Raw genomic sequence first — 61714 nt, forward strand, 5'->3', positions numbered from 1 at the left:
GGATGTGGAAGCTCTGGGGAAGCCAGGGACACACACCCAGGAGCAGCCCCAGCCCTGGCACTACCCTGGTTCCCCGGCACCAAACTGGGACTCTCCAGCTTCCTGCTTCCCACCCTCCATCTGGTTGTGACATGGGAGGGACCACGCCTCTGCAGAATCCAGGCCAGGTAGGAAGGCATCATGGTGGTCCACAGGTGTGCCTAACGTCTCCCTCTGGCTGCTTCATGTCAGACACCCCTTCACCCTCAGGATCTCCTGGGACGGCCCTGTGGCCCTGCACTGGGAGAGCAGGAGTTAAGTGCACGACTCGGTGTCCAGGGAGAAAGGTCTCAACAATCCTGGCTGCTGGTGTCTGGAAGACAGAGGCTGTGATTCATACCCGCCCCCCCGCCCCCGAGGAGAAAGAGACTGGTGAGCCCAGGGTGTCTTCTTTCTGTCCCATGCATGGTACAGCCCCATCACTCACATCCAGAGAGCAGGGTGACACATCCACAGAGCGGGTGACACAGACACTGTCTAGTGCTTACTCACGCTCTGCCGTGTGCCTGGGAGTCTGGTGTGGGTGTCCTTCCCGGGAGAGACGGAAGCCCTGCTAGGGCAGAGACCTCGCCTTCCTCTCTGGCCCCGTGGAGAACCCACAGGAGCCCGTGGCTGGCCACCTGCCCTGCTTGGAGCTTCTGTCCTCCAGCAGACCTCATGAAGAGGTGTGCCGTTGTGTGCGCAGACCCTTCAGCACACACCTGTGGGACGGGTGCTGGGACCGCCGCACGCCTTGCTCTCGGTCCTTCAGGCACACGTGGAGCCCTGGGGCCAACACAAACAGTCCTCCACTGCAGGCAGCACCCCTCTGTGGGAAGGAGGTCCCCTGTGGCTCCCCGCCCCCGTTCTGCTCATCCCCTTGTTCCCAGAGGCCCTCACAGGAGACAAAACCGTCTTCTCTCACAGCAGCTCAGCCTCCTTTTCCTTCGGATGCGCCAGCTGTTCCCTGTCCCTCCTTGCTCTTGGTAGGCCCAGGAGGAAGAAGCTGGCCTTCAGATCCCACGGGTGAAAGCTCTCTGGTTTAAACTGGCCACTCCCAGTGCCAAGATGAGCCCCCCAGGACATAGAGCCAGTATGGGATTCTGCTGACCTTCTCTTCCCCTGGAGCCCAGTGCCCAGGATGTTGGCATTGCCATGTGCCAAGGTCATAGGTATTTGCCAGGCCCAGAAAGGAGGATGTGGGAGAAAGAAAAAACACAACCCAAAACATGCAGATGGGCCACAGGGGGACCTCTGACTTGCCCCTGTCCACCTTGTGGAGCATCCTTTATCTTTTCCAACCTAGGGTGGATGCTCCAAGCTCCGCTCAGGAAAGAGAGAAGGGCAGTGACTGAATGAGAGGTAAAGCCCCTCCCGGCCTCTACTGCCTCCCCTGGAGCCTCCCCCCAAAAAATGCTTCCTGCAAGGTTGCTGCTCCCCTGAACACCCATCCCTGCCCACCATAAAGTCCACACCCCAGGAAGTGCCCACAGACAGCTCTGGCTCTCAAACCTCTGGGCACACTCATCTGAGGGGAGGCCCTGGAACAACTGTCTGCCTGTCCTTAGGCAGTGGACCTCCCCCTCCTCACTCCTGGGCTTCCAGAGAGAACACCCTAACCAGGCAGCTCAACCGGCACCTCTGCTGCACCGTCCATCATACGTCATGCATTGTGGACCACAGCCTGTGCCCTGACCATGTGTCCCTGTCTCTAGGGCATGTGACTTCAGGTCCCTCCCTGTGTGGAGCGGATGGCTCTGAGGAATGGCATGGCCCGCAGCACAGGGTAGGTCTGTGATGTCAGGGGACAAAACTTTCTTGTGATAAGAGTTGGGCAGGGAAAGAAAGAGAGGCATTTGAGGGTCACCGTGGTGGCCTCCAAAGTGAGGACTGGCTTAGTGACTGGGCATTTCTGCCGCAGCCCAGCCCTGGGTCTGATGGGCTGCTTTTATGATGCTATTAACTTTTTGTACATATTTCTCCTGTATTAAGTTAAATTGCATCTGCTCGGGCAGACATCCAGGCCCAGGGCAGGCGGACGGGGCGGCGGGCCCCAGGGCTCTGGCGGGCAGGCCTTCCTGCCCTAAAGCTCTGTCTAATAGGAAATCCAGGCTGGCGTGTGGGGCGCGGGCAGCCAGAGCTGCTTCCTTTATGGGCTAAGACCTCAGACGACTTGGCCTTTTTTTTCTTTTTTTCCCCTTATTCTTCTCCTTCTTCTGAGGCCCCTCCATGTGGCTTCTGAGTTCCGGGTCTGGGCAAGCCTCCTCTGGGAACAGTGGTGAGTGGGTAGAGCGTGTGGTCAGAGCCGATATCAGACTGTGGTTTGTATAGACAGCCCAGCAGGAAGACGGGGACCCAGCCAGCCAGCCGTGATGGGGCAGAGGGTCAAGGAGGCTGCCCAAACAGGCGGCAGAGAGAGGCCCATGTCGGTTGGGGAGCCCGTAGTGAGGAGCAGCGCCCCAGGCACAGGAGTCGGCTGCACAGGACTGGCAGCTCTGGGCAGGCATTGCCATGGGGACTTAGGTCATGGAATATGGGCACCAAGCAGAAGTGAGGTGAGAGAGCTGCCCCTCAAGACTTCCCCAAGGGTGCGTTGAGAAGGGGCTCCCACCCTAGTCCCTCAGCCAACAGCACAGCAACCTTTGCTGGCATTACTTCATTTCACAGCCACCCCCCGTGACCCAGGCACTCTGGCAACGGGTGAGATGCTCAGACTTGCAAACACTTATTGGACCCCTAATGTCACCAGACTGTGTTAAATTCTGAGGGTACAAAATAAATGAGATGCAGCCCCTTTCCTGCAGCTGCCCCTGGTGTGAGAGGCAGCAGGAGTAGCAAGTAGAATGTGTGACCTTGGTCCAACGTGGGCCCAGCCCAGCCTTGGCCCTCTGTTCCCAGGCCCTCCTCACTATCCCACCCCTTGAGCAAAGCCAGCAGGAAAAAGAGCACCTCCCTTCCCATTCCACCCACAGGGCCTGGCTCCCATCTGGGACGCGCTGCTCTCCAGGAAGGCTGAGCTGGGGTGGCTAACCGTCTTCACCTCCAGAAAGCCCAGAGTGACTGAGTTTCGCTGAGCACAACTTCTTCAGGTAGTGACCAGGCTACTCTGTCTCAGGACCAACAGTTGCTCGAGTGGACCTAGTTTTCAGGTGGCATGTATTTTCTTGAAGGCAGGAAGACTGTTCAGTCATTGTCTAATGCTGTGTTACAAACACCCCCAAAATTTAGTGGCTTAAAACAACAACAACATTTATTTAGCCCATGAAGATGGACAGGGGTGGATGGGGCTACTTGTCTCCATTCTACTTGGCTATCTGAAGATCTCAGAAACTGGAGGCTATAAAGTAGCCCCAGGACACCCATGAATGTCTGAAACCACAGGTAGCGGCAAACCCTTGTTTTTTCCTACATATACACTCCCTATGAGAAAGTTTGGTTTATATATAAGGAACAGTAAAAGATTGACAATAATTAATAATAAAGTAAAATAACCATAACATATACTGTAATGAAAGTTATGCTTTGGAACCACTAGTAAGTAAAGTATGGGCTACTTGATCACAAGCACTGTGGTCCTGAGGCAGCTGATCTGATAACCAAGGTAGCTACTAGGTGACTAACAGACAGGTAGCATATACAGCGTGGATACTCTGGACAAAGGAATGATTCACAATACATGAGGGGTATAACAGATTTTATCACACTACTCAGAGCAGCATGCAATTTAAAACATTTCTGGAATTTTCTATTTACTACTTGGAAAATGGTCAGCTCTGGGTAACTGAAACTGGAAAGGAAAACCTCAGGTAAGTCATTATCTGGAGCCACTCACATTCCTGGAAGACCCTGGATCCAGAGAAGCTGGGGCTCCCTGCACACTTTTTCTCCCTATAGATGTACCTCCCTGTCCCTCTAGCACAACAGGTCTAGGATAGCCAGACTTCTTACCTATGGGCTCACAGAGGGCACAGGAAGATGTTTAAAAATTAGTTCTCCACCTGCAGTTCCAAGATGTCAGTTAATATTTTTGTTAATGAGTGAAAGTGAAACAACATGGACATGTTAGAATTCTACTCTTTCATCAATATCACTAATGACTTTTTAACTGAATTTGCTAAGAGTTTCTAAGTACGTAAACATTTCCTCCATTTTTAAAAAGTTAAACAATGTAATAACTAAGGACAGGACACACTTAAATTTTATGTGTGTTATTTGCATTTTCTTCATCACTTTCTTATATCTCAACAATCAATAAAACAAAAAGTAAGCTGTGATGTTTAGTGTTTGCCAATTTTCATAGTGTAAATATTCCTGCTTTAACTGATTTCAGGCCACCAGCATGATATCAATGAACACAGAGATGGGACAGATGTGCAGTAGCACACCACTGTTTAATATTTCTATGTGCAGACATCAGTAGAGGCCAATAACCTCAAGAGCATAGACAATAGTAAAATACTTAGGGAGTGGTGAATTTTGAACACTTATTACCCTTGCTTTAATAGAGTTTAATTAACTATAATTTAATTGTTAATTATGGTGTGTTTATCAACCAGCTCACAGAATCCCTGAGAATTCAATAATCTATTCTCACCAGTGTGTAGAAGTGGGCAGCACACTACTGACTTAAAACCAGGACCTCTAACCCCACAGCTCGTCTTCCCAGCCCCCACTCAACATTGACAAAGGTGTGAGAGGTCCCCAGCAACAAGAGGTGGAGTTGAGATTTGAAACTGGTCTGACCCCAAAGAAAGTTCTTAACCACTATCATTTATTTGGATAATTAGCTCCAGTGTTTTTCCTTGGCCTACTTCCTTGGGTAGGCTTGGTAGGGGATGGAGATGCAAGGAGCAGACTCCGAATTCCTCACCGGGCTCCACTGCCCAGGACACTGAAGAGTCTTAAATGGCACGAATGACTTTTTTACTGAATTCACTAAGAGTGTCCATAGTCAAGCATGATCCACTCTCTGAAGAGCAGAGACCTACTCAGGGTCATCTGGGAAGTCTGGGATTGTGTCCAGACTAGAGCCTAGGTCTTCTCAATCATGTCCAGCCCTGGTGACCTGTGCCCAGTGGGGACCAGCCAAAAGGAGTCACTACTGCAGACAGAGATGTGAACTGGAAAGAAGTCCTAAAAGACACACAGATACCAGATACCATGCCCGAGGCCTGCTATTGCCCAGGCCTGTGTGGGGCCCTCTTGTAGGATGCTCTGGTTTTAAAGAGGATGTGTGATGTACCACACAGGAGTCCTAAGCCCACTGGGCCCCATGGTTGCCTCTAGCCACATTTTACTACTTATATTTAAATTCATTAAAATTGGCTATGCACAGTGGCACATGCCTCTAATCCCTGCTAAAATTAGAAGTCAGCCTGGGCAACTTAGTGAGACCCTGTCTCAGAATAAAATAAAAGGGGCTGGGGATGTAGCTTGGTGGTTGAGCACTTTCTAACATGCATGAGGCCCTAGATTCAACTCCAAGTATTACCCAAAAAAATCTTTTTTAAAGTAAATTTGTTAAAATTAAGTGAAATTTAGTAAAATTTCATTCTTGGGTCCATGATAGCCCCATTTCAAGTGCTCAGTCGCCACATTGTGCTATGGAGCACAGGCCCAGAGCCTGGCCATCATGGCAGAAAACTCAAATGGACAGCTCTGGGCCCAGAAGGAAGTGAGATAGGATGGAAAACCAGGCTCTGACCAGCTGGCCTGCAGCCAGATGCCCAGGAGTAGCTCCTGGTTGGAGAAGCGGTGAAGGCCCAAATCCCAGGAGCCCTGCCCACCTCAGGGCTTCTTTCCTTCCCCCTCCCAGCCCCAGGCCCAGCAGGATTTCTTGCTTTTTCTCATTTCTTCCAGCTGCCGGACCTGAGGCCTGTGTGCAATTGTCTGCCACCACCCAAGGGCGGAGGATGGGGCTTGTGGGGACCTGCCGGGAGCTGACCAAGAGCCAGCAGTCTTGGGAGCAGCAGCTGATCCTCCTTGGGGCAGCCAGTGACTGGCCCAGCTGGGGTGGAACCTACCGAGCACCTGCCCACATCCAAAGGTGAGAAGGCTGCCTCTCAGGGAGGCCAGGCACCGAGGAAGCAGCCAGGCTGGAAGTGATATGTGCTGCATCTCAGAAATCACCTGTCTTCAGCATTATGCAGGGCCTCGGGAGGGGCAGGCCCTGTGTCTGCCTCTCGGCACCTTTGATGCTCCTTAGAGTCTTTCATGTCAGAGATGTCCTCTGCCAAGCACCCCATGTGCCGTTTGCTCTGGGGTTTTCCTTTTATTCGCTATTTTTATTCATCTCATTAAACTGGTTCTGTGCCGAGCACAAGAAAGAACCCAGAGGAAAATCAATGCCGCCTGGTTTATAGGGGAGAGGTGGGGGCTCATTTCTGCAGGGCGGGGGCAGCTGAGAGCAAAGAGCTCACCATCCACCCACACTTCAAGGCTCAGCTCCTCACACTTTAAAATCTCCTAGAATCTTTATAGAATCCGCATATACTTCTTGCAGATGAACACAAAATCCGTATGTGATTTTAGTGGAATCCAAGTAGAAGCTTCATAGAATCCTTTTAGAAGCCACAGAAAATTATCACAGAATTCACCACGTTGCTCATGGAGACCTAAATCCCTGCTGCCCCCTCCCCCGAAACACACTCCATCCCCTCTAGGGGAAAATAGCAAGTCACCTCAAACGAGGCCTCCTTTCCTTGGAGAAAGGCCACTTGACAGATCCATCTCTGTAGATGTAGGGGCTGGAGACATGGTCTGGGTATGGTTTTTGTGGCCAGATGGGGAAGAAATCTCTTGAGGCCCTTTGGTCTGCGAACCTGGTCCTTTGGGAAAAGGGGAATAATTGGCATAAGGATCCCAGGATTTCTAGGAAGAAAGAAGACCCAATCCTTGTCAGAAAACTCATCCTGGTGGCCTGAGTGCACAGCTCACTGAAATGCAGGCCCCACGAGGCAGGGGCTTTGTAGTGTTAATGTGTGTCCCGGCACCTACTCCTGTGCCTGGCACATAGTAGCTCCTCAAAGAAATATTTGTTTAGTGAATAAATGAAAGCCCCAAAGAGTAGCCACCAGGAGACAGGGGCAAGCAGGAGCCCAACACAAGAGCAGTCAGGGCACTAGCGATCAAGGGCACTGGGGTGGACCTGGACAAACAAGACTTCCCTGCTGGGTAGGTGAGCAGAGAGCCAGCTGTGTGGGAAGAAGCCAAGGACAGGGCTCTGGCAATGCCAGGGTAAGGTTTGTCCAGAGGGACCCTGGGGTGGGGCTGGCGGGGATGACCAAGATCTGCAGGCCAGTTTTCAGCCTGTCCTGGGCACAGGGGCTGAGGAAGAGGTCAGCGTTTTAGGTCCATGCAGGGTCTGGAAGACTGTGAGTGTCCTCTCAAGCAGTGTGGCTTTCTTTCATACTTCATAATTGTGCTTTCCCAGAAGCCCCCTCCCCCCGGGTCAGACTTCAAGAGCTTTGTAGAGACACGTGGAAATGGCACCAGCAAGCCTGGCTGTGGAGCTTGGATGGTAAAGAGGAAAGAGACTCACTCTGCATCTCCCAGGAGAAGGGGCAGTTCTATAGCGGGATCCCTGGGCGCTCGGAAACCCCACTGGGCACCAGCAGAGCTCATTCTCCTCAAACAGCTGAGCCCTATGTGTGCGTGTCTGTCTGTCTGTCTGTCTGGGGGCAAGGGCAGCTCTGGCACTTCTGCTCTCAGCAGCTCCTTCTGCGCACCATGGCCGAGTCCCAGCTCTGCACCCTTCCATGGGCACGACTGTGAATGGACTGGTGCCCCAGTACTTGGAAGAAGCAAGTTGTTTTAGTCCCTGGAGGGTAGCATAAGCCTTGGATATATGTTTGAAAGATGAGGGGAGGGAAAGATATTTTTAAAAATCCAGGTTGAGACACTTCTAACCCAGAACTTATTTTTTTTTTAACAATAAGCATTAAATATCCTACTTCTGCAAACATTCAAGTGCCTAGGAGGGACAGCTAAAATGTAAGGTAACCAAAAGGCCACATCCAGGTGGCCCTGGTGCCTCCCACAAACATTGCCTGTGCCAGCACCCACACTTCCTCTGAACAGCAGGAAGTGGTGACTGGTGTCCTGGGTGATGCAGTAGCTAGATGTCAGCCCAGCAGCAGCAGGAGGAGGATTATGGGAGGCAAAAGCAGCAGGAGTGGGGGTCACATCACAGAGGTCCCCGAAAGGTTGTTGAGTTGGGGCTTGGTGTTAAGCTCTGGGAGCACTTTGGAGGTTCTGTGCAGGAGAATGACCTTTGAGATTAGGGCACTTGGCAGGGTTAAGGTTAGGGGAACAAATGTTCCTGTGCCTGGCTTGGTCTTGGGGTTTCTGGACAGTCCCCAGACCCCCTTAGTGACACTCTCAAAGAGTATTTGGTATTATTTATTGGAATTTTTTTATATTAAGATTTGTTTTTAATTTTTCAAGATATGATCGTGTTGCAGTTTTATGTTTTAAGAGTTCTAAAGAGGTGTATACTTATGAAAGCTGAAAGGTACCTGAGCTTTGTTTCCAAATAACCTAGCTCCACGGGGTGGTGGCAGGGAGTGAGTGGGAGTAGAGATGAAATACAATTGGCCAAGTGGACAATTCACTGAAGTTTGCTGGTGGATCTGTCAAGGGTTTATTATATTTGTTTATATTTTTCTGGTATATGAAAAAAAAAAGAATCTCAAAGTAGACAATAAATAGAGTCACAGCAATTCAATGATTCTCAACCAGGAAAGATTTTGGCCCCAGGGACAATTCTGGACAAGGTCTGGAAACTTCTTTGGTTGTCACAATTTGGGAGCAGGACAGTACACTACTGTTTCTAGTGGGCCCAGTCCAAGGATGCTGCTAATGGTCATAGTACACAGGGTAGCCCCCAGGACAAAGAGCTCTCTGGCCAACAGTGCTGAAGCTGAGGAGCCCTGGGCCAGTGGAATGGCCTCTGACTTACTTCAGAGCTCTGCTGCATGAACAGGAGGAGGGATGGGCCTGGGTGTGGAATCAGTGCAACTTACACTGACAAAGTAACTGGCAATCTAGAAGTAGCCGACAAGGGCTTCAAAAACACTTATCCTCATCTACTCCCCCAAACTCACTAACTAGCATAAAAGTTATTCTAGGTCATTTGTCTTTGGTGAAGTGATTGTCAAGAAATATGTTTGTCTGAAAAGATGGCATAGACACCTATGTCTTTGCTTGAGCAAGACCGAAGAATCCAGCAAACCTAGAAGCCTAACAGCCATGGATGAGTGATTTGGATCTGGTCCAAGTTGGTTCTGGGCCCCTTTCTGAGCCTCCCTTCTGCACACCCCAACTCTGCTAGAAGGTTCTGTCTCCTGGTCCAACTTGAAGGTTGGCTGCTCCTGCTGATAGAACACAGCCATCTCTTTGGAACTCTAGCCTTATCACACAAGTGACTGTTGACATACTTAGGGACAGAGAAAAAGGACCCCTCCAAGTTTGGTGGAGAGGGTCAAATGGCTGTTTTGGACCTACTTGCTATTAAAAATATGTTGTTGTAGAAGAATCTGGTCTGCACTTGCTTTTATTGTAATGTGCCCCCTTATAGCAAGGGTGAGGCCTGAAGTCAATTCCCACCTATTCCTGGGGACAAGAATATTTACCTAGGAACTTGATAAGTTGGCTGAGATCAGTGAAGGTAATCATAAGGGTAGCGGGGAGAGAGGGAGGGGAGGGAGAGAGAGAAGAACAAATTTAATACGAGATTAGAAACCACTCCTTCTTCAAGATTATCTATCTTTCTTATATCTTCCAGGCATGCCACATACCTCCCGGGCCCCACTACCATGTGTCATTGAACAGCCGAATTGGCTGAGATCTGGAAGATAATGTCGGTGATGTGCATGGAGAGTAGATTACAAAGGAGATTAAACCTATTTCTTAACTTTCTTCAGGATTTTTCTAGTACTTTCCACATGCCTTGCTGACACCAACACCATGTATCACACACGCACACCTCTTCCTGCCCTGTGGGTTCTGATACAGTGTATCTTCAGTCATGTCCAGGAAGTATCTCTTTGCACCCAAAGTCTCCAAGGTATATCCTCAAGCATGTAGGAGCATTCTGTGGCCTTGGTCTGGCCTCAGGGGCTAGAATTCATCAAGATGGTCAAGATTGGCACTCAGCTTCCCTTATTCCACAGCCAGGCCTCTCTTCCGTCTCCAGATGCAGTCAGCCAGGAACAGGTGCCTCATGTCCTAGAAAGCAGGCGTGTCCACTGTCCACGCTGTGCCCCTTTCCTGCACTCTCTGTTCAGAGGCCATGCAATTAGGGACAGGAGGACAGTCAGTGAACAGAGGGTGTGGCCACGAAGGTTCACAGGAGACTTTGTTTTCAGGCTCCAACAGCTTAGGGGAGCAAGCTTCTCACAGCACATCCTGAGAGCCCATTTGGGTTAGGGATTGAGCCCAGCAGTGTGGGCATGGGCAGGCCATGGAAGGCGTGAAGAGCCAGAGGCTTATGGAGCTGTCATGAGATGAGTTTCACTAACTTCCTTGCTCTGAGAAGTGTCGCTACCCTAGCTGGCATGTTCACAGGCACATGCACACATATACACACATGCACGCATGCTACATGCGTGCACACACACACAAACACACGCACACACAGTCTCCTGTGCTGCATTACCTGGCCTCAAAGCCCTTTCTCTCCCAAGGTCTCAGACTTCACATCTGACTGGGTATTTTGTCTACTAACCCCATAGTGCTGACTCCCATGGGGCCCCACAAATGCCCACATAGGCCCAAGGGCATTCTCTGCAGTAGTCCGCAGAGCCTCTGGAGGGCCCAGAATACCTCCCGAGAGACGAGCTCCCACTTCCGGCTCTTAACTGGAGTCACTGGCACCATCCTGCCTCCAAGTTAGCAGCAGCATCATGGGGAATATTGGGTGCAAGGGAGAAGATTCTAGGCCTCCATAATCTCTGCTGCCCCCCCCCCAAGCCAAGTCAAATAAGCAAATGCTGAGAAAAACAAATGAACAAAGCATGCTGCCTCAGGGCCCTGCCTGCCTTGAGGTCCTCAAGCCCCTGGGTCCCAGTGACACTGGGCTTCTGCCAGGCAGGTGCACAGCTCTTCCTGTGTCCTCTTCAGCAAAGAGTGGTCCAGGGGCCTTGCTGCCCTCTGCTTTCTCACAGCAGACTCAGCCCACGATCCCCTCAGCCCTGCTCCCACTGCAGAGGAGTCAGGGAGTGTAGGCAGAATTTAATTGCCCGGCAAGTTCAGATTTGCATCTTTGATCTGCAAACCCAGCAGGACTGGGTGGTAGAGAGAATGTGAGATTCACGCACAAAGGGACAGGGCTTGAAACTCACCCTTGTCACTGACACCATGTGACCTTGGGCGGGGAGCCTGAGTTCCTCATCTGGGAAATGGGGAGAGTTGTACCTAACTCACAAGAGAACCTGTAGAGATGCTTAACACTATAAACAGCCCAGCCCACACCCTGTGGCCACTCGTGTTCCTTTCTGGCATTAACTGAGCCCAGTGACGCGTGTTTCAGTGTTGGTTCCAGGCACTGGAGTTTCAGGTTACTGGCACCGTAAGTACTTTGTACAGCCCTAATCCTCATGACTAAAGGACAGCCTGTGAGGACACCATTAGCAGCAGCAGCAATAGCACTTTTTCGTAGACCAGGAAACTGAGGCACAGAGAGATTCCGAAACTTGGCCAAAGTGACACAGCTAGTTAGTGACAGAGCTGTGATTTGAACCACAGTACGTGGGCATCGGTGCCTCCCCTCCTGGCTACGTCGCTCCACTGCTTTGACTTCATCCTAAGAAACCTACAAAAGGACATTGTTTGATTCAGTCAAAATTATTTACTGCACTCTAAGAAATTAGGAAAGGTGGTCTCAGCCCACAGCAGGATGCTCTCCAGGGGGCTCCTGGGGAATGGAGCACCCCCAGGCCTGCTGTTGGAGGTTTGCTGAGACCTGGGAGAGGCGGCCCTGCCTATCCCATCTTCCTCCACAGCCCGCACGCTGTGTTTGAACAATGATTAACCAGCAGCGGGCAGGCTGGTGCAGGCCGGGGCGGGCATGGTGGGTGAGCTCAGGCCTTACACAATGGCTGCCGCGCCCGCCTGCCCAGCTCGGGGCCAATCCAGTGGGGCAGGGCCAGGCAGGCTCCCAGAAGTGAGGGGAAGTGGGGCTGGGAGGAAATAAAGGACAGCCCATATAGACTCCTCTGCGCTGTCCCCCAACCCCATCTTATAAGGCCTCAGTGCTATGGTGGGACCAGGCTCACTGGAGATGTCCCTCAGACAGGGTCACCTGAGCCCACTCCTACTGCCCCAGCCACAGAGCATCAGCCTCCAGACTAGACTGGAGGAGGCAGGAGCTGTCTTGGGCTCCCCTGTGCTTTAGGCCCATAGCACCCCACTCCCCTAAACTCCCCAGCCTTGCTGAGCTTCCTTCTAGGAGGGTGTACCCCACACCCCAGCCCCCCAGGGCCATGCCCTGGGAGATCCCAGTTGTTGGGGGCCAAGCCTCTTAGCGGTGATGAACTTAGAGCTCAGACTGCACCAAGGCGGCCCCCAGACTCATCGCTGTGTCTGCACACTGCCCACTCTGCCTCTCCGAGGCTCAGCCTCTTGTTTGTTGAATGGAGCACTGAAGTCCTTTGTCCTGAATAAGCTCTGTGCCATTTCAGGTCTGGCTTCATGATTTCAGAAGCTGAAACGTGCAGAAAAGTTGGTGTCATGGAGCCAGGGTTGTAAAGATAAAATTTTCTGTGAAGGTGGAGGGGTGGGGGCACCACACACAGGCTTCGTCCCTCTCACTCGAGGGCCCATTCCTCAACAGTCCATAAAGACTGATCTCTCCTGGACTGATGAGGGCTAATAGCCCATCTGAAGGATCATCCCCTTTCTGGTCTCCTTCCAAGAGGCCAGGGGTCTGGGTGCCAAGGCCTGACCTGAATAGGCTGACAGGCCCCTCCTCACAGCCTAGGGACATGTCACCCCAAGGCTCTGCGAGAACTTTTCAACAATTAAAAAGGAGCAGGCCTCTCCTACCTGAGAAAGTATACCCTACTTTTGTCCTAGATTCACCCATTCAGCCTCTCGTACCCAAGTTCTGGGCCATATACTTGGGGCTCCATATCCTGTTTATTCCCTCAAAGCCCAGACGAGGGAGACCTCAGTGTTCCAGCTCAATGGAGTCTTCCCCACCAAGGACCTGTGAGGCACAGGCAGCCCTGGACCCTTATACCTGCCTCCCACAGTACCTTCCTGGGCTCACCGAGCACCTCTCTGGTTTTTTTTTCTTTTTAAGGAGAGAGAGAGAGAGAGAGAGAGAGAGAGAGAGAGAGAGAGAGAGAGAGAGAATTTTTTAATATTTATTTTTTAGTTCTCAACGGACACAACATCTTTGTTTGTATGTGGTGCTGAGGATCGAACCCGGGCCGCTCGCATGCCAGGCGAGCGCGCTACCGCTTGAGCCACATCCCCAGCCCCAATGCAGTGCTGAGAATCGAACCCAGTACCTCACACATGCTAGACAAGCACTCTACCACTGGGCCACAATCCAGTTCTCCGAGCACCTCTCTGGGCTAAGTCCTGGGATACAGAGAATAGGATATGCTGGCTGTCCTCTGGTCCTGTCTCCTGGTGGAGAGCCAGACACCGGAGCAGACCTCAGAGGCAGTGAGGATGAGTCCTGAAAGGCACCTTTTTGAACAGGACTTGTTCTAAGCATTTGCATATATTCACTTATTTTGTCGCAGGCTCCACAGGACGTCTGCAAAGCAGATTGGTCCATGACTGCCAATTTAGAGATGAGGGGAAAATAAAGGCATGGAGAAGTTCAACAACTCACCCAAAGACGTACAACCTTCGGAGTTTGAGGAAGGCAGGGCCAGGTGGCAGGGCCAGGCTGGAGGTGTGATGGGAGTTGGTCAGACAGGGGCAACAGAAGGAACAGTGTGCAAGACATCCAGGTAGGTAAGTGCTGAACTGCACCCCATTATTCCTGGAGCCCCAGTTTCCTTAGGAGACATTTAGCCATGACCCACCCAGTTCTTCCAGTGAGCCACCATGTTAAGAGTGGCCTTGGAGAGGGTCAGTGAATAACAGATTGGTAGCCATTCTCTTCCCCTTCAGATGCAAGGAAAAGGTTCTCAGATGCATGAATTTAGGAGTGGCAGGGGTATCTTGGGGCTCCCAAAGCAGAATTGGGAGGACTCTAATCCCAGAGACGATATCGATTAAATAATCCAGAGCAGCCAGCCATTGCCCCGCCAAGAGACCACCATCATCCAGGGAAGCGGAACATGACGTCACACCTCCATTGAGGAGCTATCTGGAACTTAAATCCCTAGTGGTTTACACAGGGAGTCAGGTCTAGGCTTTCCTCCAGAGGGGATCCAGGTGCTGGAGCAAGAGCACATATCAGACTGGGAGGGTCAAACCCTTCAGGCCCCTCCAGACCGAAATCTCCTTTGTAACTGGGCTACCTTACATTGTTCTTCCAAAAACAAACACTTGATAGGCTATTTCTCCATTGAGTCACTGTTCAGTTTGCCGGCTCCCAGGAAATCAAACACACTCTGGCTTTGCCTCTTTATCATTCTGGCCACAGTCATGCATTACCCTCTTCTGGGAGGGACTTTCAAGCCTCGGCTGTTTCTCACCCACAAGAACACTGTGCAGTTAGTCCCCAGAGGGCTGGGCCGGGCGTGGCCTTCGCTTATCTCACATTCGCTGCCTTTGAGGGGGTGGGAGTTTGCAGAGTGCATCTCTCCATTTGCCCACAAGATTGCCACATCTCCTTCTCCTGAGAGCTTGGCCCACCATCAAGCCTCCGTCCCACCCCCTCGAGCCCCAGTCTACAGGGCTGGTATTCATTACTGTCTGGTCAAGATCTGATTCAGCCACGTTGCTTCCCAGACAGCCCAGCAGGCAGACAGCTAATGCCCCGGGTGACCCAGGCCTGACTGACTGGTTGGTCAAGTCAGATGGCCATGCCTCTAACAGGAACCGCTGGGTGGACTTCAGCCTCAGTAGGCCGAAACTGCAGCAGGACCCACGGCCGAGTCCCCTGACGTGCCCTGACTCACCAGGTGATACGGAGACCAGTGGTGCTCCTCTGGCAGCAGACCCCAGGAGGCAGGTGTGAGAGCCAGCAAGGCACCTGCGTTCAGGCTGGTGGAAGCGTTGAGGGGACGGGGTCCTCCGCCTTCTCTCTGTACACATTCCTGCCTCTCCCTCTGGTGGTCCCCAGGCAGCTTGCTCCACCTGCTCCCATCCTCCCCGGCAGCGGAAATTCTTTGTCTCCCAGGTGAGGACTCCTTAGTGTAGTCTCACCTTCCCTCTGTCATCCTCACGCTACTCCCACCTGTGCCTGGAAGGCCTTTCTTCCCAAAGAGTCGCCTGGCTCCGCCGTCAGGCCAAGACCTCACCTTTGCACACCCCAGCAACGACCCCTGCAAACACTGTGCAGAGCGTGGAGCCGTCATCTGGGTCTCTCCTCTCCACCCAGAAAGTGGGACTTAATGATGCTATAAAGAGGCTAGGTATCTGTGTTTGGGTCAAAACCTTCTTCCTTGCAGGAAGCAGGTCTTCCCACCACAAAATTCCCCATTAACATGGAGGTAGGACATGAGCCCTGCGGACTGCATCCAGGGGCTCAGATTATATCAGAGCAGCCAGGGTAGTGCAGAAATGGAAGGGGGGAAGTCTCCATGGAAACCAGCAGGTAAAGACTCTCTCTCTTTCTGTCTTTTCCTTCTTTCCTTCCCCTCATCTCTTTTCCCTTTTTTCTTTTTTGTCCTAGGGAATGAACCTGGGGCTTTGCAGTTGCACGTGCTAGGTGAGCACTCTCCTGCTGCACTACATCCCCAGCCCTTTTTAGTAATTTTTAATATCAAGATGGTCTTCTTGCTAAGTTGCCAAGGCTGGCCTCAAACTTGAGATCCTCCTGCCTCAGTCTCCCCAGTCACTGGAATTACAGGTGTGTGCCACTGCACCCAACTCGGTAGAGACTCTTTTTTAAAACAAAGCATGGATGTCTGCCACAGAGAAGAAGGTAATGAATGAGAACATTGGGGCTAAGAATCAGCCACCTGATGAAGGCCTTTCCAAGGCTCCTTGTTGTGGAGGGGGAGGGAGGAGAGCCTGAACTGAGCTCATGCTGTCCACCATGGCCCCCTTCATAGAAGAGGTCCTTATAAAGTGGCTTTGCTCAGCCCTTCTCAAGGAATCTCCTGAGTCCCCACCAAGCCCTGAGCAGAAGCTCAGAGCAGCTTCACCCATGGGGGCCCTGAAGGCCTCAGGGTTGAGCCCTGGGCTCTCAGAGCCCTGTCTTGTCTTCCTTTCCCTAAGCACCCTGGGGGGGGGAGGTGCCAGAGCCTTTGACAGGAAGACCCACTTCCTGTTGGGATTCCCCTGTTAACTTCCACAAGGCCACCAAGCAGCTTTTCTGGCTGCTTATATTATTATTATAAATAATGATAATAAATAAGAGCCCAGGAGAGTAGGGGGACCTGGATCCCGGGGCCTGGGCTGGGTTCACAGGTCAGCGGCTCTGCTCAGAGGAATCTGACTTAGAGGCCTTCTGACCTTGCACAGAACACTTTTAGGGAAGAGGTCAAGAGCCCTAAGGGTCATTTGAACAGGAAGTTCTCAGGTCACATCAAATGTTCCATGTCACAAACCCTCCATTTAACCCCTTTCCAGGAAGTCATCAGTCTCACTGGAAGAGTGGGGGAGGGGTCTGGTAGTGTAATTGTCACAAGTCTGAGGCGTCCAGTGGTCTCTGCTCAGTGCACTTGGCTAAAGCTCCAACTGTATGCACTGACTATCGAGGGGTGGATTCCCCCCCAGCAATCCCCTGATAGCCCAGCACAGGGAGAAACTGTCCCCGAATCACCAGGGGCTCCAGGGAACAGCTGAGGTGGGCTCCTCTGGCAGGAGACCCCAGGAGGCAGGTGTGAGAGCCAGCAAGGCACCTGCGTTCAGGCTGGTGGAAGCGTTGAGGGGACGGGGTCCTCCGCCTTCTCTCTGTACACATTCCTGCCTCTCCCTCTGGTGGTCCCCAGGCAGCTTGCTCCACCTGCCCCCATCCCCCCGGCAGCAGGAATTCTTTGTCTCCCAGGTGAGGACTCCTTAGTGTAGTCTCACCTTCCCCCTGTCATCCTCACGCTACTCCCACCTGTGCCTGGAGAGACTCCGAGGGCCTGAGTGGAGCCAGGTGGGAAGGAGAGGCCCAGGGTTGCTTCATTCACAACTCCCAGGACGGCCTCCTCCCAGGTCCCCTGACTCCTGGAGGTTTCTGGAGTCACAGACAAGTTCTCCTAGCATTCCGGGGTCCAGCTCCGTAGCCCTGTCCTCCTGGAAGCCCTCCCTGGGAGTGCAGATGGTCTTAGAATCAAAGGGCAACTGCTGAGAAAGTAGCTGGGAAAAACAGAAGCTAGGACTGCGCCTGCTAAGAGGGAGAGAGAGAGGAATTGCCACGTGGCCTGCCTTTGGGGCTCAGCCAGGAGCCCGGCTCTTGAGGGTGCCCTTTGCCAGGGGAGTTCATCCCTGGAGCTGTGGGGTAAGCTGGCAGGTAAGAGGGAAGGCTCCCTGAACAGGAAAAAGGACCAAGACAGATGACTCCCCAAAGAGGTGGCACTGAGTGGGTGGGGGACACACTAGCTGTCCTGTCTGAACTCCCTCACCTAGGGAACCCTGCAGAATGACTAACCTTTCTAGGGAGTTGCCCTTGAGCAGGGAGGGATGGCAGCAAGACGGGCTGGGAACCAAGGGCCAATGGTGCTTCCCAGCACTGTCCTGACTCATAGGAGCCCACGTCATCACAGACCCTCAGGCCCATGGCGCCCCTCGAGGGTGGCTGCTTTAGCCAATATGGCGTCTGCTGGGAGAAAGCTGTCCCTGGGGAGCCAACATCCACCACCCACACCCAGGGAGGCCCAGCCCCCACCTCTTCCCGCCAACTCACACCCCTTCCTGACCTTGGTTTCCTATTTTTCCTGTTCTGCCATTTTTTCCCGAGAGGGCATCCTACCCATCTTCCTAGACCAGCCGAGAACTCCTCCCTGACAGTTTGCTCCCTGGTACCCATGGACTCCAGCTCACAGGTGCCACAGCCCCGAGATCTAAAGTGCATCTTTGAAGCGGGATCCTGAGATCACTAAGGGCTGAGCACCCATCAGGAGAACCAGGCGCCTGGCATCCCATTGGTGCTCAGCAGGATCTCAGCAACGGACTGACTCTTTAGTCCCTTCTGTCCCTCCACACTGGCTCCTACTCCCTGTGACCTGGTGCTTCAGGGAGGTGGCCCAGCTAGGAGCCCCCAGAATTCCTGTCTAGGACTCAGCCCCACACCGGGCTTCACAGGCACCAGGCTTCCTGGAGTGTGGCGCCAGCCTCGGGGCTGATTTAGCCACTGATCCAACAAGGGGGTGCCCGTGACTTCTTCCTGCCAGTTACCGGCTGCTGCTCCTTTACCCTCAGGAACCAACTTCTGTTCAGAGTCAGCAACTTGGGACAAAGAAAAGGGGTGACCTCATGTGATGGCCACAGTCATGAATGGGAAGATGTGTGTTCTACTTCTCCTTCAGGAGAACATTTTTCTCCCCAGGGAGGGAGGCCGCCAGTCGCAGTGTGGGCTCCTCCACATCAGCGGAGTGTAGCCTGGATGGGTTTCCAGACAGCCACCCTGTGCAGCAGAAAGAACACTGGACTGGGACGCGCTGGCCGTCCTGTCTGAACTCCCCGATCTGGGGCAGAGAGACCCAGTGAGTCTGGGCTTTGCATCACCAACCCTCTCAACACCACTGACAAATCATTCCTCTTCTCTGAACCTCAATTTCAAGAGTGTGCACCCAAGAATCTTCACAGCTTTATGACCTGCAGAAGCCCACGTGCTCCGAGGAGTCCTGAGGAGTAGCATTGTCCTAAGATCCCACTGAGGGGCACATTCCAGCAAGCATCTCTCTCCCGGGCTCCCGGAGGGACCCTGCAGTGCTGAGATAAAGCTTTGAAGTCAGGCAGGTCCTCTGACTCCTATAGTACATTGTGCAACTTCCTGATGATTGTTTTACAAGTAAGAAGACCTAAGGCCTCAGAAGGAAAGGAGAGCAGCTGAGGTCTGGGCGGAGGCCTGGGCCTTCTGTCTCACAACTCTGTGCCCCCGCCCCGCTCCCCAAAGGACTTGCCCTGAAGGGTCAATGATCAGAAGAGGGGCCAAAGCACTGGAAAGAATGTTCCCCTCTCAAGGGCTGAAATGCAAGCTGCCATGCCTCACTTCGACCTGCCTAGGAGGCCAGTTCCTCTGCCCAGGGGGATGTATGGATGTGCTGCAGATACATGTGTCTTCAGGAGGGTTGCAGGCTGCAACCACATGGCCCCAGAGGGAAGCTGGGTGGCGGCTGGGGCTGCAGCTGGTCTTGTGCCTTTCATCTCCAGATGCCTAGGCCTCCCTCCCCACATGGTGCCCAGAAGGCATGGGGGGCTTCCCCTGCTGGAAGCTCACCACAGTACTGACAGCGGGGGACTTCGCCTCCCAGAGCCCTTGAAGCTTGAAGATGTCAGTTGTCACAGCTCCGCCCCCCCACCTTCTATACCCCTCACAGCCTTTTAAGGTGATAACTGGGAATAGGAAATGGAGAGCATGGGGGGAGGGCAGAGAGGCGTGGGAGCAAATGGAGCCCTCTCCGCTGGCCACTGGGGGACACGCTCAGGTTACTGAGTGTGTCTGTGCAGATCGGTTTCCACATCAGGGCTGTTGGCCTGAAGGAGAGTCCTCTTTTCTAGTTGCAATGAAGACCATGCCTCTGCAGGTCTGGATCTTCCAGGAGAGGCACTGTTTCTAACACGCACATAGATACTCAGGTGCCCCTGCAGGTCCTGAGACTGCCTAGGGGGTCTCCATTCCTAGGCAGAACTGCGTGGACAGAAGGCCTCAGAAGGTGTAGAATAACAGCTGGAGCTCAATTCACAAACTCATTCCCTCCCCGTGCCCGAGCGTCCCTTTTCCAACCACCCCACCTGGATGGTGACCACTGGCAGTTCCAGCCAGGAGCCTGAGTACTGGACCAGTCAGCATGGTGCATGGGAGCCCACAGAGGCATCTTGATAAGCCAGAGTGGGCAGTGACCTTTGATCCACAGATCCCTGTGGATGACTTCCTCCAGAGAAGGGGAAAGGTGGCCCGGAGCCCAGCCCCGCCAGAGACACCCTGAATCTCCAGGCTTTAAAGCTCCATGGGCCAGTGTGATCTGGAGGTCAGGCTGAAACAGGCCAAAGTCCAGCACGCTCTGGGCTCAGCCAGGTCTCCCCTTGGGATCTCAGTCCCTGATTCTCCTAATGTCATGGGAGAGTGAGGTCTCAGTCTCTATCCTTCCTGCCTTCTCACCAATCTCTCTCTCTCTCTCTCTCTCTCTCTCTCTCTCTCTCTCTCTCTCTCTCTCACACACACACACACACACACACACATGTCACTACGGGGGACCATCTGTGAGACCTGGAACCTGGTCCACTTGTGGCTCTGACACACTGTGATCTGTACCGGAAGCTTCCTTAGAATGGGCATGTGTACATCAGGCGCTGCGAGGCAGGTGATCCCGGGGCTGTCTGGCTGTATCTTCCCTCTCCCTCTTTCTTCAATTCCTCCTTCTCACCAGGAGCAGATGCTGGGGGAGAGAAGAGTTAATGCCTGAACAAATGAGCAGATGGAGTGCAGGGTCTCCCTCCACCCCGATTTCCAACCCCCTAATCCCCTTCCCATCCCCATCTCAGGGCCTGGCTCTGGGGCAGAGCCCAGGTGTTTTTCATTAAGGGTTTGTTTTATTGCAGATTCTCAGGATCTGGGGGAGGAATGCTGGGAGAATTACCTAATCCTCCACCCCACCCCCAGCCTTTTAAGGGGTGTTTGATAAGCCCCCACACATCAGGAGTCAAGTTACCACCAGGGGTCTGTCCTCTCCCACTACCCAAACCCTTCCTGGGAAGCTTTGCACCCTCTCAGGAGGTCAACCAGGGCCTTCCACCTACCCTTCCTCCTGCAAGAGCCGGAGCATCCTAAGGAACAAAGTTAATTATCTCCCACTCTTACTTTAAAATCCACCAAAGACAGCCCACTCTCTCCCACTGTCTTTTAACAATGGGTTCGGATTTGTAGCAACTGCCAATTTCTATGGTGTAAAGATTCCCTCCCTCCACGGGCAATTTCAAGCCACCAATAGGAGGTCACTGAACTCAAGTCCATCATCAGCTCTCACGGCCAGCTGGAGCTGGTGTCAGCATACCATCACCTCTTCCCCTTTACCCTTGACCTAGAATGCAAAGCCCTCCTTTACTGGCCTCAGGTGTCCTTCCAGACTCACTCTTCGTGCTTTCCCACCCCGTACAGACACTGCACACTGGGTGTCCTGGGGTTCCCTGAGTACACCTCGACCTTGCCAAGAGCACACCTCTCGTTCTGCCAGCCGGCCCCTTGGAGAATCCCCTCTTCAGCTGCCTCCTCCGGGCAGACTTCTCTAACTTCCCAAGCTAGATGAGATCCCCTTCATCTGTGTCCTCACAATCCTGCCCTTGGACTTCTGTATTGTTTAATAACATCTGTGTGTCATTGCCACACAACTGCAGGGTTGTCAAAGGCCAGAATGTGCCCTGGTTTGTCTCTGTGTTTCAGATCCTAACCCACAAATGGCTCAGTGACTGTGCTGAAGGAGGGGCATTCAGGTAGGGTATGCTCAGGGTGCAGAGCCCCAGGGGAAGAGCTCCCTCAGGAACCAGGGCCATTCGCTTTAATTTCCCAGCAGAGGCCAGCATCACATTCTTGGCCAGCTTCTTGAGGCTACAGGACGGACAGAGAACACTACCAATACTCACCCCATCACTGGAGTGGGCAAGGCCTCCACCTTCTGGATCTGAGATATACCAAATGACACCCTCTGCCTGCCCCCTGGCACACAGGGCCTCAGAGCTATCTGGGGCAAGGCAGAAGTGAGCCACTGCGCCCCCCCCCCCCCCCCGGGCCTTGTGTGCTTGTGACCACAGTTCCCTGCAGGCACATTGTCATTTTTGACAATACCACCAGGCATTTTGGAAGGCTACCCTTCCCCATGCCTGGTATAGCCTTAGGGATCATGGGGGCAGTCTCAGCCTGGAAGATCCACACCTGTCCAGGAAGCCTCTATGCACAGTGAGTGGGGAAGACCTGGGTCTGCACCTTGGCTCAGCAGCTAGGACGTAACAGGCTGTGTCTCACTTTCCTCATCTTGCAAATGGGGCAGTAACACTCACATTTTAGGGTTACGTGACCCTAAGTGTAGCAGCTACTGTATATGGAGTATTTGCAAGGTGCCCACAGGAAAATGCTAAGCACTTTACAAACATTACCTTATTTAATGCCCTCACCACTCTAATTACGAGGTCAGAGCTGTTAGCCCTCTTTCACAAATGAGAAAACCAGATTCTGAGGAGTTTATGGTTGGACAGCAAGTATCGTAGGGTCTAATTCCAAAGCTCCTGTTCCTACCACTATGTCCCTCTGCATCCTAAAATTGGAGGGTAGTGCAATATAGGGTCTGGCATGTGCTAGGGATGTAAGAAATGGTGGCTCTTATTCATAATTATCCAGAATCCTGCTGGGTGGCAATTAGCAGGAGACTGTATTTTCTTCATCTCTTTCAAAGTCTCATCTGAATCGGAAGGTAGGCGTCAGCATTCCTGGTTGTTAAATAAGGAAACTGAGACCCAAGGGGTGGAGGCTTTGCTGCGGTCCCTCAACTAGAGGGGGCAGACACCAGGTCTGGACAGAGGATGCCCTGAGCTCAGGAGAAATGCCCTCTGGCTGTGGGCACAGGTGAGGACGGGGGAGGGAAAGCAGGCCTGAGGAGGGAGTTCTGCATGCCAGTCACTTCTCTGGTCCCCACCATGAGCCACGTAAGTGCACCCTGTGGTGCTGACGATCCAGCCCTGCCACCTTGAACAGAACATTTCCCCTCCAGACCTGCTTCCTCCTCTGTAGCCTGGGAATGAGACCTCCACCCTACACAGCCCCAGAGTGACTGTGAGAATACAATGAGTTTGAGCCCTTGGGGTGGAAGTCCTTCTCGGAGGGGTGTCCATGAGCCCTGAGTCGCCAGCCTTGTGTTAGACTGTAGTTGAAAGCCACGTCTCAGGACGTCTAAGCTCTCCTCTGGAAAGTCGTGACTGCGCCATCACTTTATGCACAAAGCATGGCCAGGTCCTGTGAGGGTAGGCCTGCTTTGTGTCAGGATTCTTAGGCCCGGAAGCTGCTTGTCCATCACCCTGAGGAATGTTTCTAATTGGGTTCAAGTGGTAGCACATGTGGAGTGGCAAAACCCCTTCATTAAAAGAGAAAAATGGATGAATGTTTTATATAAAGAACAGCGAGAACCTGAGGGACAGAGAAAAGCAGCTGATAAAATTCTTCCTCCCAAAGACTCTGACCAGGCAGCCATCAGCTGGAATCTGGACACACTCACGTCACTTGTTTTGTCCTGGCTCAGAAGTCGCTGGGCTGGACCCACAGGGGAGGCTCAGGCTACGTCTGCACCAGGGACCTAGGGCCCAATGTGGATCCTCTTCCCTGGCCCTCATGCTTCAGGGACAACGTATCAGGAAAGTGGGTCTACGTCATCAAAGTCCCCGGGGCCTGGTTCTCAGTAGGTCTGGTTACCTTCTACGCAAGAATCATGGAAGATACGAGAAGTCATTTATCTAGTGCCATATCCTACAAATGGGGGACACTGAGGACCAGAGGGAGAGAGCCCTAGAAAGTGGATGACCGTGCTGGGCTCCTGACCGCTCCCAGTCCTCGTGCTGTCACAGGTTCAACAACAAGGTCCATCATTTTTGACCCTGCTGTCCTTGCTGTCCAACCATAAACTCCTCAGAGTCTAGGAGACCAGTCACCATCCCATGACGCCTTGGGAGATCACATAGCTGATAAATGGTAGAACCAGGATCTGACACCCAAGTACCCAACTCCAGGGTCTTCCTCTGACCAGCATGCTATCCTGGCCAGGAGCCCCGTCCTGCACCACACCTGGTGTCCCTCCATAATGGAGCCTATTCCCTCCTGCTCTTCTCACCCTGCCTTTTGGATTCCAAATCAGGATTTGCACTTGAACAAAGGGAGTGTTTTGGTTCAGGAATCTAGAAGTAAGGCCGTCCTCTGAGTGATTACAAATAAAGTCACCACATCCATACCACAGAACACTAAGAATGACATCAGGGAACCAACTCCTGATGTTCACAGCTTAGATGAGCTCAGATGCCATCTCCTAAGCAAAGGATCCAAACTCAAAAGGCTCCAGGGGTTCCATTCACAGGACACCTGGAAAAGGAGAGACTGTGGGGACAGAGAGCTCTGGCGATGGGGGAGGGGTTGATGACCAAGGGCACAGGGAAGATTTTGGAGGTGATAAAATGATGGTGTGTATTTGTAAATAAATGATATATCAACAAGGACAAAGGTATGTCAAACACATTTTAATTTTTTTTTAAAAAAGAAAAAAAAAACATTTTTCCTCTTCTCTTTTTCTCACTCATTTTGACCTTAGCCTAAATTTGAATGATTAAAGAACTTCACCCAGTGGGTATTTCCTAAGTGCTTCCTATGGGACGGGACCTGTGCTCTACCCAGAGAGGGAGGCTGGAACCAGAAGCCATCCTCTGCCATCACTCAGGGGGTGCAGGGCCCTCCTCACCCTCCCAACACCGTGCCCAGGCCAGTGTACCACTGTCCCTGTTCTTAGGGACTCTGGATGGCTTCAGCCTAACACTGATCAATGTGGGTTCGTTAGTTACTATGTGCTGAAATCCTGGAATTTCTGAGATGTTTCCATGGCTTATGGACCATAATATATGAAGTGGGGACCTGGGAATCATCCTCTTCCTTGTCACACCACCCCATCTCGTGTCCCTCCCAACTGGGGAAGGAGGGAGTGGCACAAATCACCAGGCAGGGGTCAACAGGAATCTTGTGTTGAAGCTTGTCGCTCACCTGCCCTAGCCAGGGGAGGGCGGTTTGTGATGTGTTCGTTCACTGGACCCGAAGTGCTCTGGGCTGTTGTGCAAAAATCAATCCGCGGGCCAATCTTGTCGGTCCTTCTCCTTGAATATCCACTGACTCCATGTGTGGCTCCAGGCCATAGCACCTGTCACAGGGACCCCTCTGAACCTCCCAACTGAGCAGCCCCCACACTCCCTAGCACTGCAGCTAGCAGGATGGGCCAAAGACCAAAGCCTGACGGCCAACCCCTCAAGACCATTAGCATACAAGGAACACACAGCCATTCATAAGGAAAAGGGAAAAAGCCTAGAAAAACAGGCCCCCAAATACGAAAAAGCAGTTCCCCTACTAAAAAAAAGAAAGAAAAATGGCAAAACCAAGAAAATATTCCTAAGTTAATTTTCTATTAAATAAATGAAAATAAAAACTACGTAATACTATCTCCATTCCTCAAACCAGAGGAAAAAAGAAAAAGGAAGCATTTGGTAAAATGTGGAGACAGGTAAAGGGTGGTCTCTCAGACTGGATATTGGGCAGGGATGGGGAATTGGTGAAGCTTTGGGAGGACGATTGGAAGAACACTTTTTCCTTCCACCCAGGACCTGCAGCTAGAAAAGGTAGCCAGGCGAGGACCCAGGAGCTGATCCAGCACTGTCACCAGGAGCAAAAGCCTGGAAATGAGGGGGTCTCCAAGGAGAAAGTGCTGGGTCACGTATGGTCCATCTGCAGCCCCTACAAGAGTGGGGCAGAACCGTCTGCATGGGCCAAGATGAAACCAGGTCAGAAGAAGGATCTGCAACTCCAGGTATAGACGATCGTCCTCTAGATGGGAGTTTTTATTCTCAGGTACACAGATGGGGCAACTTTCTGGAAATGTGCACTAAAAACCTGTTAGATGAAGTTGCCTTTGGCCCGAGAGACATGCGGGGAGGAGCTCACTTTCATCTTATCCTTTCCTGTTCTGCTTAGATTTCTAATTATGTGCAGAGTATTTTAATGCTTTAAATGTCATCAGGAAATATCCGGGTGGTGGGACTTGAGACATATTTGGTTTTCTTCTTTATACTCTTCTACATGAAAAAGAATCAAATTCGATGGGTTTCAACGCCTTCACTGCACTGGGGATAAACTCCACTCTCCCACCAGGACACCCCGGGAGGTGCCAGTCCCAGGGCTGCTTCCTCCAATTTCCTCTCTCTGGACTCCTGGCTCTGCCAACATCAGCTTTCCACGCTGCAGAACCCCTTGGGGGTTCCATCCACCTAGATCACCTCCCCTGCTCCCGGACTGCCTCTTAACTTGACCTTCTGGTCCTTCAGCTTGATTTCAGATGCCCACCCAGTGCTTGTCCCCGGGAGCCGTGTTGTCCTGCTAGCTGGATCCCTGGCACCCCAGCCTCACCTCCTCTGTGCCAACATCCCTACTCGGCTGTCATGACCTGTCCACTGGCCAGCAGCCCTCACTCCCCTTCAATAGCCTGGAATATTAAGGACAGACCAGGATCACTGTGCAGAGCCCAGCACTGAGCCTGGCACGTAGTAAGCTTCATAAATATCTGTTGGCCGAACTGGCAGATGACTGAGAACTAACAAAGAGCCGGCACCTCAGGCTTATCCCTACTGCGGGCCTGTCCAAGGGGTGGCACTCCTGGGCCTGGCCTCCGACACCAGCCCGAGCTGAGGGAGACTGGAGGGGCAGACAAAGCAGCCAGCAGCCGGGCCGCTGCTACACTCCAAGGTGGCTTTGATTTCCTCTTCTGCGGGTGCCAAGTCCCTGAACAAATATTTTCCTGGAGTGGAGGAACGGCATAGCTCCCGGCCTTAAGTGCTGGAAAGGCAGTCGGGTAGGGCAGGTTCCAGGAACCGGAGAGGTTCAGGCTGGCTGTCGCTGGGGAGGAGTGGTCACTCAGGCTGCCCTATGGGAGGTGCCCACCTCTGGCTGTCTGAGGAGGGGGCCTGTGCCACCTACCCTGTGGGGCCCGGCTGGCTCGCCTGGCTCCGCGTGCAGCTGTGAGAGGCTTTTGCCCTGGGCTTCTCCGCCCATAAATTAGAATCCTCTGGGAGTCTAAAGAAAACGTAGGCCATGTGGGCCTCCCTCATTTTTGCTGAAAAAGCTACAGTAGGGTTTAAAGGAACTAATTAGAATCTCAGAAGCCCTTTTATAAGCATTTTTTTTTCCCCTTTAACTTTCCTTTTGCGGAATAACATACACAGAGTACACTCATCTAAGTGTACAGCTTGATGATTTATTTACATACACGTTCACCCTTGTAATCACCACCCACATCAAGCCAGAGAGTATTTCCGGCACCCAGAAGGTTCCTTTGTGTCCTGGCCTCGTCAACTACCACACCCTCTGCCCATTGGCTTCTAGTATCATCAATCACCTCTGACTGCTCCTGAATTTCAGAGATGGATCATGTGGCATGGGCTCTTTTGTGTCTGGACTCTTGTACCCAATATATTACCTAGGACATTCACCTATGTTGTGCATGCATTGGCACCGTCCTTTCTATTGCTGAGTATTATTCCACTGTATGAATTCACCACATGCCCCTCCAAGTGCTCGTGTGGATTGGCGCACCCTCCAACAGCCTAGGAGTCCTCTGTGACTTCCCCTCCCTCCAACACCATGTCCTTTTCAGGGAAGGGGGATCTTGTTTGATTAATGTATTTCTAAGAGCAAGACAGCAGCTTGGCCATCCACAATGGGCTCCCAAGTGCACAGACTCCCCACTCTAACACGGAGCCCCTAATCTGGCACGGGCACTTATCTTGCATTCATGTCCCAGTGGGCCTAGTCCAAAATGGGTGCAGGGTGGGAGAAGCAGCAGCATTGGGGGGTTGGTGAGGGGAAGGGAGAAAGCCAGGCAGGTGGGACTCTCTGCAGCATTAAGGTTGGTGGGCCCAATTTCTAAGTCTCTCTAGGTGCCTGGCTGGGGTCCTCTCTCAGTTCCTGCTCATTCAGCTCCAGAGGTCAGCCCACCTGCTGTGGCCACAGGCTGGGGAGAAAGGGACCAGTAGGCTCGATGCGGGTAGAGGTAAACCATGATCCCAGGGCTCCTGGGCGTGGAGATTACCTGAAGACCCACTTTAAGAAGACCTCCCTCCAGATGCTGTTTTGGGGGCCCATTCACCATCAGTGCCTAACCTGAGAGGTGAGATCACCCACCTCAAGGATCAGCTCTGGGGCCACTGTCCCTTCTCCTCCCATGAGATTCCATACTGTCCACCAGCTCAGAGGACGCCCCACCGTGGACACCTCTTCCCTCAGGTTCCCCTCGGGCAGTGTACCTGTGGAACAAGTTCTCACTCCGTGAGTTGGGGCCACACCTCACAATTCCTGTTAGTGTCACCTCTAAGCTTCCAAGCCCAGGCCTATCATTAACCCTCCCTCTCCCCTCTCACTGGCCTGGCTCTCCTGCCCCTTTCCCAAAGTCCCTGCAGAGGCTGCAGGCTCCCCCTCCCCCTCCCCCTCAGAATAGGGCAAAGTGACATGAGGAGCGAACCCCAAGGCCAGCAAGGCCAAGCCCGCAGTTTAAACAGAAACCAGCTGCAAAGTAGGAACGCAGCGCGAGCAACCAGGAGAAGACACTCAGTTAGAAAATGACTTGAAAGAGCTCTTGGTGGCAATTCGGGGCACCCGCTCCCATACAGAGCACACACCCAGGCCTGACGGCAGCCTGAGCCAGAGGCCGGGAAAACGAGAGGGTGCTGGACTGCTCCCTTCAGAGGGGTGGGGGAGTCTTGAGAAGGAGGTGGAGGGAAGAGCAGGGGTGAAGGCATGGGACACAGGGGGCGAGCTGAGGTGGGGAGACGGGAGGAGAAACTTCACGAGCTGGGCTGTCCCAGGAACTGGATGCTGACCACCGCACCACCATTGAGCTTCTTTCTGTTCATCTCGGTAAATAAAGTCTGTTTTAGGACACAACACTGTCTTCAGAGTGCCCTGGGGTGAGGTCACCCAGAGTGGGAGCATAGAGCAAGAGGACAGAGGGACGGATGAGCATGACAAAGGTGTAAGGGGAGGTAGTTTAATCCACGTGGACATGAGTGGAGGTGGGAGTGGGGGAAAGGGGCTGGGGTCTTGGAACCTGGCAGGTCCTGTGTGGAAGGAGCATTATTCATAAACTCATAAATATCTGGGCAGTCAATTCTACAGCTGTGTCCTCACTATGCAGCCCGGGGAGGGGCAGAAAGTAGGCCAGGTCAGGGCTGGATGGAATCCAGGGCTGGACTCGGAGGGCAGGCGGCTGGAGGCCCCAGAATATGAGGGCCCCTTTGGTGCAATGTGCTTCTTCAACTCCCGGATCTTTCACTATCTGTCTCTCCTACTGTGCAGACAATACTGTTGGGCCTTTGGCACTGGAGACAGTTTGCTGGTGAGTTTTCAGGGATCATACACGTAGAACAGCCAACTAGGAAAAATTTGGAGGCTCTCATGTCCTTGAGGAAGGGAACAATCTAGTCAGTCTTAATGACAGAGGAGGGCTGGGTAGGTGCACGGCCAGGAGCCCTGGGAGGAGGAGACCTGCACAGGGTGTGTGGCAGGGCAAGGAGGGCAGAGGTGGAGAGACCAGCACTCCATACACAGTCCAGAGCTAGGCTCCTACAACAAAGGGGACAGGATAGGACATTGACAGGCTAAGAAGCAATTCTACTACCACTACAGTGTCTGCTGTCCAGAAATGACAAGTCACTTGTGTACCATCCCATAGACCAGCAACTGAGCACAGTCCCAAACCCCTGTCCCCAACCCCTGCTGTGTCTAGTCACTCCAGCAGAAAGTCCCAGGCTGGAGCACAGGTCCCCTTCATTTGGTGGTGCAAAGTAGCTCAACCCAGAGTGGCCACAGAGCAACTGGAAAGTCATCAAATTAAATAAGCGAGGACAGGAGTTTCGGGAGCCCCAGTCCCAGCAGAGGTACAGTAGAAGGGCTGCCTGAGGTCCTCAAAGAGGGCCTAGATCCACACCTCTGCCGGAGGCCAGTGGCCTCAGAGGTCAAGCTGTGTGTGCTGTCTGGCTATGTTAGCCCTTCAGAAGGATTTACATCATGCCTTAGAGACCCTTGGCTGAGCCTACCCACCTCTAAAAGAATTTTAGCCAAAACAAAAAAACAAACCAGAGAGGCTCTGGGCCTGGATCCCTCCCCTCAGAGACACGAAGGCACACAGCCTCTAGGCCCAGCTTCCCGAAACCACCCACATTCAGAGAGAAAAGGCTGGACACATCCACACAACCAGCCCAGAGAAGAAGCAGAGGCCACAGAGTTCACATGACTCCTTTATATTAAAGTTTATTACATTTGGAAAATCTACTGTACAGGGAAAACCCATTGGATTAAGTAGAGTTTTGCCAAAAGCAAAAGACGATCACTCTCTGGAAAACATTCCTGACTCCGCCCAGGGCAGGGGCTGCAGGAGCTTCAGGTGAACTTGGTTCTTGATGGAGGGGCCTATGCCATCTCTGCACAGATGGCTCTTGTCAACTTCCAGGAGAAAGCATCCCCCAGAGATGGTGCCAAAGGCAGGAGGGTCTCTGCCCCCTCCCACTCTTCCACCTGCCCCAGTCCTTTCCCTCCATCCCCAGCCTGAGCTCCAGGATTAAATTCTCATGAAGGCTCTTCCAACATCACAGTGGCCCAGGCCACAAGTGTGGCCCTGAGTTCATGGATACAGGCATGATCGCTCAAAAGAGGTGGCTGCCCTACAGCAGCCTGGACTGGCCAGCCCAGCAATGGACCACCAAAAATGGGGCCACCAAACAGGTAGTCCAGACCCTGTCGCACACATGAGTGACAAACTCAGAGACAACTCACAAACGAGACCTACATTCTGGCTTCCAGATTTGGTTCTCCTAGTTTTAAAAACAACAACAACAAACAAACAAACAAACAAACAAACACAAAGTCTTCTTAACCCTGATGCTCTCTCCTGAACGTAGATTAGGGAAGCAAGATGGGGGCAACCGAATCAACTGACTTGACTTACCTCGGAAGTAACAAAGTCTACTGGGGCTATGGACAGAGAAACTAGAAGAAACGTGTGCAAAAACAAGTCGATATCTAAATCAGACCTCCCCACAATGCAAAGTGAATTCCCATGGAGCCCTGAACTCTGCCCCCTAGCCCAGGCGGCCACGCCCAAGCCTGCTGTCCCTACTAAGTGCTATGGTATGTCAGCCGAAGCCCCATCCCCAGAATTTTCCAGCCACAGTGGGCCATCCAGGTCCAAAGCAGTGGGGCCCCTTTCTCTCCAGAGCTGGATCTGGGAGGGGCTGCTCCAGTTTGGAGAAGCCAACTCAGAATGGCGGGACACCAGGTGTGGTTGTGGTGGAAAGGTCAGATGCGAGAAACCCTTTGCGCCCAAACCTCCAGGCAGAAGACGAAGAAGCAGAGTGAGCCCCCCAGGACACCCAAGGACTGCATGGGCAGGAGCAGCCCGAGGGCAGGGTGCTGGGGCGGTGGTACGGTGGCGGGGAGGCAAGGGCCTGCAGTTCTTCACGGAAGAGGCAAGTGGGGGCCTAGTGAGTGGCAGGGAGCAATGGGGACAAATGCTCCTCTCAGGCGTAGAACTCCTCCTGTTTGGTAGGCTTTTGGTAGGCGCCGCCGTTGGCTTGTTTAGGCTCCTCCAAAGAGTAGCTGCCCTCATCCTTCTTCTTCATCCGGTACAGCATGAAACCCACCAGGCACACAGCAAAGATAAGCCCCACCAGGCCTCCGGCAATGACCCCTAGGGAAGGCGGACAGGGCATAACTCAGCTCAGCGGCTCCTTGGGTTCGGCAGCAACACCTCCCATTACAGGCAGCACAGGAGGGGCCTCAGGTCCACCCAGAGCCACAGTCTGCCCCCTCCCACTCACCCCAGGGCAGACTCACCTCCCAGTACTTCCTTCCTGTCCAGGAGGCCCTGTGAGGCCCCTGTGGCCCCTGTGGTCTCTGGATCCATGGGGGGCTGATTCCGGTGGTCAGGCTGTACAGGTACCACAGCTGTGGTCTCCTCAGATGCTTCGAAGATGAAGTCCTAAGGGAGGGGACATACCTGGCTGAGCTGGGGCCACTGCCACAATGGCCTCCAAACCCAGAAGCACCTCCTGCCTGTCTGATCTCCACTGCTACCCACTGGGACACACCCCATCCTGGACTTGAAGGACTCCAAAGCCCAGCCCACCTTGCCACATCACCCTGGGCCCTGGCTGGATTGTGGCACGCTGTTACCTCAAGTGACACAAAGCACACATTTTTGTATGAAAATAAATAGGCTCATTTTTAGTGTAAAGTCTAAAATTACCACACCACTCTAAGACAAAAAACAAGACTCAGTAGAACTTGTGCCCCTGTGTAAGTCTGGGGGCCCCATCTGGAGTGACCTTTATGGACTCTTTGTCTCTGGTCTTATAATTAGTCTGCCCCCCTCTGGGTGAGGCCCTGGGTGGGGTGGGGGGCAGGAAGAACGTGGGACTCTGTGACCTTGTCCTCATGATGGGAATCATGATGTGCTCACAGGACACAGGGTTTTAGGCTTGCCAGGTGCCAGGCACTAGGGGCCACCCAATGTCCTGGGAACACAGAGACTGCTCACCTGCTCCCCAGAACCCTCTCCTGCTGGAAGCTGATCCTCAGCAGTCCTCTCGGTGGTAGAAGCACCTCCAAACTCCACACTGGGAATATGAGAGTCTGGCTGGTCAGGCGCTGTAGGAGCTGAAGTTTCATGGTGGCCAGGCTGCATGTCCCTGTGGGGATGAGAGGTGGCAGGTGCCTGGACAGTGCTGGCTCTGGCTGTTGAAGCCCGCTGAGTGGTTGGGAGCTGTGTGGTCTCCCTGGGTTCTGGGGCGGTCTCCTCCTCGTGGGCAGTGAGGTCAGGCTGGGCTTCTGCAAGGATCACGGCCTCTCCCTCTCTGGGCCTCTCTCCAACCGGCAGGACGGAGGTGGAGGCAGCCGTGGCGTCCCTGGCAGTGGGCTCTAGAGCCCTGGGCGTGGTTGTCAGGAGCCACATGTCCTTCCAGGTGGACGGGCTCTGCCGGGGCAAGGTGATATCCGGCAAAGCACCTGCAGGGCCAAAGGCAGAGCATGTCAGGGTGGGAGAGGCCCCAGAGCGCATAGCCCAGCCCCACTAAGGCTGGGAGGAGGGTGGGTGCCTGGGCAAGACTCAGGCTTGGACGCCCCAGCCAGCGAGGACAGCCATCCTCCCTCTCAAGAGGCTGCGTCCTTAGGGTGAAAACAGCTGAAGGAAAACTCAATTTGGAAAACAGAAGAGGAGAGCCGCCCTTCCCTGCCCCTGCCTTGGGGACAGCTTGGCCTCCAGGAGCCACCAGAAAGCTCCTGGGAAGGAGCTTTTCCATGACATGACCATGGTGGGGGCACAAGAGCCTTACTCCAGTGCACACACCCCTCCCTCTCCCCAGAAGGGTTCGGGCTCCAAGAGCAGACACCTGTATCCCAGCTCCCAGCTCTCGGGTTACCACCCGGCCCCTTTCCTACTCATGCCTCAGCCTCCTTTCTGAGCTTTCAGGCCTCTTCTGAGGTCGCAAAGAGCTGCCTCTTCTATGAGGACTTCTTCAGTTCAGGACTTCTCTCCCCCAGGAGAAGGGAAACAGGAAAGGAGACTGAAAGATCTGGCCAGCAGGCCTGAGCTGCCTTTTAGCTCCCAGCAACCTTGTGGTCGGGGTATTGTGCCCATTTCACAGACAGAAACACAAAGGCTTGGAGGAGTCAACGAGCCTTCCAAAGGGTGGTTCCAAAGAGGACGTGCCCGTTTGCAGTGGGCAGCCCTGGGGCCTGCACTTCGCCTCCCTGGAGCTCCATGAAGCACAAATGACATTCTTTCACTCAACATCACCCTCCTGATCCAGCTGGGAGGAAACAGGGAGAGGGCTCACCTGCACCTGAGCCAGAGAAGTTGTCGGAGTCATCCCCGGAGCTGTCCTGATCTTCTGGAGGTACATTTGTGGCCACAATTTGCTGGAAAAGGATCATAAGAGGTTATGAGAGGAGGCCTGGTGGGAGTCGTGCCATCCCAGGGTTCCTGTCTTAGACAGATGAGTGGCCTCAGCCACCCCGCACAGCACAGACTGTGCAGGTAGGAAGGTGTGTCCCTCCGGGGCCCTCGGCTGAGCAGCCATCTGCTTCTCCCTGCACATCCCGCCTCTCAGAAGAACAGAAAGCTGTACCACAAACACAGCTGTCGCCCCCATGGGACCTCATCAGGACTGACTGAATAGTCCAGCCCATGGTGGCCCACGCCACACTAAGAATCAGGTCTTGGGGGCTATCAGCTAGGGAGCTTCATGAGCCCCAGGAATAATCCCAAGACAATTTGGACCCAGAAAAGCAGCCTGAAGATGTGCTGGACACCAGTGCGTGGACAAAGGCCTGCAGGTGTCAGGGCCTTTGTCAGGGCTGGGCACAGCAGGGAGCTATCTCACCGAGGAGCTTTGTTCCCACAGGCAGTCCCAGGCCTGGCCATTAAGCCCATTTTTCTTATCTACAGCAAGGACCGGGTCCTGGCCCTCTAAGTCAGGATATTGTCCTTCTTGGGTATTGTCCTTCTTGGGGAAGGAAGGACAGGGTACCCCTCAGGCTGGGCTCAGCTGAGAATAATCTGGAAGGAGCTCTGCAGGAAGGGCAATGGGCCTGGGACAAGACCTCTTTGCCAACAGCAGCCCCAAGAAAGTAGCCTGCCTTGCCCTACTCCAACCTGGAAAGGCTGTAGGTGTCAAGCTCCTAAGGCAGGGGCTGACCTGCAGGACTGGGGATTGGGCATCTGGAGGAGGCAGAAAGTCAGGATCGTGTCTTCCTCCAACACCTGGCTCAAGATAAATAACCAGAGAGCAGAAAGGGTAGCTGTGAGGGTCCAGTTCAGCAGCGAGATTTGAACCCAAACAACCCAGCTCACTAAATCCAACAGAATGGATAAAGAAGCAGAACCCCATGGTGCAGCACAAGAGCTTTAGAGACCCCTGGAGTTCTGCCACTTATTAAATGTTATCAAGCCTCTTATGGCTATAGTCTCCCCATCTATAAAATGGGCCAATAGTAACTTCTATAGTCTAGGACTGTTGCAAAAATTCAGTGAGGTTATGCAAGTAAAGAATCTAACAGTAAGTGCCCCACTGCGGCCAAGCTCTAACTAGGGAGTGAGTCACTCAACATGAGGAGGAAGGATCCTGGGGGCCACAGCAGCCTCTAGGGTCAACAGCCCTGTCTGGACAGAGGGCAGGATGGAAGTAGATGAGGTTTCATGAGAAACAGGCAGGAGGGGCCAGTTCACCAACAGCCTCTGCACAGCTTGTCAGAATGGCCCATCCGAGAGTGGGCTCCAAGAGTACAAAGTCACCTCAGACCAAGAGGCTCATCAGTCCTGGTCACAGGCTCAAGGGCCTCACTCTTCAGTGGGGAGAGGAGAGAAGGACAGACAAGACCTGTGGCCTCCCGAGGCAGCCCTGGGGCCGAGTTGGACCATATCTAGGAGCTCAGGTCCAAGGGACACATTAGTCACATGTAGAAACCGTGAGGCTAAAAATAATGCTGAACTTCCTTTGAAAGTGCAAAAGCAAAACTGTATCTTCCTTCCCCCAAGAGCAAGGTTTTGACCCTAGAAGGGCCTTTCTGTTCCATCAAGAAGAAACAGTGGAGTCTGTCATGGCCCATCCACAAGTAGAGTCACAGCCCATGGTGGCCCATTCACGAAAAACAGTCACAGTCCAACCCCCTGACCCCACGTCAGACTATATCCAGTCTATGCCATCCCAGGAGGTGTTTCAAGACCGTCCACCAGGCAGATGCAGATGTGGAGATCACAGCTACACCCTCACCCAAAGCCTCTGCCCCACCCTCTCCTGATGCCCTGATTCCCTCCTTTAGAGAGAAAGCTCCAGACTGGGGAGAGGTTCAGGGCTCCAAGCAGATGAGCCTGACTGTAAAGAGAGGCAAAGTTTCCAGTAGAAGCCAGAGTCGTGTGGTCCAGGACCCATTGAGCAGATAAGGTAGCGCAGGCCAAGAAGACACACACACACTGGGGCCCAGTACAACCCTGTAGGCACTGCCCTGAGCCCAGGGGAACACAGGGAGGCCAGCCTCTCACCTACACAAAGAAGCCCCAACAGGTTAACAGTTTCCCAAGAGACTAAGGCTAGATAAGATTCTGGATCTAGCAACAATTTGTTCCTCTGGCTCTACTGGCTTATCCCTCTTCCATCTTGTTTACACAACAAGTTCTTAAGCAAACCTTTTCCCCACTGAAGCCAGCAAACCAGCTCCCTGGGGTTGGTGGGGTTGGTGGGGTTGGCGGGGAGCTGATCTCTTCTCTGGGCCTCCATTTTTCACTAAGGGAAGGGGCTCCCTAATGACCCATGTCCCCTCCCGCTGGGACCTTCTCCACAGTATCTCAGTTAAGGAAAAGGGGAGATTTCAGCCCCCTGGGAGGGAAATTAGCAGAAACTGCTGAATTTAAATGTGGACAACCAAGGTGGGGCTAACTCTGAGTTTTAGGTGTGATTTCTGGTTTCATCCCCAGCCTGCAACAGACCCCCACCACCACTAAGGCCTCACCAGGGACTCCTCCACGTCATCTCTCACCTGACTGCTTGTCAGTGCTCAGGGCTGCCCAGGAGACAGGTGGGCTCAGCTGGGGCTCCTGCTCTTTGGGGAGGCAAAAAGACAAGCTGGCCTAATATTTCACCTCTGTGGGAAGGAAGTCAGTTGTCCGTAGACCAAACTCTGCTGTGAGGAAAGTGTGGGCTGCCACACGTTCTGATCTCTCAAAGCGCAGCACAGCGCCTAGAAGCCCCCTGGCTTGAAAACCAAAAGCCAGGAGGTGTGGATCACCTGGGAACTGGGGAATCCTAGGGCAGACACAGGGAACCTGGGCCACAGGGAGTGAGAGAATGGTGGGCCCATGTCTGCCTTAGCCAGGCAGGCTCTGGCCGTACCCCGGGGCTATGTGGGAAGGACACTGGCAAGAGGCCCAGGCAGGGCTCAGGTCTAGCAGGAGACAGGGTGTGAAGGCAGGAGGCCTTGCCTACGGCTGGAAACACTTCCCGCCCATTACTCTTTGATTTCTACAACTCACCTACAGGACTGAGATTAGCATCTCCGACAGAGATGGAGCACAGCCTCAGAAAGGAGGAGGGACCTGCCCAAGGCCACCCAGCCAGCAAGTGTCCACACACTTTTGGTGTTACTTATGCTCTTCTCACTGCCATCTTTCTTGCTCTCTGGCCCTAAAGGTCATCTTCCCCAGGAGAGCCAAATAGTTTTAAGGTAATGTGGCTAAGATTTCATGCCAGGCACGGTGGTGTACACCTGTAATCCCAGCTACTCAGGAGGCTGAGGCAGGAGGATGCCAAGTACAAGGCCAGCCTGGGCTACTTAGCAAGGCCATCTCAAAATTAAAAATAAAAAGGGCTGGGGATGTAGGTTAGTGGTAGAGCACCTTGGATTCCTGGGTTTAATCCTCAATACCAGTCCCCCACCCAGTGGCTGAAGGTACCCAGGTACCAGTCCACACCTGAGAGGTGCAGAGGGAATGGTAGGGAGCAGATTGGGGTCACAGAGAGTGTCTTCATCCCTGCTGCCAGCCATGTCCAAGGGCACATCCGGAGTCTGTGGGTAGAGAGCTGGCAAGGAAGTTTCAAGAAGGCAGCCTGAAGCCATCTCCTGCCAGCTCCCACCCCCACACTGGCCAGAGAGAGGACCACCCTCCTTGGCAATCTCCAACTACAGGGAACACCTTGCCCTGGGTGCCCGGGGCAGAGGGGCAGTCTGTGCTATAGCACTTGCCAGAACAACTTGGGCATGAAGGCACCTGAGCTGTGTCACAAGCCAGTGTATCAAGTGGGTGTCTCCAAGACATTCAAGTGACTATGGTGGACACAGTTGCTAACTACAGAGGTTGCCCATCCACCTCCCACCCTATCACCCTGCAGCCACCAGGCCCAAAGGCCTGTGGTTTCCAGCCGGCATCCTCAAACACTAACATGTCACCTACAACTTGATTTAAGTGATGGATAAAACACAAATTCCTTAAAAAGCACCGTTCATTTCACAGGGTTGTGTTCCTTTTCCAACCTGTGTCCTAAATCTACAACGGCATGTAAGAAGATAAGGGGATTTTGACATTAAATAGTGTTCTCAACTTCAAAGACCTAGGAGCATCATCCAAGGGGCTCTGGGGAGCAAACAGGGTAAGAGACGCCTGGTCCCAGTCTGGCAGAGGTCCCAGCCCCGCAGAGCACACACTTAGGAGTCCCACTCCAGAGGCTTCGGGAAGAGGGAGCTGCAGAGCCTGGGCCCCCAACCAGGCCCAGGAGAGGATAAGATAACGTCAGTGCAAGACACTCACGTAGGCAGTCCTGGGAGCCTGTGCATCCTAAGTGGAAAAGGAGGACGGCTGAACGTGGGTTGGCTGTAACTGCCCCAGTGGAGTAATGAAACCCGGCTTCTGTGGGTGGGAGCCGAGTCACTGACTCAACAAGTCCCATTAGTCACAACACCAGGGACAAAGAGCTGCCCTTGTCAAAGGAGCCGGTTACAGTCATTCCCAGCAGCCTGGATTCTGTGGACGTGATACTAGCTCTGGGGCTCGTAGGACCCTAGGCTTGTTCCAGGAACCCAGGCTTCAGGATCAAAAGGCAAGTGGGCCCTGCATCACCCCAGAATAAGCAGCCCTCACTTCCGCCCGGCACAGCAAACTCCTCAGGAGCCTTCAAACAGACTCAGTGTTTTAGAAGTCGTTTTTAGCACCTCAGTTTCTTGGTTAGATCTGGGAATCTAAGATACAGCTGTCCCTTTCCCCAGACTTCACAGTCATGGGGTGTCTGAGCTGGTTTCACCCCCCCCTCACACACACTTCACAAGAGCAACAATGGCTGGGGGTGACACTGAACCACCCTGTGTCCAGGGTCCCTAAGAGTCTCTAGGAGACGGTGCCAAATGAAGTCTCCTGAGCTCCAACCCCAGAGGCTGACTTTAAGAATCTCCCAGGTCCCTCAGGGGCTCCGTGGGCTGCACTTTGAGAACAACAGTCTAGAGAGGAAAGGTGGCACCCAGAGGGCCAAGGCTGGGGGCCGGAGGAGGCACCATCTCCACTCAGGTCTGTTGACCAAGACCAGTGTTCAAAGGCAAGGCAACAAACAGCGACGGAGACCCATAAACAAGTGCCAGAGACGAGCCACCTGGGAAGGCCCCAGTACTCTCTCTGCACTTCCAATAACCTCCCTCTTGACAGACTCATGGTGCCAGCCCAGTCCCCTCACCATAAGGCGGCAGGGACCCACTTCCACAGGCCCCCACAAAGAAAAGCAAGAACCTTTGTCCTGAAGCTGGGCTGAGACTCGTGTCCACCAGGGACCAAACGGGGTCAGCCTTGGTCTCCCAGGCAGCTGTCTGCCCAGCCCACCTTCCTGCTGCCCTGACACGAGCCACCCAGCTGGAACCAGGAAGAAAGCCCTGCTGAGCGAATAGACCCAGGTGGGCCCAAGGGAGAGGGCTATGCCCCAAGGACAGTGCCACTGCGAGGCCCTGGGGTGGCCTTTCAGAGCCATGGGCGAGGTGGGGGCAGAGAATGTTGCAAAATACCACTCCCCACTGCAGCCCTCCAGGCCTCTGATGTCCTGAGGCATGGGGCTGGTCACCATGCTCCCTCTGTGGGGGGTCACTTGCACCCTCTAGTCCTGGCTGAAGCAATTGGTTCCAAAGCATCTTTAACAAGGGTCTCATAGAAAGTGCTAGATCCGGCTCCAGGCTGGGTGCCCTGGGCAGCCTCGTCTTTGGACCCCCTGTCAGGTGAGGAACAGAAGTGGCTTGGCTGGATAACCCTAAACTGCTTCCCAGCTGTCACAGCCCCGGCAGGGCAGTGGATGGTGACAAGGAGGCCACAGACCTGCCCCGGGTAGGACCACAACCCAGGGCCCCAGAGTCCTGGAGAAGCTTGTCTCTAACTTGGGAGCTAGGGAGACCTGCCAGGGAGGCCTGCTGAGGCCAGTCTCCTGACCTGGGCCTCAAGACCCCCCCCCCCAAGCCACACCCAGGAGGGAAGGACGCTGTGGGTGCCTCAAGGCAGCACCAGCACTTCCGGCTGACAGGCACAGGGATTTATCAACTCACTGTCTCCACCACAGTCAAGCTGCAGCCTGCCTAGGATGACAGGCAGGAGTGATGGGCCCGGCCCAGGGCGGGGGCCAGGGAACAGGTCGACAGGTACAGGGAAGGCGTCAACAGCCTTGCTGAAGAACGTGGGGCACTGGGGCACCCACGAGGCCCCACCCCAGTGGCACTTTCACTGGGAGGACCACCTTTCTGGGGACTCCCTGGGCTCACACCCAGTTCCCCACACCCGGCCGTCCCTGCCTTGCCACTCTGAGACAGATACCTCACTGTCCTGCAAGATTCCTGGAAGGGCCATGGGTGGAGGGACAAGCTCCATGCTGGATTTTAAAGACCCCTTGCTGACAGCATTTGCCCTTTGGTGTGAGATGAGATGGGAGGTCAAGGCCCTGGCCCTTTCCCCTGCACTGCACGGCTGCTCTGAGGGGCCAGGGCCGTCTGGGGAGGCAGGTGACCCTGGCAGCCCAATGCCAGCCCTGGTGCCCATGCCAGGCCAGTGTTGTCCCCAGCCCTCTGGTCCCACCCTCTGTGGAGCTGGCGCCTTGCGTGCAGCCCACGTGCCAGGACTAGTCTCAGAACAGGCCCAGCTGAGAGCTGGGTGTGGGGCTGCGGGCCTGGAAGACCAGTTCCCCGGCTGCTCCCCGCTTGCCAGAACCCAGCCAGGCCAGGCAGGGCAGGGCGAGATTTCACTTGGCAGGGAGCAAGGTCGCCTGGCCCAGGCCCAGGCCCAGGCAGCAGAACGCCTGCTGTGCTCCTGAGAGGGAGCCCCAGGCCATCCTTCCTCAGGGACCCCTGGCACTGACCACCAGGGGACAGCCAGGGAAAGAATAAGAACCAGCACAGGGAAAATGGGACTGTCGTCTGGGCTGTGTCCTGACCTGTGGGTGACCTTTGAACAACGCTGCCTTAGGTTGCCCATCTACACAATGGGGGGGTGGAGGGGGTTGGTCAAATGGTGGCAAGAGGTTTCCAGTGGCTTCGACTCTTCCAGTGCTCTCCAGATGGGGAGTCCAGACTCACCCTCCAGGGGCAGCCAGGCCGGCACAATAGCTACCGCAGGGGTATTAAAACACAAATATGGTGCTCGGTGGTGGGCAGATGCACAGTGGGCAGGTGGAGGACAGAGACACCAACTCGGTATCCTATCTCTCAGTTCCCCAAAAGAGTTGTGGCCTAGGAAGGATACTGCAGGTGTCCCAAATAAAGGAGCCTCTGGGGGTGGCAACTGGCAATCTACAAGGAAAGAGGGGGCTGCCAAGGCCTCTGGAGAGCACGGTCCCTCCCCAGCCCTGGATGTCCTAACGAACCAACTAAGACCAACCAGCCCCCAGGAAGGCCCCAAGAACTGCCATCTACCTGATGAGTCCCTAGATTCTACAGGGCTTAGGGACCCAACACCTGTGGCATATGGACTTCTAGGGACATTCTTCCCCTGCACTGGCTAAATAAAGTACTCTCAAGTTTCACAGAGGTAGAAACTGCAGTTCTCAACATACCTGCAGCCAAGCAGGGTTCTAGGTGTGTGTGTGCCAGGGGGTAGGGGGCCGTTTCAACTTGATCACCAAAATCTGTCTTCTCAGTGTATCCCCTGGAAAACAAAGGTGTCTCTGGGAGACTGAGGGGTGCTAGTTGTTCACACTAGAGCATAAATCAGCTCCCTGTCGGGGAGGGGTGATTCTGGAACTGGGGCACTGGGACTGAGTAGGAGCTATGGAAGATCAGAAAGGATAACAAAAGGGAGGCTACAAGATGCCAAGAGCAAATTTTTCAACCTTTATCAGCATGTGGATGACAACACCACTACACCCAGGAATGACAGACTCAATTCCCTTTGAGCCACATATCTGTGGCTTTTCCTCCCATGTACAGAAGAACACTAGGCTCATCTGGGATTCTGCCTCTCAGATAAAGTACACTTTAGAGAGTGGAGGTACTAAGGCTGCTGAGAGACACAGAAGGGCACAGTATCCTCAAAGGGACCTCACAGCAGGGTGGGGCTGGCACCTTCTGGCCTGAGTAGTAGAGACTGAATAGGATCTTCTGTGGAGGCTATGCAGTAGGGGGCGGGGGGACACAGCACAGAGGGGAGCAAAGCACCCTGGGCACTTCCTCCAGCACCTCGCCCTCCTGAGGGGTCTGCACTTGCTCACATGGCCAGGCTGAACTCCCAGCACCCCCCCGCACCAGCCCCCTGTATCTGCATTCAGTGCTGAGATGGCTGAAATGGTGGGTGGGGAGGCAGCCCTGGTCTTAGCAGCTCAGTGACCCCAGAAATAACACCCTGCCCAGGACCCCAGGTCAATCAGCAGGTGGGAGAAGATCCTAAGGGTCTAACCTGGGCTACTGAGTATTATGTACCGGGTACTGGTCTAAGCACTTTCCTGAATAAATTACCTTCACAACCACTTTCAACTCTAGTACCACACCTATCTTACAGATGAGGAAGCTAAGGCAAAGGGGACTGTCACTTCAAGGGCATACTGCCACAGAGGCAGAGAGAGGCCAGGCAGGCTTGCTCAGGCAGGCTCACTCTTAACCAGCCGCTCTCTCACAGGGCTGGAGGAGAGCAGCCGTCATTTGCACTGGAGCAGCACAGAGGGGGGCCCAGCTACAAAGGCATCCACAGAAAACCTGGCTCTTCTGCAGGGCAGACTTTAGTCCGAAGTTGTGGGTACAGGCCACCATGCCCCAGAGCTGGGGCCCTGCTGGGCTGGCTGGAGCCCCCGCCCCGGTGCCCCAGTTTCTGGGTTTACCTGGCCTCCTCCCATCTGCCAGCCCAGCCTGCATGGCTCAGGTCAGGAGTCAGTCCTGGAAACAGGCTCAGGTTTTCCGAGAAGGGGCAAAAGCCATGTTTGCAGAATTTGTTACATCAGCACCACTGGGGCAGGACCAGCAGGCCATTCACACAGAATGACTGCCCCCCTGCCACCAGCCACAGCGGCTCTCCTCACAGCAGGCGAATCTCAACCTCCCCCATTGCTCCAGGCAGGGAAGGGGCTGCCCATCATATTGTGTTACTTCTTTAAAACTTTTCTAAAACCCTCTCTCAGGCAGGATATGAGAAACTCACTCCATTTTACGGATGAGGAAACTGAGGCCTGAGGCTTAGCAGGGAAAAGAATTATGCCCAAGACTACACGGGAAATAAGGAGGCCTGGAAGACACCCAGAAGGGCCAGATTACACCCAACACCTCTCACCACCCAACCTGGTCTGGACTAACCAAGGCAAACTAGCAAGGTAGTTCTGGTCCCCTCACCTGCCCAATCCCTAGGTTGGGATCCCCAAAGATAGGCAGACATAGGCAGCCAGGCCCAGGTGACTGCTCTTTGCAAGAAAAGCACGTGGCCCAAGCAACCACTGTGTGTCCAGTCCCACAGCTCTCTGTTCCTCACAGTTCCCTGAGCCAGGACGCCAGTCCTGCCTTAGATTCACTCACAGGGACTTAGGAGGCCAGCTTCCCCGGCTCCACAACACCCAGGCCCGCCCCTGGGAAAATCACCTCTGTTCGCCCCACAGTCCCAGGTCCCCACAGAGTGCCTGCAGAGATTAGGGTAGGGAGGTGGAGACAGCCTGAGGACTTGTGCAGCCCAAATAGGGGGCCATCCGGCCAAGCTGGCAGGCCCTGGCCAGCCTGAAGGTTTGCAGACCCAGGTCCTCCCCACTCTCATCCTGGAAGAAACTGGTCACCCGACAGCCATACCACACCCCCACAGCTTGCAACAGGGAAGCTGGAATGACATCAGCTGCCACATGGTCTTAGTAGCTCCTGAGACAGCCAGAAGCCTAGGGCCTCCTAAGCCCGAATCTCACCTCCATATTCTTCTAGAACACTCCTGGGCAATGGACCCTCCAAGGCCCAGAGAGCTTCCTGGGCAGCAGTACTGAGATGCTGCTGGAGAGGAGGGTAGAGCCACTATCACTGTGTGGCTCTGCCATGGGGATAACACAATCAAGTCCTCAACCAGGTCAGGCCTCTGAAGCATCTGCAGCCACCAATGGTATGGGTGGCATGGAAACAGTAAATCCAGAGCCCAAGGCCTAAAGGTGTTTCCAGGACCTCCTGGTACCAGCACATGCTGGATGCCACAAATGGACACCAAGAACCCCAGCTTCTGGAAATTTCCTCCCTCCTTCTCACATTCCACCCTGGGGGGCAGGGGTGATCCTCACCCTACCCACTCACGCTGGACCTACAGCCAGAATTCTGTCTCCTCAGTCTGCCAGTTCTAGGTCCCCTCGATCTGCCCAGCTCCAAGGCATTGGAACCCCAGACTGGGCCTTCAAAGGTATCAGACCCAGGCATCCAAGCCCAGGCAACTACCTTAATGGGGAAGACAGGGGGACCCAAAAAGGACCCCTGTGGCCACAGAAGCACCAGTAGCCCCAAGTGGAAGAGACTATGAGTTCCAGTTGCCATCACTGGCTGGGAGGGCTTTCTTACTGTCATGGAGATCAGTGGTGCCCAGGATTAGTCAGTCGTGTCCAGGAGTAGTCCCAAGTAGACCTGGCCACCTTGCAGCTCCTGCTGCCCCTAACAGGGAGACCCCTACCCAAACATTTCCATGGCCAGAAAGCAGCCTGTGTTTGAGGTTCAACAAACAACCTGCTTTACAGCCCACGCTCCTGGGTGGAAGCTGTTATCTCGTGGGGCTCTGGGACAAAATCCCTCCTCTGGCAGGGGGGACTCGGGATGAGGCTGAGTCGAGAGTGTCCTTCATTGTCATGCCCTTCAGGCCTGTCTGCAGAGGCCAACTGTCCAGTTGGGTTCCAGTGATAAGCACCCTCTCCTCGTGCATGCCCTGGGCCAGGTGTGAAGCTGCCCCTGCACAGGGCTGTGTGGCCAGCCCAGGTGGGACTCTACATCTGGCTCCATCAGGCAGGGCTCACGAACACCTCCCAGTACCGAGCAGACTCCTCCTGGGGAAGCAGAAGTAGCCCCCACAGACAGCCACCAGTCACATGTCATAACCATGAGAGGTCATGAACACAGCATCGTGACCTCTTCCTCTGCCTCTCAGCCTCCTTTCCTCATTTCACACAAAGGGTCAAAGAGACCCATGTCCAAAGCCACTCTACAGTGGAGAAGCAGGACCAGGCTGGAAGCCAAGCCCCGGGGCCCTCAACTGTGCCTCACAGGACAGTGGGCTCCAGAGGGTCAAGGCTGGTTGGGTGAGTCTCCAGGGAGGACCCGTGGGCCTGGCACCATGACTCAGCTGATGAGTGGAACGATAAACACGCCCGCCTGCCCGCTGCCCCAACCTGCCCGGCACTGCTTTCATTCCTGCTGATGAGCGGACCTCAGGGCAGGTGCCAGGATGCCTGGGCGTGTGCAGAGAACGTCTCCCGCCCCGCCCCCGCCTGACCTTGCTCAGGGGCTGCCGTCCACCCTGGTTCCCACGCTGAGCGCCAAGTCACCCCTCCAAGCAGCCTAACTGAACAGTCCATGCTACAGAGACCTGGGGCAGCTAGTTCTCCCTCTTGAGTCCCCAGAAGGAATAATGGTAGAGAACTATCAAGTTCTTCAGTGTCACCTTCATCCTTTCCAGGACAAGGTCTCTCTGCAACCACGTGGCTCTCAGAATTGAAGGAGGGAAAGAAGCCACTGAGCACATTGGGAAACAGGCCTAGAGGAGCAATGACCGGCCCTAGCCACACAGAGTCGGTGGCAAAGTTGGAACTAGGAAGGACAGGTGTCCCAGCTGCCCTTCTCTGTTGGAATGACTTCCACAGACTTCTAAGCCAGGGACACAGAGTGTCAGAGCTGCCATTAAAAAGAGGAAAGACAGCAGGCAGGGAGCAAGAGAGAAGCAAGCGTCCTGGTTTCTGGGAAAGAAGTTGAAGACCAGATTCCTCCAAAGCTCCGACCACAGCTGAACATGCAGGAAAGCCCAGTGGGGAGAGGGCATCAGGACTGCCCAGGCAGAAGCCAGCATGGCTGCAACTCCCCCACACACATGTGCACACAAGGCCCCTGGTGGGGCTGCAGCCTCAGGTGAGTCACCAGGCAGAGGAGTTTTCCCAGGGCTGGAGGCGCATCCTCTACATATAATTAGGCAGCCCACAGAGCCATAAATGCCAGGAGGTTGGAGACCCTTAAGGGTTCCCAGTGTGAAGAGGGGTAGGAGGGACATATCCAGAAGACTTGGAGTTCACGAGTCAACAGGAAGGATCACTGGGCAAACGACTGCGTGGAGGAACACACCCTCCACCCTGCCCCTCTCCTAATTCAGTGAGTGTCCCAAGACAGTGAGCACTGCATGCTCCCTGGGACGTGTTCAGCTGGCTTCCACATTCATAGGCCCTGCCAGGCCTCCGACCCCTCACCCAGGCAGGGCATGACAGTGCCCACACCTCCTCTGGGCCACCCCCACACTGACCACTGAGAGACGACCTGGTGTGCCTGTGTTGGGCCTGGGAATGCTGTCGACCTCCCTGTACTGTTGCTCCACCTGACTGTAAGCTTCCTGAGGGCAGGCAGAAGCAGCACATCACACAGATAGTCAGCCCTTCCAGGGCAGCTGTGCAGGGGCTTCCAAAGTCCGCCTGCAGCTGGACTGCTTGGTTACTAAAGTGACCCTGAGTCAGGGTCTCACTTCTGGGGCCTCATCTTTATGGTCTGTACCCCAAACATACCTCCTCGTGGTGAGGGATATACATATTCCTGCCCTCTCCTGGCAGCTGTCAGGGCATTCATGTCACACTCTGTGGAAGATTCCAAAATGCACATTCCCACCCCAGACCCAACCTCTACTGGAACAGCTGAGCAGGAATTGATACTGTTCTGACTTTGTTCCAGGGTTCATGATCCTGGTGCCAAAAGCCCTTCTTCCATAGACCCCTTACTCTTACTACTTCTCCCTGGGCACACTGAAGGCAGGCCTCAGAGGACTTTCAACCCAAGATTCCAAACTTGGCTGAAAAAAGTGGACAGTCAGAAAACGTCAGTTCCAGGACTAGGAAATCATGACCAGTTCCTCATGTGGCTACTCCCTTAGTGGGAGCTGGCATTGGAAGGGACCAAAGGTGAATGTGGTATAGAGGCCAACAGTCCTGGATTCTGGTCACCCCACTTGTGCCATGGTATCCACTTCCCAGCCTTAAAAGGAGACCTACTAATTCTGCAATTCTTTCCCCATACCCAGGATGCTGGCACTGCCTGGGACAGGCACGAGGGCACCATCCAAACAGGCTACTTGGTACCAATGACATAAGCCTGTGTAGGCCCCAGCTCCAGCACCCATTTCCCAGCCCGCTCTCCTCAGTCCCACTGCTGCTCAGCTTTTCTATGAGGAGCTCTTCCTTGTCGCTGAGCAACCATCAGGACATTGCCCAAGGCTCAAGGTTGCCTAAAGGGGCTGTGCTGGCAGCCCACCCCAGTCCAGCACCCCATTCCAGACCACACGTATAAAAATCCTAGTTCTGTTCTTCTGCTCCTTGGAGGGTCTCATCACCACAGGCCTTTGCTTCCTTATCCAAAAAGTGGGGCAATGACATATATTATAAAGGTTTGGGAAAGATGAAATAAGAATATAGGAAAAGAACCAAGCATTCCCCAATAGGCACCCAGGAAAAGGCAACCTTAATTGTATCGACAGCTAACTTTCCTTGGGCACTTTTATTACAAAGCACTTTCACACATCCATTATGAAATGAACACACAAATGACAGAATGAGGACAGGGAGAACAGGTATTATGATGTCCATGTTAGAGATTAGGACAAGACTTGGAAAGTGACTCACCCAAGATTATGTAGTAAATTAGTGTCAGAGTTGAGACTGGGTCCTGGGGCTCGGCCTGGTCCCAAACTGTTTTGGGCCTGGCCAAAACAGTATGGGTGCAAATTATATAGAAACAAACTAAACTCAAACATACGTAAGGAGATGGAGACAGAATCAAAACTAAGAGTCACAGTCAAAGCTAAAAGACAAAGGCCCTTGTTCATCAGGACATAAAGTAAGCTAGCCTCACCAGTCCAGGCTACCTGGGACTGACAAGTCACTTACAGAATGAACCAGGCTGCCAGGTGCACCCCTATAATCCCAGCAACTCAGGAGACTAAGTAAGGCAGGAGGACGGTAAAGTGAAAGCCAGCCTCAGCAACTTAGTGAGGCCCTAGGCAACTTAGCAAGACCTTGTCTCAAGAATTTTTTAAAAAATTTTAAAAAAGGGCTGAAGATGCAGCTCAGTGGTAAAATGCCCCTGGATTTAATTCCCACTACAAAACGGACAATATCTGATTTAACAAACTGATTAAATCAGAGGAGGCAGATCCAAGAGACCATTCATCCATTCATCTCTCTCCTCTGAGATCCCTAAGTACCTCACCTAATCAGCATCTCTTTGTTGCTCTAGATTGCAGGGGTCGGGGGTGGTCCTATAGGAGGAAAGTAACACCTTCTTTCTGCCATCTGTCACTGCTCTACAGAGATCCCAGTTGAGTTCCAGGAAGGACACTGAATTCATGGAGGTCACTCACAGGTGAGACCCTTACTCAAGAGCCTCCAACCTTTGTCTTAGATATAATTCTAACTAATCTGATAAATTTCCCAGCACTCCTGGAAAAAAAGTAATAAATTAGAATCGAACAGAAAAGCTGCTGTACTCGGGCATACCAATGTCACTTCTGGCTATCACACAGGGGTTGAAAAAGAAAAAGACCAGATCAGAATTCAAAAGAGAGCAACTAGTGGCCACCAGGTACCAGGGCACAGTGCCCTCTGGAGACCAGTAGGCCCGGGAGACTGTGCCACAACCTGGTTCCCTGGCATCCAGAGGAGATTAAATTATGTCTAACATTTTGTTGTTGCTATTGATAAAGGAAGGGAATTATAAATATTTCAGAGTCCTGCCCAAAGTAAGAATAATTTGTAGGATAATACAGATTTGTAAATCACCGAAAAAGCCTGGATCTTAAGGGCACCTCATTCTCAAGGGCTTTCAGGAATCCAAAATTCTGTTGCATTTGAAAAGATCCTTCTATAAAACACTGCAAAAATCAGGCTTTCCAGTCATTCTTTCCAGGCCCCTCTCCTCTCCCCCAGCCTCACCAATGTGTGTTAATAAGATTTTATGGGAACCCATCAAGAGTCACAGGTAGAAACTTAAACTGGCCCCACCCTCCCGGGGGAGCTGAAGCCAGCCAGTGGTGACATCACCTCTACAAGGCTGAGCCCAGGCAACGCAGCCAGTGCCTCCCCCGCCCCCTCCCAGGCTGTGGGGAAATGTCTCTACTGGTCCCCATAATTAAGGCAAAAGGGATTTTATGCCTTTCAAGAGGAGAAGAGAGAAAGAGAAAAATAGCAAATAACTATTACAGAACAAGCCATTTTTCTGACATGACAGAAACAAAAGATCACGGGAAACACACACACACATAGACTTTTTAAACAAACCTGTTTCAGTCCCTGGGGAATGGCTATGAGCTACCGCCAGCCCAACAGCCTCCCCTGGCCATTCAAAATCAAGACACCCAAGTCAGTCGCTCCCCACCTCACTGGTCCCCTGGGGGGTTCTGACCTGCTTCCCACAGGAGCCAAAGTGAGCCTTCTTTTGGAGAGGGCCAGGTCTAGGCAACTTATCCCATTTCAAGCAAATCTCAACTCTCTCATTTCTTTCAGGAAAAAGGAGGAGGGGGCTATGGGAAAGCGGGGCCTATGGGAAGGTATGACACTTTAAGCACCCACTTTTAACCAAACATGGACATTCATTGTAAAAGGGAGAGGGCAGCAGGGCTAGGAAAGAGAAAACAAACTAAACTTTATAAAACAAGAAAAAAAAAAAAACAAAACAAAAAAAACACCTGTGCTCCAAGCTGGAGTCTGATCCCAAACTCAGGCAGTACTTTGGGGCTCAGCTCAAACCCCTCCTCCAAGAGGCCTTCCCAGAACTGCAGTTCTAAGGACTTTCCCTCCTTCCTTTCCCCTGAGACTCCCGCCTCCTGGGCCTTGTGTCTCCCTACAGTTTTGAAGTTTCTGGGTGGAAAACAGTGTCTCCTACTGCAGCATCTGCCCCTACTCAGAAAGCAGAAAACTCCAGGACACACAGTCCATAGGGAGTCACCATCTCCAGCTGCCTCCCCAGTAGTAACAGGCGCCCTGAGATGCCAGCTCACAGGAATGTCTGCCTCAACCCAAGGCAGGCGGAAAAGAACCACCCCTCACAATTCTGGCACAGTATCCCACCTTTGCAGCCCCTACTTAGGCCCCATCCTGGGCCTGGAGAGAGAAGCAGGAGGTAATGCCAGGAGGGTCAGGGAAGTATACCAAGCGCCTCCACTTCTTTTCTGGAGTGGTAACTACGATTCCAGGCGTACTCTGAGTCCCACAAAACCACAACCCTCGAGAGCAACTTCTTGGACCTGAAAGCAGTGCACTAGAGACTCAGCTTGGAAACCATTATCCCTCCCTAGTTCCCCCAGCACAGCACCCCACACAACACAGTCCAACTCATATCTGCAATTTTCTGGGCATCTGGACCTCTCTTGGACTTCAGAGTGCTCAAAAGCACAAGTCACCTGGGAAGCTACAATGACGCTTTACATGTTAGCCTCAAAAAACGACAGTGCCTACATTACCTGGGGAGCCAAACCCCGAAGCACTTATTAACTGGCAGCTACTAACATTATAGAGGGAAATGCTGGGAGAGGATATTGAACAGATGCCACACTGGAAGTACAGGGACCAGGTCCCCACCCCGTGCCCTACCCTCATTCCCTGTCCACGTGCCTCCCTTTCAAGAGCTAGGGAAGTCCAGCTGTCCAGATGTGGTGTCGAGAGATCGCCACTTCCGGAAGGGGAAGAACCGCTGGCACCGCAACTCCCACCCCTCTGCCTCCCAGGGGGTGGCCCAGCCAGCCCTCCCAGAAGACCCCTGGGACTCCCGCACTCTGTGCCAGGGCTGGGGGAGTGGGCACCCGGCGGCCAGCGCTGACACCTGGCAGCGACCCAGCACCCAGCCCACGTCAGGAGCCGGCGCTGCGGGGCGGATCCCAGCAAAAGGTTACAGGGGCCGAGAACAAAGCGTCCCCATTGGGGAAGGCGGGCTAGCGGCCGGCGGCTGGGGCGGGAGAGCCACTTTCTAGGGACCCTTGGCAGCTCTTCGTCGGCCACGTCCCTCTTTAGAGAAGACAGACCTCCACCAAAGGTGGACGCTGCATCCCATCCAAAGGCCTCCCTCGGCCGCGAGCTCCACGTTTGTCCCTCTTTCCCCGCGACTCTACTGGGCGGGCCAAGGGACCCGCCTTCCCTCCGCGCAGCTTCAGCACAAAGCCGAATCGGGGGAGGGGGAGAACAGATCCGAGGTCCACTCGCGTGGAAGGCTCTCTCGCTCCTCGGCCGTGCCGGGCACAGGAACGCGCTCTCTCCATGGGCAACACAACTTCAGCTGCTCAAAAGTTATGCTCCTCGGATCTCCAGCGTCCCGAGGCCAACTTCCCGGAACCTCCCGCTGCCAGCTCTGTCGAGCTCACCTCCGGCAGCCAGGGGAAAGCCCAAGGACCCCACGGCTACCCGCCAGAGTCCCGGCGCAACCCTGGTCCAGCTTCCTATTCGGCTTCGCTGAGCCCAAACTTGCCTCGGCGCAAACCACCCTGAGCTTGGGCTCGGCGACACCGGGCGCGCAAGCCGTGATCTGGTTTGAATTAGGATCTTCAGAAGGGACGTTGTGGCCGCGGTCACAACATCCCTCCAGGTCACTGGCGGAGGCCGGGCCGCCGCGGGGCCGAGAGCGACGGGGGTGGTGGGAGTGGGAGGCCCGGGCGCCGCCGCGGGCAGGGGGACTCCAACACATGTGGAGACATTTTACATAATTGAACGCGGGGCACCCGGAGCGGCGGGATCCGAGTGGCGCCAACGGACGGCGGAGGGAATTGGGACGCGAGCCCTGATTTCGGGGTTCACCGTCCCAGGACCAGCCGGGCTAGAGCGAGAAGTCCCCGTTCCCCTCCCCCTCCACGTGCCGCTGCGGGCAGCGTTAGGTGGTGAGCTCGGGCTACCCACCGCCTCCCAGCTCGGCCTCGCGCCGCACTCACCGGCAGCGCCGGCTGCATGCGCAGCGCCAGCGCGCAGAGCCAGAGCCAGAGCCAGAGCGCCGCGCGCCTCATGCTGTCCAGACCGGCGGCGGGAGCTCGGCGGGCTGCGCGGGTCCGGGCTGGCTCTGCTGATTGCGCTGTGCTCTGCTCCCTTGGGCGCCCGCCCAGCGCACTAGTGTCCTAGGCGAAGACTGCAGGGTCCACCGGCCGGAGTCCGCTCCAGATAGCCGATTCCTCTGAGTTCGGCTCTGCTCTAGCCCTCACTTCTCCCGCCGAGCTCCGCCTTATAATAAACCCGCAGGCCTTTAGCCGTTGCAAAAACTAGCCCCCCACCCCCAGCTCCGTCAGGTCTCCGGGCCAGCCCCAGTCCCACCCCCTAAAACCCCGCCCCTGAGCCACTGTGCCAGGCCCCTTGGAGCGCCCCACCCCCGCACAGTCCCCGCCCCCTAAGGTCCGATCCCGCCCAACTCCCACCGGGCAGGGTCAGAACCCCGCCTTCCTCTCCAAGCCACAGTCCGGGGTAATCTGTGGTTCCCAGCGTTGGGGCTGAGCCGATCCTGGGCTGATGGGGTCCGGGAAGCACCCACTATCGCATCGGCCCCGGTATTGAGGTGCTACCCCGGAGAAGGGCGGAAGGGGCCGTAGTTGGTATTATGCGGGCGCAAGTCTGCAGCGCCCTCTGGGCGTGGACGCGTGGCGCCCTCCAGGTATGCAGGACTCCCAGATTACAGTGAGAACGTTTTCGGGGGCGGGGTGGGGGGAGCGAGGAGATGAGACCTTAATCCTCTGGGGACACACACACACACACACACACACACACACACACACACACCCCACCTCTCTCCTGGCCGAGGATGGGACTCCCTGCGCCCTGTCAGCACAGGTGTTTACAAGCATTCACTAATCCCAACATCCACAAAGTACTGAACACTCTTAGGGCTGTTTTTTAAAAAGGAGTTTTCAGCGTCTTTCTATAGAAGACAATGCCCTCTCTGTTCGTACTCCGAACTAAAAGGAAAAATAAATAACTGCTTTGTTCCCAGATGACTTTAGGCCCATCTGAGAAGCACCAGTTCCTGCTCCTTTCCTGTTCCTTTCGGTGTTTCCTTCACCCATCAGGCGCATCGGACCAAAAAGGCCACAGAGAGCCTGCAGGTGTGGGGCAGATGACCCTGAGAGCAAAGGGAAAGAACCAAACGGCCTCTGCCCACAATCTGGGTGCCAAATGACCTTTGCACCTGGACCTGGAGACTAAAGATGGCGTCTTCCTCAGTAATCTTCCCCAAGCAGAGGGAAAGGCTTCCTCTGTCCCCCTGCATTGAGAACCAGTAGGTTCTCCTAACGGCTCTTCAGCTTCTCAGAAAGTCTCCTTGTTTTCCTTTTAAAGGACTAAACCTTCCTGGGTTCTAGGTAATGCAGGAAGGGAAACTGCTTCTGGACCCTAAATATGCCTCCACCCATGGAGCAGGTTTCCCTAGAGTGAGGCAGCCTCCTGACACACTCTTCAAAGGTGACGACCACCTTATAGCACTTTACATCGTGAGGGGAAAACAACATTGATCTGGGCAGGATTATACAGTTTCTGAGGAAAAACAAACAAAAATACAAAAACCCACCAAACTGGTGATATTTAAAATATGAAAAGACTGCCCATCAAACCCTCTACCCCATTTTTCCTATTTTGAAGAAGCAGAAAAAGATAAGCTATTGAACTGACCCACTTTTTCCCTCCAAATTGGGTTACTTTTGTCCCTGATCCTGAATACCTATTTGATCTCAGTATCCCCAGGCCTGTGGGTGGTGATAGTTTCTCATCAGGATTCTGGGGGGCGCTGACACTGGGTATCTGAAAATCCTTAATGATGGATCATCTATCTCGCTGCTGGCTAGGACCTCATAGTAATGGCCTGCCCTGGAGCTCAGGAAGTCCTGGTGGGTTAAAAATGTCCTTTAGAAACAGACCCTGAATGTATCTCCCAGAGGATGGTCCTCCCAGTCTGAGGTCAGCTCTCCTGAACCAATCACTGGCAAGGGGAGTTTGCTCCCCAATAAGGGTTTAGATCCATCGTTTCAAGATTTGAATCTGGGAGAACCAATACCACATCCGCAAAATGTTTCAACTTCTTAAAAATCATCAGATGCATGTGAGGGCATTCTTACTTCAACCCCATGCTTATATTTTCTTCAACCCCACTTGGAGGAAAAATGGATCAGTTCCATATCTTATCTTTCTCTGCTTCTCAAAATAGGAAAACTTGGGGTAGAGGGTTTGATGGGCAGTCTTTTCATATTTTAAAAATCACCAGTTTGGTCTTTTTTCAAACTGAATAAATTTTCCCAGATCAATCTGTCTGTTTTGAAGGGGCAGACTGAAAAGAGGAGGGGCACCACAGAAGGGCCCCATGAAGGAGGTTTGGGGCTTGCCTTCGGCCTGGCTAACCCCTGCCCAGCTCACGTTTCCCCCTGCCCACACTGGTCTTCCTCCAAGACCCTTCTCAAAGGACTATGTACCCAGAATCCTGTGTTTCCTCAGACCTCCTCCAGCCCATAAATGCGGCCCTGTCCCTCCCTGTCTACACAATCCACACATCACCCTCTGCCAAGAGATCCTGAACCTTTACCTCATCTAGCCACTAAGGGGTCAATGCCTGGCTCAGCAGAGAGCCTCTAGCTTCCCTCCCTGGCACTAAGCAAGGTCTCCATCCTGATGTGTGTCTTTACCATGGGCTATTTCCACCATCCCTGGTGAATCACTGTGCTCCTTTCCCAGTAGAGAAAGAAAGTTACTGGAAGGCAAGGCCAGCCTCCTCCCCTCCTTTCTCCTGTTTTTCCTGTGGACACATAGGACCTCACTCTGGGAGAAATGCTCTTGACAGGGGTGGCTGCTGGTGACAAGTGTGTAGGAAGAACGCCCAGCACCTGGCTACAGAACTACCCCATCCATGCAATAGGCATCTACCTGATCAGGCATTCTCTGGGCAGCATCTATCAAACTGGACACACACTGACCCTTTCACCCAGGAGGTCTCCTTCAGTGCATTTTACTCCTCGCAAGAATTTCCAGTGTCCAGAGAGCCATGTATAAATGCCCTACCCTAAAGGGAAATGGGAAAGTGAATAACCATGAGCGTTCCCATACTGCAATTCCATAAGGTTAAGACCCCACCTGAGAAGTTTCTTCAAAATCTATTTTTAGGTGAAAAGAGTGAGACTATATATATAAAATGTATAATATATATACATATATGTATATATTAATGTATATTATATATAAATGTATATGTGAATGTATATTATATAATATATACGTATATAATACACATATTAGATACATATAATAAATATATCATATATACATATACATTATATAATGCATATATTATAAATTATATAATATACAATAACTAAAGAGTGATATATATTTTCTTATTAATGGCCAAAATTTTCTTAAAACAAAAATATGGTGATAAATATATGATTATATATGTATTACTTATGTATGCATACATATATACATAATATATGTGTGTACACATGTAATAAAGAAAGTCATGGTGTAAATGGTGTAAGATGGGATGAGAACAGTATAAAAGAACTTTCATGTTTGTTCTGTTTTCTTAAGTGTTTATAATGAGAATATTATATATATATATATATATATATATATATATATATATATCGTCTAACTTTTTTAATTTAAAGTTATTTACTTACTCAATTAAAGTAAAGTTATTTACTTACTCAATTAAGATGTTTCCAATCTCAATCCATAAACCTTCCTCAAGCACATTAAATAAAACGATGTTTGTTACTAATACCCATACCCACATTACTCACCATACAACCAAAACTCCCACGCCTCAGAACCAAGCTCCTCCCACACGAAGCTCCAACCATCCCTTGTGTGGCTTCATCCTCAGGAGGGCAGCAAGATGGCGGCATTCCACCCAGTATCACATGTTCATGGCTAACAGAACCATGTTCAAACACGAGACCATTTCCTCCTAGTGTTTTTCCTGCGAGTGAGGAAATATCTCACAAAATCCCTCCTCCTCCATTTTTTCCCCCACCACACTGCCCCTCAAAGAGGGTCCCATGCTCTCCTGAACCAATCACTGGCAAGGGGAGTTTGCTCCCCAATAGGGTTTAGATTGATCCTTTCAAGATTTGAATCTGGGAGAACCAATACCACATCCGCAAAATGTTTCAACTTCTTAAAAATCATCAGATGCATGTGAGGGCATTCTTACTTCAAGATAACACAAACACAGCTTCTTTCATACCAACTTCTTCCCATTGCGAGGCATTTGAAAGGATAGCTAGTTGTTTTATTGTGAACCATGTTGAGAGACACAGCCGAAGGGGCCCCAGCAAACTTTCAGACTGCCAGCTGATGATTGGCTCACAGCCCCCAGCAACATCTAGCTGATTGGCTCCTCTGCGGTGATGCTCATTGGGCTGTTTCCCTGCCCTTTCAGATCACGGAGCTGCTCATTGGGGGACTTTTTTGGCTCCGCCCCCGTGACCCAGCCAATAAGCCTCAAGACACAGGAGGATTGTGGGAGGTGGAGAGGCTTGTAGTTGAGGGAGAGGCTTGTGGGAAGCCCGTGGTGGCAGTTGGGGCTCTGAGGGTTTTTCCTAAGGAGCTGTTTTGTTTGGCTGTGTGGTTCTAAAAATAAAGTTAGTTTCCTTTGACAAGTGGCTCCTGATTATGCCCAGCCAGACTGCGAGCAAACCATATCAAATATAATAAAGACTAATATAATGAACACCACAACCACCCAGTTTATAACATTTTAATGTGATTTTTTTCTGCTTTTCTTTCTTTCTTTCTTTTTTTTTTTGAATGAAATGAAGCATGGCAGATTGTGATGGTTAATTTTATGTGTCGACTTGACAGGCTAAGGGATGTCCAAATAGCTGTAAAATATTATTTCTGGGTGTGTGCATGAAAATGCTTCCAGAAGAGATTTGAATCAGGAAACTGAGTAAAGAAGATCCACCCTCACCAGTGTGGGTGAGCATGATCCAATTATTAAAGGCCCCAGTAGGTTTGTGTGGATGAAGGGCAAATTCTCTCTCCTTGAGTGGAGACATCTCCTCCTATCGTTGGACACTGGAACTCCTGGTTCCAAGGCTCTGGAATTTGAACTAAATTACACCACCAACTTGCTTCCGTCTTGAGCTTATAGACAGCAAATTTTGGGACTTTTTGGCCTCTGCAATCTTGTGAGCCAATTCCCATAAGAAACTTATTCATATAAATATTTAGTTCTGCCTCTCTAGAGAATCCTTAAACAAACACAATTGGATTTTCTCAATTTAGGTTATATTTTGAGATTTTTGCATGTTAACACATATAGCTCTGGTTCATTTATTTTAATTGCTGTATAATAATTCATGGAATTATTGTATACAAAAAATGTCACAACTTATCCTTGAACATTTTGTTGTTTCTAGGTTTTTTTAAAAAATATATATTTATTTTTTAGGTGTAGATGGACACAACACAATGCCTTTTATTTTTATGTGGTGCTGAGGATCGAACCCGGGTCCCACTCGTGCTAGACAAGCGCTTTACCGCTGAGCCGCAGTCCCAGCCCTTCAGTTTTTTGTTTGTTTGTTTGTTTTGTTTTCCCCTAAGATAGGACACACAATTCTATAGTCAGTTCTTTGTTTTTGTTTTTGCAGAGGTGGGGATCAGACCCATGCTAGGCAAATGCTCGACCACTGAGTCCTGAAGTCAATTCTTAAACCTGTCTTATTCATGCCGGTGTGAGACTTTTTCTAGAAATGGAGTCATGGCTTAGAAGTGCAAACATCTTCAACTTTGCTAGGAATTATTCTAAACAATTTCTCTAAGCAAATTAGTTTACAAAAGGCTTATAGCAAAGTATGCTTTCAACAGCAGTTAGGAGAGTTGCCAATTTTCTCCCTCTTCTCTGAGGCTGGACATTTTATATTTTGCCTACCTGGTGCAGTTTAAAGTGGTATCTCATTGTTGTTTGATTTTGAATGCCCTTCCCATCATGAAACATTTTGCTGAAGTATTTTGTTGCTGACTGGTTGGGCAGACTTTCTGGTTGCTTCTCATATCTGTTCTTTTCCTCTTTCTCAGTAGAGATCCCTAAGTTTCAGCCGGGCTCATAGTAAATAAATATTACGTTTCCCAGCATCCCTCATAGCCATGTGTAGCTATGTGATTAGGGTTTTGCCAATGGTACATGAACAGAAGTGGTACATGCAACTTCAGAGAAGTATCAAGAGAAGGAGGTATGCTGTTTTGCTTCCCTTTTATCATTCTTCCTGACTGGAATGCAGATATAAAGGTTGCAACTAGAGCAGCCATCGTGGACCATGAAGTAAACTTGGCAACAGAGCAGAGAAGCAGCTTGGGTCCCTGGCCCAGGAAGCCCAGCACCAGTCCTGCACTGCCCACTTAATCCCACTTCAATTTGTACATGTTAGAGGGAAAACTTTTTTCTATAAAATACTGTTATTCTGGATTTTCTGTCACTTGCCAGTAAATCTAATCCTAATACACAGATCAATTCAGCCTTCGACACATGACTAAGTGGATAATCCCAGGAGACTATAGGAAGACAGCTCCTGAGAAGAGGAGAAGGAGGAAGGACCTAGACACTTCTTTAGGCCTGGACTACATGTTCTTCTTTGGATGTGCCTCAAGCCATCCTGAAACCTTCCTCACTCCAGGCTCCAACCATTTTCTTTCTTTCTTTCTTTCTTTCTTTCTTTCTAGTTGTAGTTGGACACAATATCTTTATTTTATTTATTTATGTTTATGTGGTGCTGAGGATCGAACCCAGGGCCTCACACATGGTAGGTGAGCGCTCTACCACTGAGCCACAACCCCAGCCACAGCTCCAACCATTTCTAACGTATAGTTTCCCCCACTGGCTAAGCTGCCTCCAATATTTGATAGGATTTCAGCAAGAGAGAAAGAGAATAACAAGCCTTTTGTAAATATCATCAGAATTTACACAGCCAAATCAGAATATCTACTTCCTTTCAAGAGACCACACCTATTACCTGATGCTGCCCATCCTCCTGGGGAGACCTAAAAACCTTTTGTCTATGGGAATGGACTCCCCCCCCCCAGGCAGAGAAGGGTGGCATACAGTCCATTCATTTGACAAGTGTGTCTAGAGCCGCCGCGTATCCCATCCCAAGGAAGAAGGCTCACAGTGCCTCCCATGTAAATGCATCCCTTGGGCCTGTGCTGTAGGGTCCATGTCTCCTGGCATCTGGCAGAAATGGTGCTGTGGGGTGGACTCTACTGCAGGACCACAGCTGCAGAGAACCTATGGAAGCCTGGTCCAGGGCTGGTTACTGGGGATACAAAAGTGAAAACATAAGGTTCTCATTTTCTAGAAGTTCACAGTCTTTGGGGATAAAGATATAAACGATCCTTATAAAACAAAGAAGTGTGTATAATACTAGCTTGTTTACCAGCAGATGGAGGAAACAATGGATTCCAAATGCAGGGACAAGGTTCCAAAAGGTTTCACAGATGAGGTCAGGGGCAGGGGTGGGTGGAAGCCATTAGCCCCTGATCTTGGATGAAGGCAGAGGTTTGGGTAGTATATTAACTTCCTGTGGCTGCTGTAACAAATTACTACAGATTTGGTGGTTTAAAATAACACACAGTTACTCTCTTACAGTTCTGGAAGCCAGAAGTCCAAAATTGGTCTCACTGGGCTGCAATTAAGATGTCAGCAGGCCGATGCTCCACCCTCAGCTCTAGGGGCAACTCCTGGCCTCTTCAGCCTCTGGCAGCTGCCAACATTCCTCAACTAGTGGCAGCATCTCTGGTTCCCTTGGCTCTGTCTTCACATTGCCTTCTCATCTGTGTGCCTCCTTCTCTTACATGCATAGAGGCTGCTGGGCTCCGTGGTGCAGCCCTGTAATCCCAGGGAATGGGAAGGCTGAGGCAGAGGGATCACATGTTCAAGACCAGCCTGGGCAATTTAGCAAGACCAGGTCTCAAAATAAAAAGGGCTGGGGATGTGGCTCAGTGGTACCATACCCTTGAGTTCAATCCCCAGGAGTGGAACTGGTGGGCAAAAGAAAACAAAACAAAACAAAAAAAACCAAAAAACACCCAGGTGATTGCATTTAGGTCACACCCAAATAATCCAGGATAACTGTCCCATCTCAAAATGCTTAACGTAAACCAGGCACAGTGATTTGTAATCCCAGTGATTTGGGAAACTGAGGCAGGAGAATCCCAGATTCAAGGTCAGTTTGGGCAACTTAGCAAGGCCCTGTCTTAAAGAATTAAAAATGAAATAAAATGTACAACCAGAGATATGAAAAATTGTGCTCTATATGTGTAATATGAATTGTAATGCATTTTGTTGTCATATATAACAAATTGAAATTAAGAACAATTTGAAAAATGAAATAAAATAAGGGCTGGGGAATGTAGTTCAGTGGTAGGGTGCCCTGGGGTCAATTTCCGGTAAACACACACACACACACACACACACACACACTTAATCACGTCTGACAATTCTGTAAAAATACCCTTCTCCTTGCTTTTTTTTTTACTTTCTTTCTCTTTTCTTTTTGTCCTATTTGGTAACACACACCCAGGTTATAGAATCATGATGTAGCTACCTTCTAAGGGCTGAGATGCAGTCTACCTTAGGCAGGTAGAGCAGGCATAGGCCATGCCTGTGGGTAACCGAGCAAAAGGTAGGCAGGAAAGCAAGGCACAGCTATAGACCTGGAGGGAGTCTGCAATGGCCTGGACCCAGGCACAGGTTACCTGGCAAGAGCGGTGCTGCTGACACTAATGATCCACTAACAGGCCATGCCCAGGCAAGAAGAGCCACTAACCTCTCCAGTGATGGAGAGACAGGCCCAGGTGGCATTTTGGAAAGATCCTCTGGCCACTGTGTAGAGCTCTGCAGGGTGGGAGACTGGAGGAGGGAGCTCGGGAAGACCAGAGGGACACAGATGGTGACAATGAAATGGAGTGGAGCAGGAGAGTCAGAATAACGTGAGGTAAAGGACGCTGTGCGGCTCGGAGGTGCTGGGTATCCTCCGCGTTTCCATCCGGCTTGTGCAACTAGCTAGCTCCAGAGGGCCCTAGCGAGCATGTGAAGAGGCCTCCAGGCTGGGGCAGCGCTGGGTACTGAAGTCAGGCGGTGGACACCACCCAAGGCTCGTGACTCAGTCTAGGTTGCCTCAAGGAGTCGCTTTCATTGGAGGCGTGGACGGAAACTCTCTGAAAGGTAGGTGTGCCAGGGCAGCCACACCCTCCCAGGTGCACCAGGCCCCATCACCCTGAGCCACTTCCTGAGGTAAGGCCACTGGCCCCCACCCCCCACCAGGCCTCCCCACAAGGCTGAGGTGTCATCAATGACTGGTGTGTGAGAGGCCCAGGGCTCTCTCTGACTCAGCACCCTGGTGGGAAGATGCCAGGGGAGGAGAGAAGGGGAGCAGGGGTATCTGTCCTGCCCACCCTCAGAGCTAGGGGTGAGCTTTACGAAGTCCCTGCATGTATGTAATTTCCTTTG

The 61714-nt window shown here is 52.6% G+C and overlaps 1 protein-coding gene and 1 long non-coding RNA gene across 2 annotated transcripts; one reads left to right on the forward strand and one right to left on the reverse strand.

Annotated features, from left to right (window-relative positions):
- Window positions 1-14782: 14782 nt before the first annotated feature.
- On the forward strand, window positions 14783-24490 carry LOC124090639 (uncharacterized). The gene is made up of 3 exons (XR_009226551.1): window positions 14783-15325; window positions 15821-16072; window positions 18041-24490. It is a non-coding gene; the product is annotated as an uncharacterized LOC124090639 (long non-coding RNA).
- Window positions 24491-30305: 5815 nt separating this feature from the next.
- Window positions 30306-52482, reverse strand: Sdc1 (syndecan 1). Its single transcript, XM_046441319.2, has 5 exons — window positions 52170-52482; window positions 33913-33994; window positions 32616-33082; window positions 31913-32057; window positions 30306-31766 (listed from the first exon to the last, which is right to left on the reverse strand). Exons 1-5 carry the CDS (start codon window positions 52239-52241, stop codon window positions 31597-31599), a joined length of 936 nt encoding a protein of 311 aa, XP_046297275.1. The 5' UTR covers window positions 52242-52482; the 3' UTR covers window positions 30306-31596.
- Between the last annotated feature and the right edge of the window lie 9232 nt (window positions 52483-61714).

The sequence above is a fragment of the Marmota monax genome, unplaced genomic scaffold, assembly GCF_021218885.2.
Source record: "Marmota monax isolate L192 unplaced genomic scaffold, Marmota_monax_Labrador192_F-V1.1 WCK01_AAM20220418_F8-fsc00010, whole genome shotgun sequence".
Classification (NCBI taxonomy): Eukaryota; Metazoa; Chordata; class Mammalia; order Rodentia; family Sciuridae; genus Marmota; species Marmota monax.

What these genes read in the sequence shown, in the direction of transcription:
- Sdc1 (XM_046441319.2), bottom strand. Translation starts at nt 52,241, where the DNA reads ATGAGGCGCGCGGCGCTCTGGCTCTGGCTCTGGCTCTGCGCGCTGGCG. An exon ending in GCATGCAGCCGGCGCTGCCG is followed by an intron (nt 33,995 to 52,169) that starts GTGAGTGCGGCG and finishes ATCCTTTTCCAG; the next exon opens with CAAATTGTGGCCACAAATGT. An exon ending in CTTCTCTGGCTCAGGTGCAG is followed by an intron (nt 33,083 to 33,912) that starts GTGAGCCCTCTC and finishes TTGGCCCTGCAG; the next exon opens with GTGCTTTGCCGGATATCACC.